The sequence below is a fragment of the Eleginops maclovinus genome, chromosome 7 (assembly GCF_036324505.1).
Source record: "Eleginops maclovinus isolate JMC-PN-2008 ecotype Puerto Natales chromosome 7, JC_Emac_rtc_rv5, whole genome shotgun sequence".
Lineage (NCBI taxonomy): Eukaryota > Metazoa > Chordata > Actinopteri > Perciformes > Eleginopidae > Eleginops > Eleginops maclovinus.
In genome coordinates, this window is record NC_086355.1 from 22812674 (window position 1) to 22884762 (window position 72089).

The 72089-nt window shown below is 43.4% G+C and overlaps 2 protein-coding genes across 4 annotated transcripts; both read left to right on the forward strand.

The window, feature by feature from the left end:
- The first annotated feature begins 7585 nt into the window (after positions 1-7585).
- Positions 7586-15326, forward strand: arglu1a (arginine and glutamate rich 1a). 2 transcript variants are annotated; one of them, XM_063887893.1, is made up of 4 exons: positions 7586-8162; positions 9834-10092; positions 12655-12738; positions 13811-15326. In XM_063887893.1, exons 1-4 carry the CDS (start codon positions 7837-7839, stop codon positions 13973-13975), a joined length of 834 nt encoding a protein of 277 aa, XP_063743963.1. In that variant the 5' UTR covers positions 7586-7836; the 3' UTR covers positions 13976-15326. The 2 variants fall into 2 exon arrangements, with proteins under 2 accessions (XP_063743963.1, XP_063743964.1); XM_063887894.1 differs by having other exon boundaries at positions 7591-8162; positions 9867-10092.
- Positions 15327-18389: 3063 nt separating this feature from the next.
- On the forward strand, positions 18390-43684 carry efnb2a (ephrin-B2a). 2 transcript variants are annotated; one of them, XM_063888609.1, is made up of 6 exons: positions 18390-18594; positions 18719-19289; positions 29454-29737; positions 37884-37976; positions 39230-39340; positions 41434-43684. In XM_063888609.1, exons 2-6 carry the CDS (start codon positions 19177-19179, stop codon positions 41838-41840), a joined length of 1008 nt encoding a protein of 335 aa, XP_063744679.1. In that variant the 5' UTR covers positions 18390-18594; positions 18719-19176; the 3' UTR covers positions 41841-43684. The 2 variants fall into 2 exon arrangements, with proteins under 2 accessions (XP_063744679.1, XP_063744678.1); XM_063888608.1 differs by having other exon boundaries at positions 18500-19289.
- Positions 43685-72089: the final 28405 nt, after the last annotated feature.

The following is a 72089-nucleotide window of genomic DNA, read 5'->3' on the forward strand; positions in this document are numbered from 1 at the left end:
GTTGTATTCATCGCATATTGACTCAAATTGGTCAAGAATTCGTTCAGCTGTGTGTGAGCCTTTGAAGCGATTGCAGGCCAAGAGATTTGTATTTAGCTGTATCCTCTCTTTAGCCGTCTCTTTCTCTATCCAGTGGACAGTGACACCAAGGAATCCCCTCATCTTTCGGTCAGACCAAATGTCCACAGTGACTGAAACATGCTCCATCCATCCATCCATCTTCTCCCGCTTTTCCGTCGGGGTCGCGGAGGTACAGCTCCAGCAGAGAGCCCCAAACTTTACTTTCCCTGGCCACATCAACCAGCTCTGACTGGGGGATTCCAAGGCGCTCCCAGTCCAGCTGGACGTGCCTGGAACACCTCCCTAGGGAGGCGCCCAGGTGGCATCCTCACTAGGGGCCCGAACCACCTCAACTGGCTCCTTTCAACGCGAAGGAGCAGCGGTTCTACTCCGAGTCCCTCCCGGATGACTGAACTTATCACCTTATCCCTAAGGGAGATGCCAGCCACCCTGCGGAGAAATCCCATTTCGGCCGCTTGTATCCGCAATCTCGTTCTTTCGGTCATGACCCATCCTTCATGACCATATGTGAGGGTAGGAACGAAAATGGCCCGGTAGACAGAGAGCTTTGCTTTCGGGCTCAGCTCTCTTTTCGTCACAACGGTGCGGTAAAGCGACTGCAGTACCGCTCCCGCTGCGCCGATTCTCCGGCCCATCTCACGCTTCATTGTTCCCTCACTCGAGAACAAGACCCCGAGATACTTGAACTCCTTCACTTGGGGTAAGGCTTCATTCCCTACCTGGAGTGGACAGTCCATCGGTTTCCTGCTGAGAACCATGGCCTCAGATTTGGAGGTGCTGATCCTCATCCCAGCCGTTTCACACTCGGCCGCGAACCGATCCAGTGAGTGCTGAAGGTCACAGACCGATGAAGCTATTAGGACCACATCATCAGCAAAAAGCAGAGGTGCAATCCCTAGCCCACCGAAATGCAGACCCCTTCCCCACAAAGCACATGTAGACCAGATGAGCGTACTCTCAGGCCCCCTCCAGGATCCTTGCGAGAGTGAAAAGCTGGTCCGTCGTTCCACGACCAGGACGAAAACCGCATTGTTCCTCTTCAATCTGAGGTTCGACAATCGGCCGGACCCTCCTTTCCAGCACCTTAGAGTAAACTTTCCCGGGGAGGCCGAGTAATGTGATGCCTCTGTAATTGGCACACACCCTCTGATCCCCCTTTTTAAAAAGAGGAACCACCACCCCGGTCTGCCACTCCTTCGGTACTGTTTCCGACTCCCACGCAATGTTGATGAGACGTGTCAACCAGGACAGTCCCTCAACACCCAGAGCCTTCAGCATTTCTGGGCGGATGTCATCTACCCCTGGGGCTTTGCCACTGTGGAGCTGTTTGACTACCTCAGTGACTTCCCCCCATGCGATTGGAATTGATCCCCCTTCATACTCTAGTCTACTCGAGTTCCTCAAAGTGTTCCTTCCACCGCCCTAACACAATATCAGTTGAGGTCAACAGCGTCCCATCCTTACTGTACACAGCTTGGATGGTTCCCTGCTTCCCCCTCCTGAGGTGTCGGACGGTTTTCCAGAACAACTTTGGTGCCGACCGAAAGTCCTTCTCCATGGCTTCTCCGAACTTCTCCCACACCCGCTGCTTTGCCTTGCCTTCGGGCCAGTCGATACCTTGCAACTGCGTCAGGAGTACCCAGGGATAACATAAGGAAGGCCTCCTTCTTCAGTCGGACGACTTCCCTGACCACCGCTGTCCACCAGGAGGTTCGAGGGTTACCGCCCCTTGAGGCACCTAAGACCTTGAGACCACAGCTCCCCGCCACAGCTTCGGCAATGGAGGCTTTGAACACCGCCCACTCTGGTTCAATGTCCCCAGCCTTCACAAGGATGCCTGAAAAGCTCCCGCCGGAGGTGTGAGTTGAAGGCCTCCTGCACTTGGGACTCCTCCAGACGTTCCCAGTTCACCCGCATTACAGGTTTGGGCTTACCAGGTCTGTCCAGAGGCTTCCCTTGCCACTCGACCCAACTCACCACCAGATGGTGATCAGTTGACACCTCCGCCCCTCTCTTCACCCGAGTGTCCAACACATGCGGCCTCAGGTCCGATGATACGATAAAAAAATCGATCATGGACCTTCTGCATAGGGTGCTCTGGTACCACGTACACTTATGAGCATCCTTATGTTCGAACATGGTGTTTGTTATGGGCAATCCATGACTACCACAGAAGTCCAGTAACAAACCACCACTCCAGTTCAGATCAGGGGGGCTGTTCCTCCCAATCACGCCCCTCCAAGTGTCTCCATCATTGCCCACGTGTGCGTTGAAGTCTCCCAGCAAGACTAACGAGTCCCCTTCAGGAGCCCCATACAGGACTTCTTTCAGGGTCTCCAAGAAGGCTGAATACTCTGAACTGCTGTTTGGTGCATAAGCACACACAACAGTCAGAGTTTTTTCCCCCCATAACCCGCAGGCGTAGGAAGGCGACCCTCTCATCCACTGGGGTAAACTCCAACAAAGCGGCCCTCAACCGGGAGCTTGTGAGTATCCCCACACCCGCTCGGCGCCTCACACCTTGGGCAACTCCGGAGAAGAACGGTGGGATTCACTTGCCGGCGCTGCTATGAGCGGCAGCCAGCAACAGTCGCTCTCTCTCTTTTCCTACTTTTTAGTTATTTATTCTTAGAATTGTTGTATATTAGCATTTATTTTCAGTAAGTAGTCAAGTAGCCAACTATGTTTTTGGAACTTTTTCGCCGTGTTTCTCATTCTGGGGACACTTCTACTGATCGCGTCTCCTCCGTGGCTCAACAACATTAAGTCGGAGGCTTTGTTTACACCCGGAGTCAGCTGTTGGCGCTACAACATACAACCTCGTTGCTACGGGAGTCCCAGAAATCCCCAGGGAGCTGAAGAGGAGGTACAGGGGATGCAAGGCTTGACGTAAACAACGGGAGAAGAAGCGGAGATATAAACCATATCTCCCTTCCATCACCATGGGGAACGTGAGGTCGCTAGCTTACAAGATGTACGAGCTAGCGGGCTTGGTGATGACTCAGCGGGTGTATCGGGAGAGCAGTGTGCTTTGTTTCACGGAGACATGGCTCCACGAGGACAACCAGACTCCCTCACAACTGTGGACGGCTTCCTCACTGTTAGGGCGGACAGGACTCACCATGAGAGTGGCAAGAGGAAAGGTGGGGGGCTTGCTATTCTCGTTAACAACAAGTGGTGTTTTCCTGGACATGTTACTGTAAAGGAACGTGTGTGTAGCCCGGACATTGAAGTGCTTGCCGTTAGTCTGCGGCCATACTATCTGCAGCGTGAGTTCTCACATGTGATTCTCCTGGTTGTTTACATTCCACCGTCTGCAAACGCTGCGCTCGCGACTGACGTCACCCACTCCGTTGTCGCGAGACTTCAGACACAGCACCCAGACACATTCATCGCGATATCTGGGGACTTCAACCATGTCACTCTGGCTGCAACACTGCCCACCTTCAAGCAGTTTGTGGACTGTCCCACCAGGTAAAACAAGTCACTGGATCTGCTGTATGCCAATGTTAAGGAGGCATACAGCTCCACTGCCCTTCCTCCACTTGGAAGGTCAGACCACAACCTCATCCACCTTAAGCCCCTGTATAAGCCTCTAGTCCAGCGGCTGCCTGTTACCATCAGGACTGTGAGGAGATGGTCACAGGAGGCTGAGGAGACTTTGCAGGGCTGCTTTGAGTCAACAGACTGGGATTTACTCTGCGATTCTCATGGGGAGGACAGTGATGATCTCAGGGACTGCATAACAGAGTACATCCACTTCTGTGTGGACAGTGTTGTTCCCATACAGACTGTGCGCTGTTTCCCCAACAACAAGCCGTGGGTCACCAGAGACATCAAGGTCCTGCTTAACGAGAAGAAGAGAGCCTTCAGAGACGGGGACAGGGAGCAGATGAGGCGGGTTCAGAGGGAGCTGAAGGAGAAGATACAGCAGGGTAAAGACAGCTACAGGAGGAAGCTGGAGCACAAACTCCAGCAGAACAACCTGAAGGACGTGTGGAGTGGCATGAGGAGCATCACTGGCTACAAACAACCTGGTAGCCAGACAACAGAGGGTGGGCCTGACCGGGCCAACGAGCTGAATCTGTTCTTCAATAGATTCGATGAGAGGGCTCCGGTCTACCCCTCCCCCAACTCCTCTACAACCATCCCCCTTAGAACCTCCAGCCCTGCTGTCCCCCCTCCCACACCGTCCCTCCACAGCTACACCGTACCTGCTCTTTCTCCCCCACCATTACCATTACCTCACCCCTCCCCCATCAACACAACACAGACTCTTTCTTCCCCCTCACATGGCACACCGACTTTCACAGCAGAGCAGGTGAGGAAAGTGCTGTGCAGGCTCCGCCCAGGCAAGGCTGCAGGTCCCGACGGCGTCAGCCCGAGGGTCCTCAAAACATGTGCTGCCCAGCTGAGTGGAGTCCTGCAGTACATCTTCAACCTGAGCCTGAGTCTGGAGAGGGTCCCTGTGCTGTGGAAAATTTCCTGCCTGGTTCCGGTACCAAAGAAGGCGCGTCCCAGCACCTCCAACGACTACAGACCGGTGGAGCTGACGTCCCACCTGATGAAGTCCCTGGAGAGGCTGGTCCTGTCACTTCTTCGGCCCCTGGTTAGTTCATCGCTGGACCCTCTGCAGTTTGCCTACCAGCCGAAGCTAGGAGTGGAGGACACCATCATCTTCCGGCTTCACCGTGCCTACGCCCACTTGTACAGACCCGGTAGCACTGTGAGAATCATGTTCTTCGACTTCTCCAGTGCTTTCAACACCATTCGGCCTGACCTGCTGGGGAGTAAGCTGACGGCGATGCAGGTGAACTCCTCCCTGGTTTCCTGGATCACGGACTATTTGACGGGTCGACCACAGTTTGTCAGACTGCAGGACTGTGTATCTGACACTGTGGTCAGCAGCACAGGGGCTCCACAGGGAACCGTTCTTTCTCCCTTCCTGTTCACCCTGTACACCTCAGACTTTCAGTTCCACTCGGAGTCCTGCCATCTGCAGAAGTTTTCAGACGATTCTGCAGTTGTTAGTTGTGTCAGCGAGGGAAATGATGAGGAGTACAGGGGTGTCGTGGACTCCTTCGTTGAGTGGTGTGTGCTCAACCACCTGCAGCTCAACACCGCCAAGACAAAGGAGTTGGTGGTGGATTTCCGCAGGCGGAAATCTACCCCCACTCCCATTTCCATCAAGGGGGTGACTGCCGACATTGTTCAGGACTACAAATACCTGGGTGTTCACCTGGACAATAAACTGGACTGGGCCAAGAACACTGAGGCTGTGTACAAGAAGGGCCAGAGCCGACTCTACTTCCTGCGGAGGCTCCAGTCCTTCAACGTCTGTAACACCATGCTGAAGATGTTCTACCAGTCGGTGGTAGCCAGTGCCATCTTATTTGGTGTTGCGTGCTGGGGAAGCAGGTTGAGGTCAGCAGACGCCAACAAGATCAGCAGGATCGTCAGGAAGGCTGGCTCCGTCCTGGGGGTCCAGCTGGACTCTTTGTTGGTGGTGTCTGAGAGGGGGATGCTGCGCAAGCTGCGTAGTATCATGGACAACAACGCTCAACCTCTCCACCAGGTGCAGCACCTTCAGCAATAGACTCATTCCACCCTGGCGTACCACAGAACGCCACAGGAAGTCCTTTTTCCCTGTGGCCATCAGACTCTTTAACTCATCTACCTCAGGTCGTTAGAGGAACATTGGAGACTCAGTAACCTGAGTTCACTTTATTACATCTCAATGTTGTCATTTCACTTTACTTTCACTTTCACATGTCACTTTATTCACATGTCACTTTATTTAGTATTTAGTACTCAGCTTAGTTTTATTATTTATCTTATTACTGTACTGCCATTTGCACTATACGTATTGTTGTATATTGTATATACCTACGTAGTTACTGTAACTATTTCACTATTTCATATTTGCAATGCTGCTGTTATTGTTGATACATTTAGTTTATATTTAGTTATACTTAGTTTATACTTAGTTATTTTAGTTTATATTTAGTAATATTTGATGTATATTTAGTCTATATTTAGTGTATATTTAGTAATTTAGTTATTTTGAGTGTATATTTCTCCTTCCTTCTTTGTATTGAACTGTTGCACCTTAATTTCCCTCGGGGTAAATAAAGCTTCTTGAATCTTGAATCTTGAATCTTGAATAGAGTCCAACCCCTATCAAGAAGTAAGGTTCCAGAGCTGACGCTGTGCTTAGAGGTGAGCCCCACCAGATCCAACGCTCCACCTCCCGCACAAGCTCCGGCTCCTTCCCCCCCAGAGAGGTGACATTCCACGTCCCCAAAGCCAGCTTCTGTCGCCTGAGTCTGGTCCGTCGAGACCCTCTCCTTGCACTGCCACCCTTCTGGCAGCGCACCCAACCCCATCGCTGTTTCCCGTAGGTTGTGGGCCCGCGGGACGGGGAAGCGGAGGTGTTACCCTCGTTGCTTTTTCGGGATGTGCCCGGCCAGGCTCCGTGGCAAGCCTGGCCACCAGACGCTCGCTGACGAGTCCTCCTTCTGGGCCTGGCTCCAGAAAGGGACCCCGGGCTTCCTCCGGGCCGGGTATCCTCACTTTCATGTGTGTTTTTCATGAGGTCTTTTGAACCAATCTTAGTCTGGCCCCTTACCTGAGACCAATTTGCCATGGGAGACCCTACCAGGAACACAAGGTTCCAGACAACACAGCCCCCACGTTCATCGGGGCACACAAACCTCTCCACCACGATAAGGTGCTGGTTCTCGGAAAGATAATGCTAACATTGTGTTAATATTTATTTTTGTATTATAATGAATTGTATTGTATACTGTAAGATTGTGTTTGTTTTAACATTACATTGATAAAATACAATTCCATTTTCAGTGTACACTAATTTATATTCTTCCTGCTTTACATTGCCACCAAGCAGCCCTTTCCGACAGGAAACTGAAGTATGCTTGTTAATTCACTCTCTCCAGCACACCTGATTCCATTGGCAAAAACAGCTATTTTACCTGCGTCACACAGAAATTGCTGGTTACAGGTACATTACATGCTTCAGTGTGCAACCGCTTTAGTAACTTGAGAGCACACAATTACAGTAGTAGCCTACTTCAAGATCACACATTTTGTAATTAGTTGAAGAGTAACAATTTGTTATTTATGCACTTTATTCATTGACAGCTAAAATAAAGTGTTAACTTAACAAACAACCCAAAACGTGCAATATGCGAGACAATTAAGTATGAAACCAACCGTCACTCACTTGATAACCATACCAGGAATTAGGCTAATTAACAGCGGGATAAAACTGTTAGGAATGCCGTTTAATTTGAACAATCCTAAATTATGTATACATGTAATTACTGTTGAACACCAAGGTTTTATAGACACCAATTGTTCAATCATTTTTTAACATAATATTTTCTTAATATATTCATTTCAATAGAGTTAAGGCTCTGTACATTGATATAGAATTTCACTGTTCTGTCTGGGCTCTCCCGAAAACCACCGGAAAATACCGAAACCCGCGGTGCATGCTGGGAAACGCGATAGTCGACAATCCGCCATCTTTCTTTACAGAGAGTTAGTAGGGCAAATAACAACCAGTTTAAATGATTATTTCTCCAAAATATAATCATTGAAGCAATTGCACTTGGTACGTTGCTGTAAACAATACGTTTAAAAAGGAGCTGGTGCAACAGGACTCGCGGTATTGCCTACATATCAGACACAAGGCACCGTAGTTTGGCGTAACGCTAACCGGAGCTGGTCAACATGGGCCGATCTCGCAGCCGCAGCTCGTCCCGCTCCAAACACTCCAAAAGCAGCAAGCACAGCAAGAAACGGAGCCGGTCACATTCCAGAGACAGGGAGAGGTCAAAGAAGCGGTCCAAGTCCAGGGAAGCGAAAAGGAACCGTCGCAGAGAATCTCGTTCTCGTTCCCGGTCCACCACAGCCTCGTCCCGCAGAGAAAGACCAGCCACGCCGCCGGAGCGCATCGACATCTTCGGCAGGACGCTAAGCAAGAGAAACGCTCTGGACGAGAAGCAGAGGAAAGAGGAGGAGGAGAGAAGGGCAGAAATGGAAAGACAGAGGAAGATGTAAGTATAATTTAATGAAAGACTCGATAACTTACGTAAAATGAACTGCAATTTGTGCTAAGCTAAATGCTAGGCTAGCTCCATTCAGGTGTATGGGTAGCTCTTTGCACTAGCATGCTAACGCCAGCTAGGCTCCACAGGCCCTGAGTGCACACACACAAACAGTATCCCTGTCAGAGTAGACCGAGCACCTCAGGGGCCAACTCACCTTTTCAGTTGGGCTGCACTTGAAATTAAGTTTAATTTTTAGATAATTCTCAATTTAAAATGACATACCTGTTTTTGCACAATGCTTACCATTAATTCAATTTTCATCGTTGCAATGCAGAAATGATAACTTTGTTATCAATAAGTATTATTGTCAGTGTAGCAGGTCACTGGTCCTTTTTGTAATGCATGATGCTAGGTATTGCTGTGCAGTTTGCAGCTATTTCAATCATCTCTTAAGGTCATTGCACTTGTGCTTTAGGTTAAACTCAGAATGTGTTATTGATGATTATCTGGCATAAGAATTGTTTTTTTGCCTCTTTCCTTTTGACCTTAGGGTACTTATGGGTTATTGAAAATTAGATCAATGCATACATTAGTATGGAAAAAGTAGTGGTCGGCTTATGAAAGCTGGACAATTAGCTGTACAGCGATCTTTAACATGTCTGACAGCATCACCAGCTGCTGCAGCAGGGAAGTTGCCTCTTGAGGAGGTGCTAATAAAGTGCATAATTTCCGCTATTCTGTGTTAAAGCACTCCAGCAGTTGCCACACATAATGACCATAGCTAGTTTTATTGTCTAATGGCAGGTTGTATCTGTCTGACAGGGTAGCTGCTGTTGTGAATGTGTGTGTGGTAGCCAGAGGCGCACAGACACCTGAGATCCCAGCCGCTGCCCAACACCTGGCCTCCTGAGTGGGTCTTTTATAACCCCCTGATCACAGGGCCAGTTTTCCTGGTATACACATGTAAATATCCCGACACAGAGACTTGGGCGATAAGGAAGTACTTGGGCCTGTGTTGGGAGCGGTCTCTGGTTTCCCAGTGGTTGACCAAATGAAATCAGATCCAGGCAGGGTGGGTTTTGTGTTTACAGTGGTGCCAGGAGCGATGTGACAACATACATTCACTCTTAATAGCTTCCTGTTCATTGGAGAATGAAAGAGCAATTTAAAAGCATTTCCAATAGGGAAACAGGATCACACTCAGCCCCCATCTGCATCAACCCACTGTAGCATTCAATTTTACATTCTGATATAAGCTCATCTTGTTCTATTTGACTATTATGTAGTTAACTTGTACTGTATTACTTGCACATTAGTTTGCAATATTCTCTTGCACTTTCATTTATTCTGTGTTTCTTCTTCGACAATTTTATTTTATGTTTTTATGTTTCATTATTGGGGGAAGCCTGGGACTTAAAGTTTTCATTGCCATCACTACACTGCATCTACTTTGCATATGACAATAAAGCTTTCAAAATGTGAACATATATTGCATTGAAACGACTTTAAATTGCTGCAGATAACATTTTCTAAATCCTTATAAAGAAGCCAGTGGAATAAATGTGTGTTGGTAACTCACTTAGTTGCTTGGTTTGAGTGTAGTAGAGTATGTTTGGACAGTAAATGAGCTTTATGATAAATCCCTGCATCCTTCCCTCTGTGATCCTGCTCTCATAGCTCCTCTCACCTGTTTCCCTCTCCGTCCTCCAGCCGGCAGCAGGAGATCGAGGAGAAGCTGATCGAAGAGGAGACAGCGCGGCGGGTGGAGGAGCTGGTAGCCAAGAGGGTGGAGGAGGAGCTGGAGAAGCGGAAGGACGAAATTGAGCGGGAGGTGCTGCGACGTGTGGAGGAGGCAAAGCGCATCATGGAGCGTCAGCTGCTGGAGGAGCTGGAGAGACAGCGGCAGGCAGAGCTCACGGCCCAGAAGGCCAGAGAGGTAACGCTCGGTCGTTTGGAACGCAGCCCCTCCATTCCCTACATACCTCCCTGTCCCCCGCCTCCCCCAGTCAGCTGGTCTGACTGTTGCCTTTCTGCAGGACATGCGTGACCTAGCCATGGTACAAGTTTCACTACAGGGAGGGTATATGCACAGCCTGCAGGGAAATAATGTAGTACTGCATTACTAATAAATGTAATTGTCCATTTTACTGTTGAAATGGCCATTCTTACAAATTAAAATATGTGAGATGAGAAGTGCATGAACTTAAGTGCACAAGGATTAAAATGATTAAAAGTAATAAAACTATTTTGCATCTTAAGTTATCCTTTTTCTTGCACTCATTTAACAGTCACTATAAGTCTTTCACAGCAAGAGTTATGCTGGAGCAAAGTGGCAATTCAGACTTAAGTATAATTGCCTGTTTTATACATATGCAGCAATGTACACATGTTAGTTTTGGCATCTCAGGAGAGTCTCCTAACTTGCCAGTGAGAGTTTTGCCATGGCGTGGTTACAAAAATTGACTGATTTCTTTATTTCAGTTTTATCCCCCCCTGGTTCTGTGTTTTCTTTTCATATTTCCCAATGTCTTTGTCATTATATGTTATAAAGAGCTCTCTATTCTCAGACCACCGTCTCTGAACATTTTTAAATTTTCCCAAATCCCTACAAGTTTATATAAGCTCCATTAGATTCTTTTTAAGCTTTAGTTTGATTTCCATCAGTGTTCCTAATATCCTGTAACAGTTTTGATTATTAACCCTTTTTGGGCTTTATCATAAGTCAGTACATCCCCCGTGCTTCTTTCTTTGCTTTTGAATTTTAGAGAGTGAAGCGGTCTGACAAAGCCTGTCTGTCGCCTCCCCAGGCTTCATTAAAAAAGGGGGTTTGTTTATACTAGAGTAATAATGTATTGTGTATGAGAAGGGCCGCTAAAGCCTAGTGACCCTGTCTCTCTCAGAGAGCAGCCAGTGGCTCGGGGATAATCGGGTGAGAAATGTAGTCTTAGAAAGCCTCATTCACCTACAGGACTTATTGGGTCAGCCCTGTGCCCCCTTACAGTTTGTCTGTATGCCTCTTTCTGAATTTCCCACTCTTGAACCGAGGCAGTGTAACCCACAGGACTGGTAGAGCTGGCCCTTCTACAACCAAAAATGCAGAGTATTCAGCTGGAGAGTCCTACCATAACTCCTGAGTGGAGGTTTCCTATCTGTTACGCTGACATTTCCAACCCAATTTGATGTGTATAAATGTTAAACCCATTTGTTTAATTCACAGACAGTTTGTACTGTACAGGTTTTATGCTTTACCCCCCCCCCCCCCCATCTCTTTAACAATCCTTGTTTTGGGATTCTTCTGTTAGACGCCACCTGCTCTTGGATACATAATGACGGACATTTCCTGTTTCCTGTTTTGACGAGGTTAACTATCTGGTGTAACCTTTTTTTTTTATCTGTTAATATATTTATTTTTCTAATAATTGTAATTTGAAGAGCTTTTTCCTCTCTAGCAAAGCAAATGTACTGTGTTTTGTACTCATGACTTGCTTCTCCTATAGGGTTTGCTGCTCAATTTTGAGACTGTTTAAATACATTTGTGTTGTTTTTATTTTGGAAACACAACAACTCAGCGACTTCCTAACTAGCACTTGACCCCCCCGAGCTGGCCTGCAGCGTTCAGCTCACCGTGACTCGTGTCCTGTACTGTAAGTGTACCGTGGACCCCCACTTTGTACTGTTCTCTCCTGTGGGGCCGCCGTACAGAACGGATAAACCCTTAAACAGAATGAGCTGTGGCTGCAGGCAAAGGCTAAGCAGTACAAAGATCAGTTATAAAGAGGAATGCCGCCGTCGCGGTATGGCAGAGTCCCCCCCATACCTACCTACCCACCCACCCACCCACCCCAGGAGCGCTTCTCTGTCTCTGCAGGGGCCACACAGTCCGGGACAAGACAGTAAATATTCAACCGTTTAATGCCGAATGCTTTCACCAGTTGTGTAGGTACACAGGCAAGGAAAATGCGTAGGTATACGTGCATTGGTGAGCCAAAACTATTCCCTCCTTTATTTGTATCCTTTTTTCTCATGCTTATAATGAAGTTAAAAAAATGTATTTTCCTCTAGATTGTATTGTCTGTCATTTATATGTTTCTTTTTATGAGTGTGATGAGTGGGATTTCCCCCCCCCCTTTTTTTTTCTTTTTCTTTTACTTCCCTTGTCTTACCTTTTTTACGATAATTCAGCAAGTGAGCTTTAATTATTTCTACGAGGTATGGGAGGGAAAAGTAGTAGCCGGTAAATTTCCCCCCCCCCCCCACAGTTTCTATATGCTTTTTGCCCCCTCTTTGTATTTTTTTTTTAAAGAATTCGGGCTGACTGCAAAGAATGCCACAGTGTGGTCATGTGCGAGAGGCTAAACAAACTCCTCTGTGGTGTAATGACTTTATGTGTGTGTGCTGGTATGTGTGACAATTAGAGGGTGTGTGTGTGTGCGTGTATAAAGTTCTCTGTGGCTGTAGCCTGTGCGTGCGCTAACATGGCACCGTGTCACCCATCTAGGAGGAAGAAAAATCTAAGCGGGAGGAGCTGGAAAAAATCCTGGAGGAGAATAACCGCAAGATCGCCGACGCTCAGGCCAAACTGGTACGCCCTGCTCTGTTACTTCCTGTTTCGCTTTCATACATTTATTCCATCTTACTAAAATTCATAACCTTCAATTTAGTTGTTTTGATCGCTGCCTTCATCGCATACGAGAACGCTCTTATCGCGTCCTCTTTAAATGCTTTAATGTCGTAAAAAAATCCATGTTTTTTTATATTTAAAACAAAAACAGGGATTTCTTAATAACTTTTTTGGAGCATATTGATACCCACAAACTATATATTTTCCTCAAAATCTGACCGTCCTGATCACAGCCAATGATAACTGAGCCTTCTTAAGTGCAGATAGAAAACCCAACTCACGTCATGTCTGGTTTTAGTGCTCTCAATTTCACTTGTATGTCTTCATTCCAAATCTCTGAGCACCGCTGACTGAGACCTCAAGGCTTTCAACACACCACAATATGACCAAGAAGTACTTTGACAAGAAGCACTTAGAATTGATGACTATCAACCTTGCTTAACAACAGTGTGTTTGATTTCCTGTTGTCTGACACATTTGTAAAGCAGTGTTTAATGAATTCACGTTTGAGTTGGAGACAATGGCTTCAGTTTGCGGGAATGTGGCTTTTATAGAGCACCGAGACATTAGAAGTATGGGAAATGTTGTTTCTCACAGCTAGAGTTATGCTATAAATTTAGACTTTTAATGTAATGACTGTTTCATATTTATGGGGCAAATGTTGGAGTCTCCTAACTTTCCAGTGTGAGTTTTGCCATTGCGAGGTTACAAAATGTACTGACTTATTTAATTCATTATATTCTCCTCGTTCCGTATCGTTTGACTTTTCCTATTTCCTTTCGCCTTTGTCAATATATGTAAAAAATAGCGCTCTTTTTTTTAAGACTCAGAACAGAGTTTATATAATCTGTATTAGATTTTTTTTTAGGCTTCAGTTTGAGTTCAATTAGTAAACCCGCTCATTTAACAGTCTTTAATATTAACCCTTATCGGGCTTCTCAACTTATTAGCATGTTTGAAAACCAAATGCCAGCAGTATTGTTCTGACCTTGCCTGACCCCTATTGTCTCCGTGCTTTGCTTCCGTTCCACAGGCTGAGGAGCAGTTGCGTATTGTAGAGGAACAGAGAAAGATTCACGAGGAGCGCATGAAGCTGGAGCAGGACCGTCAAAAGCAGCAGAAGGAGGAGCAGAAAATCATCCTAGGCAAGGGCAAGTCTAGGCCCAAGCTGTCTTTCTCTCTTAAGGCCACGGAATGAGACTGCTCCCCCCCAACCTCCATCACACCCCATCCTCGTCGCTCGTCCCCCGCTCCTCCTCCTCTGCGGAACACTCGCTTCGTTTTGGAAGCGCCGAAGGAAGGAAGGCCGAGGAACGAGCCGCATCCCCGTACTCGTCGCTGTGAAAGACCCCCCCGCCGCCCTCCTCCCACCTTGAAGAGGAGGCAGCTCTTCACCCCAGAAGGACCCGACTGCTTCCTCACCCCCACCGCACAGATGAATCCTGTTTGTGCAAAAAATTTTTTTTTTTACTTTTAGGGAACTTTTGATGTAGAATGCTTTAACTTGCCCCCGTTAAGTCTTAACAGCGAGCACCTGTGCGCTCTTCTTTACATGTGTTCACAGCCAGCAAACTACTCCAGAACTCCAGTCCCCGGTATACAACAGTATGTGTGACTTTGTGTACTTCAGTCTACTGTAAACAGCTAGTGCGCAGCTTGGGAGTTGGCCTGCTGTTCTCCTTTTAATTTAGAAATAAAAAAGGCAGTGGTAAGCGATCACAGCACAGCCTTTAAAGCGCAGTGAACTTCCCGTCCAGCTGACAGCGGTGTGTCTTCCACCTTCCTTCCTTCCTTCACCATGAGCTCGGTTCACATAAACCTCTTTTGTTTCTGCTCCAGCTCTGTCTGCAATGTATATAATTCTTTTTTTCTAAAATGACAGCAGCATATCGACCTGAGAGGAAATGTGTTAGATTTGAAGTCCCTGCAGTGCAGGTGAACTCAGCGCAGACTCCCAAGCTGCCCATGACCGAACCTTACAACAGGATGTGTGTGTGTTGTCCACGATAAAAGGGGGCCTGTGGGTAAAAGCAGGAGAGTACATTTCCTGTATGATGTAATTTGATTAGCCTTGCTGTGATGTGTTGACTCCTACTCCTCTTCTTCCTCCTCCCCCATGTTCAGATTGTGTTATGAAGTTGACCACAAAAGTCACAGTAATACTTGAGTTTCGCATTTTTGAGAATTTTTGGGGAAATGTAACAAGAGCAGCCGAGCATACAGTCCCTAAATTAAAGACAGTTTTGTAGATTAAATTAAAATTGGCAATGCGCCTTGCTTGGTAAGTCTTGATTCGTGTACGATGGACAAGTTCAGGTAAGATCAGGTTTAGTGTGTGTGTGTGTGTGTGTGTGTGTGTGAGTGAGAGAGACTGTGTGACTGTGTGTGTGAGAGACTGTGTGTGTGTGTGTGAGAGAGACTGTGACTGGCAGGCAGACCTAAGGTGGGTATTTAAAGACTTTTTGTTATGTTGTGGGATGTGGAATTTGTCATGTAATTTCCCCCAAAAGTCAAGGGACTGAACAGTTCAATAAATCCATTGAATGCCACTCATGGTGTCTGTGTGTTGCTGTGAAAAAGTTTAAAGGAAACGCTCCTCAACTTCTTTTACTTTTTTTATTATTCCTAGATCACAAATAAGTTCAATTGCTATTTTGCTTGTTCGAATAAAAGCACTTTACACAATCGTTTTAAAGTAGTAGTATTTGAGATTGGAACATTTCAATGACATTACACCGGCTCTGTCATCGGGTTTAAATGCACTTAGATCAATTTTCACCCTGGAACCGAGCGATACATCAACATCAAGTTAACAAACCCTGTAACAGCAGCTGGGTTCGGAGGGGCTGCTGATGGAGATCATGCTTCTCAAATTCAACATGACAAATCACCTCAACAAAAATACTACGGTGTTTGGAAAACAGTTTGCTGAAGTTCTCAACGAATGTATTGCTATATATATTTCTCTTTAAATTTATTTTTTACCTTTTACTTAAGTGACTTAGTAGAAAATGGGAGACAGAGGTGATTCGAACCCGGGTCCTCCTGCACGGGACGACCAGGTTTACAGTGACGCATTCGACTAACTTTAAAAATGCACGTGAATCAATGACTGATTGATAAGTGAGTATTAGATTTCGCTTAATTAATAAGCTTGGGTTAGCAGTTGTATTGAGATCAAAGGAGCAACACTAGTAGATTATTTTAATGTCATACTTATTGGTGACTCATGTCAACATTTGCCTGTGCAGTTTTCTCTAGTTCAGAGCGACCAACCACCATCCACAGTCCGAGACCGACATATGGGTAAATAGCAGAACCCCGGCCCCCGAGAGCCCCGGCCCCGGTGACCCACGGCCCCGATCCGCTCCGGTGCTGCGGAAAAACGGGTCTCACCGCGGCCTCTTTCTTGGGGGGTTTCTGATTGAGAGAAGTCTGTTAATTAATACAAGGTAGTACATTTATGTAGTTGGTGAAAAAATACAGCTGTTTTAGAGAACTTTCTCCCCCACAAACTAGATTAAAAGAGAAATGGTGAGTATTTACTTGTAGATAAAAGAAGAAAAAAATGTCCAAGCTGAAAACAATTCAGAAAGTAAAAAAAAAAAAGTTACTGGTTATCCGATTGATATTGGGATATTCATCAACATATTAATACTATTTTTTAATTGATTATTTCTTATGTTATTAAATGTTTCTTTCAATGTAAACTGAGCTTCCTAAACTTTTTTCCCGTTTGTTTGAAATTAATTAGCAGTCTGTCTGTCATCAGGACCATTTCCATTTGATTATCTTTGAACAATGTTGGAACAACAATAGTTAAAGTCCTGTCCAAAGTGCTTTCCTGTTTGCAAGTGTCAACCTGAAAGATTCACGGTGAAGTGTGTGAGAGAGTGTGTGTGAGTGAGTGTGAGTGTGTGTGTGTTTCTTAAGGAAAGACGCTCCGCAGCTCGTTGCCCGTCGGGCTGAGGGACTTGTTTTAAAAGGCAGGAAGGAACAGATTTAAAAATAAAGAAACTCAAAACTTCCTCTGCGCTGTCATCCACAGCTTTTCCAACAACACATCTGAGGACAACAAAGCCATAACTTACATGAAAAATAAAGATTAAATTATGGGCAAATACCTTAGGAGACGCTTTAGTTCAGACGTTCAGGCGCATATTTAGTAAAAATAAATAAATAATTAAATATCTACAAGAACCGGCATATTTTATAAATACTTTACAAAGAAAAAAACAAAACATTTTTGTATAGTGCCACTTTTGTGGAGATAAAACAAACACTATTTTTAAGTTCTCACACCACCAGTAATACAATACTTTTAAAAAATATATATATAATATCTAGACATAGCCTATTCTAAGACGCTATAAATAACAATTTAGGTATTTTTTCTTTAGGTTAGTGAGTAAAAATCCTAAACATTTAGAGAACGTTATGGGTCCGTGCGCAGAGCCGCGTGCCAGTCTAGTTAATCTAATATTGCCCTTTCCTCTCCAGAATTAAATTAATGTGAGGTTCACGCTGCTGCAATAAACACAGTCTGCGGTGTGGTATCAGCCGGACGATCAGCAAACAGCCGCAATCCACAGCGGCCGCCTGTAGAAAGCCTGATCGAATTAAGTCGTTAAACAGTGTCAAAACTTCACACGGTGCCTTCAGGGATCTGTAATCTACGGCTGCAGAGGTGTGTGTTAGTACTCATCAAATTAGAGGCCATTGACTAAAAGTAGAGCGTTTGTAGAAAGTGTCAGTGTGCCGTCTCAATTATGCTTTGAAAGAACTTCAAAAATAAGTTTTAATGTTCGGAAATCTCTTGCAGGACACTTTATAATGTCGGCCTAAATAATAATGAGATAATGTGGTGGTCGGGGAAAAACTCCTGTATAGCCTACTGCCATAAATGTTTAATTTCTAAAAAGTTTAAATAAAGTGGATTTCCCTTAAGAAAAGGCATGGGTTTGCTGATGAACCAGCTCTTAACCAGAATAGGCACTTCACCGTTTGATTTTGTACTTTATTATAGATCAATACACGTAGTTCTGTGATTTTTAAATTACGTTTAGATGTCAAATTAAACACTTTTCGATTGTTTTCTGTTTCCTCAGCTGACTCAGTGACGGATGTTCCGCTAGTGGGCGCTCGTGCCCTTCGGAAGCGCTTGCAGTGCAGTGCTCTGATGGAGACACGCGCAGCACTGTGGCTCCATACACGACTGTGCATGAGCCTTATGGAACCGAATGTTGTCTCCTTGTTTTTATAATGAGAATATTTACAGAAACCATAAACACGTTATGAGTTGTTTGAGAGCCTTTACCCTTTTATTAGTGGTAAAAATATGATTCATTTACATTCACACTGCTGTTCTGTAGTGATAGCTATGTTTTAATCGAAGTGAAATGCACCTTCATTATGCTTTTGTGTATTATTGGACTACTTAATATGCTTTGACACTTTTATGATGTAAGAATTAGACAAAAGTGACATTTCCAGCTTTATATTCATCCACCTGCCTGTTAACCAAAGTAGGATTCGGCTGTATGTACTCCGCATTTCGCTCACCACTAGTCACCGTGCTGAACCAGTTGTCCCGCTTGACTGACAGCAGGGCTCCTACTGAATTCCCCGCCGAGGGACCAATCAGCGGCGGAGGGGGGCGGGGCCTGCTCCACCAAATATTCCCAGTCTCCGCGGCTCGCAGTTACTTTCCATCCAGGTTTCGGAGCAGCATTGAGGCATCATCGCTACGCTGTGTGCGGCTGTGTGGAGGACGATATCTGCGGGACCGAGCCGCAGCACTTGTTGGGGGAACCTATAGTATGAGAACTTCCATTACAGCTCCTTTGATTTCTTTCATTGTCATATTTTACCTTTTTTTTCATTTTGACCATCCGACCTCATTGTTTTGCCCTTCTCATTTTTCTGCTGCTGTCACCCACAGTTTGTCGCTCACCACCACCACCACCACCACCAGTAGCAGCATCTGAAGGGGAATATCTCTCCATTCCAGCACCAGCTCCTGCCTCTCTGTCCTTTTTCTCTGCTACTGATTTGGATTTTGGCGTGCACTGCTGGACTATTACGCAGGGGGATTTATATTTTTATTGATTTCCATCTGCCGCCTGGCCCACTACTTTTCTCTGTGAGGGATGTATTACAGAGCGGAGAAGTGTGCGCTCTGAACAGAGGAGAATATACACCCGCTGCAGTTGAATGAACTACTGCCGTGCGCCTTTGCTTTTTGGAAGTCCTCTGGAGATGCTGTGATCTGGGTTTGCCCATCTCCTCTGGATCGGGATATAAACTGAAGAAATTGCCGTGGTCAGCCTTTTTTTCTGGAGCGCTTGATTTAATTTTTTTGTGGACATATTCGAGAAGGATTGTGCGAGCAGGCTAACCATGGGGGACTCGATGTGGAGATATTATTTTGGAGTTTTGTTTATTGCCTTCAAGGTGGACTTGTGCCGGGCGATCATCCTGGAGTCCATCTACTGGAACACAACAAATACCAAGTAAGTGGAACACAAGCAGCGCGAGCTGCTGCTGGCCCCCACGGTGCCGAGCGCTCTCCCGTGTGTCTGCGCATTTCGTGCCAGACTCCGTTGAAAAAATAATGCAGTTTAATGTTGATTTCCCCGCCGCCCATTGCCTATATGAGTAAAATAGAATGAGTAAACATGTGTTAGTTTAACATAAACCACTCTCACATTCAGCAGACATTAAGTGGAACAAAGAGCTCCCATTGGAGCATGATTTTAAATGTAAATGTATTTGCCTGCCTCTTATCCCCACGATTCTTTTCCGCGGCAACGATCTGTTGAAATCGAGAATCGATTACATTTTTTTTTATTGTTGTCAGAAATAGAAACAGTTTATAGTGGGTCGTGAGTATGCCGAGTTTCCCACAGAACCTTAATGATCTGTAAAACATCTCACATCGATCTGTGCCGCTCTGCAGCTTCACTCGGGAGTTTGTATTCTGAGAAGCATCGGGGTTAGGATACTAAACCATACATGATAAAGACATCCTAAACGCCTGTCAAGATAAAGGAAACTGTATTTAGCTTTGCGTATGGCGTTACAATTGATCTGGTAGATTTACTGTTTGTGGGGAATATTTACGCGCAGTGGACAGGGCCCGGTCGGTCGCGCGTAATGGAGGCAGCACACACACACACACACACACACACACACACACACACACACACACACACACACACACACACACACACACACACACACACACACACACACACGGCTCGGTAGTGTGTGCCATCCGTCGGTTATTCCTTGTTAATTGGCGTATTTCTTTGGAGTTGTTGCCTGTTTTGATCGGTTTGAGAACATTAATTTTGAATGTAACTTTACGCATCGCTTCCTCGGTCAATAACAACTTGGACTATTATAATTCATATCTGACTGTAACAGGTCTGAATCTATTAAAAATAGAATGGCTTTGAAGCTGCACTGGGCTCATTATCAGGCCTGTTTATTCATACGGTTGAGTTTCCACTGGCTAAAATATTGGAAATTGTTTTTATCCCCAGTATTTTAGATAATATAAATAGAAGAGGAATGGTTCCTCGTTGTGCTTTACGTGACGGCGTGGAGGCTTCATGGAGCAGCCGGGGCGCACCGCCAGGCCTCTGGTGCTCTGCTGACGGTGTCCAACACGTTGTGAGGAAATAATTAAATAATTAATTGTGCAATGAGGCAGACTATATAGCTGATATAATGTAAGGTGATGTGCAAACTTTTAATAAACCGCCGTGTGCATACTTATGGCTCTCCAGACATCCAGACATTCTCACTGTCGCTCAGAATCCTGCATGTAGCAGCGTCGGGTTTAACATTTCAGGATGTCTCATGCAATTGTGAGTATATATTCAAAAATAGTGCATTAGCTATGACCATTGTTGGGGAGATTATTAGGAAATAAAGCAAACAAACACGGGCTCCACTAAATCCCCGCCTGTTCCCCAATCTAAAATAATCTAATCACTCCATGTGTCTCCTGAATATTCCAACAGTCCCAGAGAGGCGGTTAAAGTCTTTTATACGAATAAAAAGGTGTTTTTCTCCTCCTCTACACCCCTGCTCTCAGCCCGGCTGGGGGCGCCCCTCTTTGTGGCCGTTTCGTCACGGCCAAACTCATACTCGCTCAATAATTCAGCTTTTGGCTCCGATACAACCCAGAAAGCCCCTCTCTACTTCCCCTCTCAGAAATGCACACAATGGAGACGTTATGATGGTCTAACAGGTGTCTATTGTTGCATGGCCTGCAGGCTGACTGCTGGGAATGAACGCTAACTTGTGCGCACTAGGGCCACGTCTGCGACATGTATTTCAGTGGAGGGTCTGCGGGACACACTGATCTGTGTTCTGTATGAAGCACTCGGCCTTCTAGCCTCTTGACTGCCTCAGCCATCGGTGTCCCGCCGCATCTGAATCTCACCGGTGACGCACTCATTATACTGTTCCTCATTGTTAGACAGACGGGTTTTAAAGGTTAATTTCGGTTTTGGTTTTCACTTTACGTACATATATTCCAGCCCAAATGGCCCCGTGCTGCCGTGTGTTATGTAGTGAGTTCTTTGTTGTGCTTCTATATATACCTATTTGATGACCATTTGGCCTTATTAGAGAGACAGTGAGGCAAAACACCCCACATTGATTTCAGCAGGAAACATTTGCTCGAATCCGTTGTGTCGAGAGATCTCAGTGTGAAGCCAATGCAAAGTAGTTCACAGCAAATGGGCTTTTTAAATGTCGTGCTATGTGTTTTTCTGACTCCTGGCTGAGTTTGTTTTTCTCCATGCACAAGTCATTTTGTGCTTTTAGAAAACGTCTCAGAGAACCTCTCCATGTTGGAGCTGCAGCTCTTATGCGCTATTTCACTGTTGCTTTAGTAAAAGGAGGACAGACCCCAAAAGGGGAACATGCCTCCAGCCTCAGGGAGAGTATTCAGGCCCCAGGCTGCCACCAATGCAGAGGGCATTCCACGGAATTAGTGTGTGTCTGTGTGCGTTCTTTGCGTTCAGTCTGGGTGGGTGAGGAGTTCAGAGGTAAAAGGCTGGAGAGTGATATCATTGTGTGACCACTCACCTCTTCCTGTGGAGCTAATACTGGTTTGGAGCACAGGAGGGACAATAGCTTCAGTTGGTAGTTCAAGTCCTCTAGCTGCAACACAACTCAGTTTCTTTCTCAACATATCTGGGACATTTCATCATAAGTTGTTATATGTATTACTCATTAGAACAAGTGCCAAACTCATTTTAGTTCAGGGGCCACATTGAGCCAAATTTGATCTGAAGTTGGCCGGACCAATAAAATTATAGCATAATATATGCTAAACTATATTTTTACAGAACATTTTGAACAACCTGACATTTCTTAAGAAAAATAAGTGCAAATTCAACAACTGTATACCCCGGTTTATAATTTTGACATGTGCATTACAAGTTACCAGTGTGTCTACAACTGCACAAAACATTTTGTCACCGATATCTTGAACTGAACAATATATTGGTGTACTTACTATGATCAAGACAACTTTGGACTGAATGATTTTACATTCATTTCCACCTCTGTGTAGTAATCCTGACCACCTGAGCCGACACACCACCATACAAGCTAAAGTAGGAACTATAGATGAAGGTTTATTTATCCCCTGCCTTGTAAATATACACAATTTATACATAAAAGTTGTGAAAATTGCAGTTAATGTATCCTCTGTGAGAAGGAGCATGAAAGTTAGTTAAAGTTTGGGACTTGGATGCCGCTGATTTTCCACATAGCTACAGTGGGATGAATAACTTCCCTGAGTGTATCATCCCCTTTCACTGCTTGTTGAAAGTCCTCATGCCTGCCTGTGTGTCGCTCACTCCCCCTTGGTAACAGAGAACCCCAAAGCGTGAATATGTTTCTGCAGCAGGTCAGCAAAACGCTCCACAACCTCTGCGCCACTCCTCCGGTTCCTCTCCTCCTCTTTGACTATTCAAGGAAGGATGAATGTTAGAAATGTGAAGGCTGCGGGCCAGTCTAATGCCTTTGTGTGTGTAGGCCGGGGGAGAGGATAAAGAAATAGCCAGGCTCTCTAACACACTGTGTGTACTAAGTGTGTGTGAAAAACAAAAAACACCACGGGGCCCACGGCTGTGTCGATTAAACCTCATTGTTGTTTGCGCTTTACTACTTTACTGCCCTATTGCATGAACCTACTACGCGAAAAAAACAATGACCCCACCACCACCTCCCCCCACCCTTCTGAATCTCCTACACACACACACACACACACACACACACACACACACACACACACACACACACACACACACACACACACACACACACACACACACACACACACACACACACACACACACACCTCCTTCTCCTGGTAATCCATTTTGTAGTTGGGGGGGAGAGACAAAAGCGAGGCCTGCTTTACATGGTTTATGTAAAAAGGAGCGCTCGCGCTCCTCCACTGCAGTTCATTAAGAGATTACATAGAAGCCCCAAAGGCCCTTTGTGACCGGGCAGTGGCGGGGGCACCTCTGTGGGTCCTATTTGTGAATGCACGGGGGGGTGGGGTGGGGGGGGGTGGGTTCTGTGTGATGGTGTTGGTGGTGGGGTGCATAGAGATGCAGGTCCATCATGAATGACTGACGAGGCCTTGTGCTGAATGTAACGACTCCCTCCCTCTTCCTCAAACGCTCCCTCTTTTCCAAAGCCGTGCAGTTTTTCTGATGTTTCCTGTCTCTTTTCTTTTCCAGATAGAAAGATCAGTTGCTTTAATTCAGCCATATTGATCATGTCGAGGCGGAAATGGAAGCAGAAGTGAAAACATTTAACTTTAATTAAATGTATTATGTCAACAGCTTTCACATAACTGTATGAGGTTAGTCGAAAGCAATAATATTACGTTTAAATAACAAATATTAGGTTCAACTTAATATTATTGCTTTCAACTAACCTCGTACAAATATGTAAGATTTGGCGACATACATTTAATTCAAGTCAATGTTTTATTTTCTTCAGAGGGGGAAAGTGAAATTCGGCACATCCGAGGTGACAGAGGTGGCTTTTTTTATTTTTTATGATTCCTGTCCAGTGATGATTAAGTTTGTATAATAAAAAGAACAGGGAGTCAAGGAATATGAAAGAGAGGAGAGATAGTGTCAGGCCCTTGGGGGTGACCAGGGTAATTATGTCTAGGCCTGCACAGAACCCATAGGCCTGGATTACCGGATGAAAGGTTGCGAGACAGAACCAGAGAGAGGGCAAGGAGAGGTGGGGGCGACATGGCGACAGGCGTCCTAAAAGACCCCCGTGCCCCCCTCGGCCGACAGAGGGCGAAAGCATTGGGATGAATGGCGGCTGGATTAACCCTCACTCGGCCCCGGCCCGGCCTCTTTGTCTGTCGCCTTAATGAGTCCTTGCGTTGCAGCTGAGAATCCGAGTCAAACAGTTGCTCTTGATCTGCAGTAAAATAACCCCCCCCCCCCACCCCCAATCCATCGTCTCACTTTGTCTTCTCATAACTTCGGGGGCCACAGGAAGAGAAATGGAGGGGAGATTCGGACCGGAGGATTACAACCGGGGGTGACCACCGCGGCTGTTTTGTCACCAATCCTAGGAGAGGTCTAAATAAAATAAAAAAGACGAGGGAGAGGAGTGAAGGAGGGGGGGGGGGAGTTTTGCAGTGACGGGGGGGAGACTGAGAGAGAAGGAAGGAGAGATCTAACTTTACTTGTTGTTGTTGTTTTGTTTTACGGCAGCGGTCATAAACTCAGGAAGTAGGACCTCCTGCTGCTTCTTTCCTTTGCCCCCAACATTTCCTCTCTCTCTCTCTCTCTCTCTCTCTCTCTCTCTCTCTCTCACACACACACACACACACACACACACACACTAAAAAGTGGAGAGGGCTGGTTAGGAGGTGCTTGAGAAATACAGACGTCACGCTGCAGGACTCTGCACCTGTGTGTCTCAGGCAGCGGGTCGGCCTTCATTCTCCTCTCACTTGGTTTTTAAAGTATCCTCAAACCTGAAATGCACAGCTCCATATTTCACAAAAGATAAATATTATCCATGCAAATTTGAAAGTCACGTTCACAAAGGCAGCCATGGACCTCCGCTAAAGAGCAATCACAGTCCATGCTTGTAAAAGCCCGTTCAAAGAAAAGCTGCGAGGGCTTTTTGTTCGGAGAAAATTGCAGCTGTCTGATTTTGCCGTTTCATTATGAAAAGACTCTCGATAGAATAAAAGCCTTTATTTCTGATGGAGAACGAGAGGAGACAGGTACCTGTGGCTGCTGTGGTCAGAGGTGGAGCTGTGAGTCTGCAGACGCCTCTGTCTGAGTGCTTGCTGCTTGTCTGTGTGTGTGTGTGTGTGTGTGTGTGTGTGGGGGGGGGGTATTAGAGGGATATACTGTGATCAGAGGACGTGAATGTAAGTAAAGCAGCAACACACAATCATTTCATTTGTACTATTTACCTATTTGTTTCCCTAAAATTAAATTAGTTTTTTCTAAATATATAAAAATATTTTAATGTATTTTAATTCAAAGTCATTTATAAAATAATTTCTTATAAATATAAGTAAATATTTCATAATTTATTTTATAGGTATTTTATTTCATTATAAGGTGATCACAAACCCTAAACCTGGACAATTCATTGTTAATAAAAGCGTTATTTTCAACCAATTATTCTAATAATGAATCAACATAAATGATATTTAAATTTGAAGGCATGAGCTGTTCCTTCAACTATACTTTCAGTTACAGCTTCAGTTTCTAATATCTGTCCCATAATCAGAAGAAGCTGCAGAGTCCTGCAGCGTGACGTCTGTATTTGTCACGCACCTCCTAACCAGCCCTCTCTACTTTTGAGTGGGTGTGTGTGTGTGTGTGTGTGTGTGTGTGTGTGTGTGTGTGTGTGTGTGTGTGTGTGTGTGTGTGTGTGTGTGTGTGTGTGTGTGTGTGTGTGTGTGTGTGTGCGTGCGCTAGAGGTATTTAACAAGTTACCAAGAGTAGATGAACATGTTTACAAGACACTCTTTTAATGGTAGACCTCTGTGAGATAAAGGCCTGCTTCAGGAATATTTATGAAGGGGGGGAATTTACTAAAGAATGCTTTTTAGGGGAGGGGGGCAAGTGTGCCTTAAAGCAGGGTGGGGGGTCAAATCCATTGACAATTATAAGATAGGGGGTCACGTTCGTATATGTTTCCTGCTCCTCCCTGCTATCTGCAGTATGTGACCTTGTGTACCTGCTGTTTATTTCTGATGGTGCCATTGGCCAGGTGTCATCACACAGAGCAGGGCGGGGGGGCTGATCAATGAGTGAACGGGACAGTCTTCCTGCCTCTGTGTTTTCTCTGAGAGACGATCCAAAATAGCTCATATTTGCCCTCAATCAGCCTCCTGGCAGCTCCTCTTTAAAACCACACTCAGACTGTTGTATCGCTCTTTGTCAGCAATTATTGAATGCTCTCATTATGCAGCGCAGTAAATCAGCTGGCTTACATACAGGAGTGTATTAGAGGGTGCTCTTGTTTTTTTTTGCCCCTGGCTAAGGCAGATCTCAGTTTTGAAAAGAACAGGATAGAGCCATTATCATACCGTATCTATTCTGTCAGAAGAACTCCCTGTGTTGCTTTTGTATGTGTGTGTGTGTGTGTGTGTGTGTGTGTGTGTGTGTGTGTGTGTGTGTGTGTGTGTGTGTGTGTGTGTGTTAGCTTTGTGTACACTTTGTCATGTTTTTGAACTCCTGCCTGTCGCCCACTTGTAGCAGTGATAGCATCCATGCTTGCCCTTCCCTGGTATTGTCAGGAAAGTGAAATGTGTCATGGGAAAGATTATTGATGATTCACTTGTTCACGATGCTAGCCTGGGTACAGTAGGCATGGGCCTGGGCGTGCTGCTGTGTCACATTTAGAATTTTTTCAACATTTTCTCTTTTACTTGTTGAAATAATTCTTAATGAAAAATAGCATACCAACAAAATCAGTAGTGTAACTAGCCCTAAAACCCCAGATTTAGTTTGTATCAGGGTAAACAAATCGATCTTTTTTCTAATAAAGGAGAAAAAATAACCCAGATAAATCATGCACAGCGGTGGAATGTAACTAAGTACATTTTCTCAAGTACTGTACTCAAGATATATTTTGAGGCTCTTGTATTTTACTTCCATTTTCTGCTACTTTGTACTTCACTCCATTACATTTCAGAGGATCATTTACACATTTATATGACACCTGCAGTTACTTTTTACATAAATAATGGTGTGTTTTTACTCAGTTCTTGTTTAGATTGATTGTCTATCTTTAATTTATAAATTTTGACATCACAATTTTTCACTTGTTTCTAGCTTTCAGATCACAGCTCATGTAAAATTCAATATTGACCAAATAACATATTGTTGTTCCTCATTTATGCATGGTTCCCCTTCAGCAGAGACATGAGACAGGTATCATTTCTGCAGGACAGAATCACCTGAACGCTAAGGACTGTGACACAGTGATCCTGACGAGCTAAGCATTATGGGAGAGGGCGATAAAGGATGATAGAGATCTACTGTTGTGTTGTCATTGAGTACTGAAGCACTTTTAGATTAATCTCGCTGGATAAATAATGGCCACCACATGCTACACACACGCTAGCGTGCATACACACACATGCATGCATGCTTTCACCGCTGTATAAACACACACTAGCACGCATGACTGAGTGCATGCAGTCGTGCTCACGCGTACACACAAGGTTAATGCGTACACCTTCAGCTCCACAGTATGTGTGTAGAAGTGAAGCCCCCCCAAGGCTTTTCTAAGGACCTTTCCTATCTCTGTGCTCTACTTCTCCCCCCCACCCTCCCCACACACACTCACATGAGAAGATGATGCCAGATGTCGCTGCAATGCATGCACATACATTCCCCATCTCTGTGTCCGTCACTGGACACACTGTGCCACCGCTGAGTGTGTCCCCAGGGAGCAGAAAAATATTCACTCGGCCTAGTTAGTCGCCGTGCGTGCACGTCACTAGCTTGCGCGTGTGTGCATCAAACTCGTGCACGAGCTCACGCTGGAAGCAAGGAAGATGATGCATGCTGTTGCAGGAGGAAGGAGAAATAATGTGTGTGACTGTATCTTTTGAAAGAGTGTGTGACAGAGATGAGAGAGAAAAAAATGCTTCTGTGATAGCTAGCCTCTCAGGCTTGATTATATATATAAAACCGATTATGCGTTGGATTTTTCCCCCCGCTATTTCATTTAGTGCTCTTTGTTAATTATGAATCGACTGCGCCTTGCCACCCGTCCCTCTGTGTGGAGGCTCCCTGCCGCCCTGCGGTGGCTCTCTTTGTAGTCAGGAGAAAAAAAAATACGAGTAAAAAGCCTCACTCTGCAGAGCAGGAGAGTGTGCTGTGTTCAGACTCATTGCTCTTGTAATGAGATGATCTTATAGGCTCTAATGTGGTTTATTCCAGGAAAAGAAGCCAGGCAGCCCACACTTAAACATTTGTTTTACAGTATATATGTTTTTTATGTATGACTGGATGGAAAATGGGAAAAAACTTAATCAATTATAAGAAGGTACAACTTGTAAATAATTCAGGGTCATTTATCAAGCACATGTGTCAACCCTCTGCTGGTTCCACCCTCTCAAATGTGACAATTTGATTGTTTTCTCTCATTTATAAAATTGCTAAGATAGAGTTGAACTGTTTGTTCACTGCTGAAACATTTAAATACTTTTACTCTTGCAAATTTGCACATTGTTTTTTGATTATTCAGTTCAATGTTCACATAGGTAATTTCTTCCTCTTCCTCACCATACACAGAAGTAAACATGATAGACTCGGTAAACCAGACTGGTTCCCATAGATATTCTCATCACCTATAGTCAGTATGTGCTATGCATTCCTGTCTCTTTACTTGCAGCAGGATGCTCTAAAAAGCCTCCAGGGCATCCATGGTTAACACTTCCAATTGTATTCAAGCGTGGGGGCAAATTGGTTTAGCAGATAAATACAAGGTTTCACCTCCAACTCGAGCTCCAACTGTGTGTGTGTGCGTGTGTGTGCGTGTGCGTGTGCGCGTGCACGTGTGTGAGTGAGTGAAAGTGTGTTCAATCACAGGAATGCTGCGGGGGCTCTCAGCGCTCAAAGACTAAATGGCGACATTATTTTACTTTTGGGAAGAATTTAGGGAAATACAACTGCACTCCCAAACAAAGCCCTGTGTTTCTGCTGCTCTTCATGTTTATGATGTTGCCTCACCCATTCCTGGATTTTTAAATGTTCTGTTTTGTATGCCAACGCCGCTTCTGCCTTTTCCCTGGCATCCGGGAAAGCCTTCTCGTCATTTATCCGTTTAATTATTCCGTTGCTGTCACAATGCTGAAGAAAAAGCTGTGATTTCATCCTCAGATACGGGGTCACTTTGCACCACATGCACACATATACACACATCCCACCATTATCCGTCATCATCTAAAATTAATGGACCCAATCAGTAATTACCACATCAATAATTAAGCCGACTTCTCTTTTTTTTTTTTTAAGATATGGAGAGAGGCTCAATGGCAAACACTCTAATCAGCAATGCATAATGGATGAGTTATCATCAGTTTCTCTGCAGCCTACTAATATCCTCTTTCCCTCCTCTCCTTTCAGATTCGTGCCAGGCCAAGGCGTGGTGCTGTACCCCCAGATCGGAGATAAGTTGGACATTGTGTGCCCCCGCACAGAGGGCGGGATGAACGATGGCGTTGAGTATTACAAGGTGTACATGGTGCCTCGGGAACAGCTAGATAGCTGCACCATCACCAAAGCCGACACGCCACTCCTCAACTGTGTCAAGCCCGACCAGGACGTCAAGTTCACCCTCAAGTTCCAGGAGTTCAGCCCCAACCTGTGGGGCCTTGAGTTCTTCAGAGGAAGGGACTACTACATCATCTGTAAGTACATGTCTCTGCCTGAGGGGGTAATAAATTAGGCTTTGCATAATTGAAGGGGAAAACAGCCTGGAACAGTTCGGCAAGGTCGAAGAACCCAGTGTTACTGACTCCCTGGATTTATGGTGGACTTTGTTGTGGGGTTTTCGGTTTCTGGTGGATAACTGGTCCCAGACAGGGTGTGAGTCGCTTTTCTGACATTAATATGGGTATCATCCTTTCAACACTTAGTTTTGTAGCATCAGGCATTTGATGTATGATGCAGTCTATACCTATTCTCTGTTAATGCAAGTAAACTGAAGTGCATGGGTCTTGGTTGGAGGGGAAAGTCACCAACTCTTAATTGGCAGATATTTCATTGAACATTACAGATAGAAGCTATCCAGAATGATTACTATCCTTTTTTAAATAAACATTTTGGGTCTATTTCAAAGTCTGCTAAAAGTCCATTCAAAGGAATTCTCTGTCTGGAATTTGCTTCTTGCATAAATCAAGCCTGGAGAAAGATCTGAATGAGACAATGGAAATATTGAAGCCAGACCATTCGGAGTTATAGAAAAAACTTTTCAGATAGTGAAACTGTTAAAGCGCTCAGACCGCACCGCTCACACTGTCACGGTGCAGGTGCGGCTGATTGCCTGTGATGTACTAACGTCGCCCTGGGAGGAAGTTCTGATCGGGTTTTAGCGACGGCCCCCTGGTTTGAAACATGGTAGGTGGACTGAACCATCTGTGTGGCACTGATAGGGGGTGTGCTGCAGATAGGACCATCTGTGAGGCTCTGCCACGGCCATCTGTGAGCTGTCACAGTAGGAGAAGGCCATATTTCTGAGTGAGGAGAAGGAAGAGGGGAAGAAAAGAGAATGGTGGAGGGAGGAGGAAAGAGGAGCAGGAAATGATCCAAACAGTCTGCGGGAAGAGGAAGTTATATTTTGCAAAACAAATGAGAGCGGTAATTGTATTGTACGGTATATGTCCCACTTTAAACCACCCGCAGAAGCAGACTCCTGTGAATTTAATGTTCCTCTGAGCTCCACAGAAGTCCCGCAGAGAGATCAGTCAAGCAGCTGTTTCAGACGCTTTATTCTCATCCAGTCCTACCTAAGTCAGGTTTAAACTACACATGCAAAAGCGGCTGCTCTGTCAGTAATGTGTCATAGCTGCAGGATATTTGCATGGGGGGGGGCAAGTCCTGCTGCGTAAGACTATAACAGCTGCTTTTGTGGTCTTGCAGGTAAGACAAGTAAAGATGTTGGAGTAGTAACAGCGGGCTAATGCTAATTGCTTTACAATGTTTCAATTTACATTTAATTTTGATGGAAAATAAAGAATATATGGGACTCAACACACCTGTGCAATCAAGCATCCATATACAAAGGAGCCTGACAAATCATCAGATGTGGTTTGTGTGTGTGTGTGCTAGGACTACAAAGGCTTCTGAGCCAGACACCATCACCCTCCACTCCTCTCCCTCCCAAATGCTGCAGTTAATTATTGATGAGCCGGTGCTGGTGTTTACTCTCCCTGGTTCTCCGCGAGCTCTGCCTGCGCTCCCGAGGCTGAACGTGATCACACTGTGGTGGATCGCAATCAGAAGACAGGGGTCAAGTTCGGGTTAATGAAGAACATATCTAAGAAAGAGCAGCACTGGGTACATTTAGGGGGTACATGTGCTCAGTGCATGGGTGAGGGCAAATACACACTAATAACACACGTTGTTCCTCGGGAGGCTGGGGATGAATCACTGTGCACACACAGCTTTAGTGGTACATCCAGTCGTTTTCACTTTACATCTACAAAAGCTATTTCTCTCCGTGGCTCTATCACAGGTTTAGCAGACCAGAATATTCAATTTCCCAGCGCCTCACGTTGAAAACCTCTCATCTCCATCAACATGCCGAGTCGACACGTTGGAACAGAAAGAAGCGGTGGGAAAGTTCAATTTGGAACTTTAAAAGAAGGGTCGAAAAAATCCAATTTTGCACTTTTTGCAAATTCCCTTTTCTACCGACATTAACACCCCCCTCTCCGTCATCCCGCCTTCCTTCACAGCTACCCAAAATGCTAATGTGTAGCCCAAAGAAGGGGGGAGGGAGCTGTTTCTCCATGTCACGTTTTGCTATTAATTGCCTCTCCTTGGCTAGCTCTGGCCCCCGTTCTGCAGCTTTTTTACAGCCCCCTGGAGCTGCATTGTGGCGTTTGTTGCCTTTTTTTGTGTTGAATCGGCCGCTTGGTGAAGCTCCAGCTTTGCATGGGCAAACAGCAGCAGTAAAGCACAAACACACACAACAAAAAGAGAGAATGAGAGGAATGCGCAGAGGTGTGCGTGGGTGGGCTGGTTGTGGTTGTTTCTACCTTGCAGTGTTGGAGTGAGCCAATGAGTGAACCTCTGCCTGTGGGCGTAACTGCGTGTGTCTCCGTGGCAGAAGGGAATTAAAAGATACATATTGGCTTGACCTGCCCCATGCAGCTCCACCTGAAAGCATCTCCATCTTGTGTTTTCTGTTTGTGTGTATTTGTCCGACCATGCTCCAGTAGCGCTGTCCAAGATCCATCGGAGTGTGACACTGCCTCAGAAAGTTCACAGTGAGGAATTCATTAGGCTTTTGGAGTGAGCACTCGATACGTAATTAATTAACCAGCGTTTAATCATCCATTTCTTCTCACAATGGCCAAGGCCCCCACATCGATGCTACGGATCTGAGTCTCAACCAATTGGATTAGCGCTGCCTTGCGTTGAGTATTGTGCCAAGGCTAGACCTAGATTAGATGAGTATTTCCAACCCCCTGTACACACACACTTCAAACCCATCCATTGAAGCAACATCAGGCCTCACTACTTGCCTGTCTCTTCCTGTACTATCACGAAGCGAAGACAGGCGGGCAAGGAAAAGACGGATACATGTGTAAGTGTGTGGTAGGGTTTGCAAACTGCATATTGTGAGTTTGCGTGCGCATCTGTATATCTGCAGATTTCTGTCACTGTGACTACACGTGGGCGCGTTTGTGTGTGTTGTGCATGTGTGTACTTCTGTGTGCCTTTCTGAAAGAACAATGCTGCTCCAGTTGAGAGCAGATGAGTTTGATGTGATTGTTTGCGGCAGCACGGCCTGCAGGCGAGGACGTAGTGAGCTGGATGATTACATGAGCTAAAGAGGGAGAGAGAGAGGGGTCGAGGAGGGGGAAAAGAGAGAGGAATGAATAAGGAGGGAAAGGGGGCAGAAAGACTGACGACAGCGAAAGAGAGCTAACGAGAGAGAAGAGAAACAAGGCCAAAGGGAACCGGGGGCAGAGGAAGAGACGGAGACGGCGATCTAAAGAGGGCAGGAGAAGGACAAGGCTGAATTTACAGTCAGAGCACACATGCACACGGAAATATCATCAAGATTTTAATCAACCTTTGCCTCAGTCACAACAGAAAAATTGCCCCGTCTGATTGCTGATGTCGTATGATACTGTGTGGGGGAAATTCCTCTCAGTAAATTGAAACAAATTTAAAATGCGCTTTATTGATTCAGATTGAGACTATCCATTCTTAATTCACCCAAATACTTCCAAGTTGGCTGTATTAGATTAGTGGGGACCTTGTTATCACATTATGATAAATGACAGGATTATTATACTATTCTAAAAAGTGTCTTAACTCTGATGCGTTAATCATAATGGAGTGAAGTGTATTTAAATCATGGATTTCAAATGTTGGTTAGTGGTTCTCGGACAGCTTTGATTATTTGGGAACGACCCAGCTTTGCCCTGGCCTGCTTCTGAGGGTCACCGGGGTCCCGAAATGTGGAGGCGCCCCTGTCGCAGGTGATTAGGGCACAAGGTGGTGACGGGTATCAACCAGCCCGTAACCCCAGCGCTGTGACAACGGTTCCGCAGCAACACGATGGATGGCAATTAACGCTTTGAGTTTAGATCATAGCTGCCTTTGTCTCTTCTCTTCCTCTTTTCTTTCTGGGGAAACATCCTCACTCTGTCCATCCAATCATTCTCTAATTTGGCTGTGTGCAATATCTCTCTTCCTCTCTCTTTTGCCTCTTCAGTCTCTTGTTGCCTTGCCTCAGCTCTGTTCCATTATTAGAGGAAAGGCATTGTCTTTCAGCTGAAGCTCACTGTGAATTAATTAAACCTACAGAATTGAGCAATTTAAGCAAAGTCGCTTTCAAAGTCTATTTTTCAAGCTTCACACTGTACGAGATAACATTTTCTATTTTAACTCTGTGAAAATGCTTCATTCTTAAAATAAAAAGGGCATAAAGTTGTCCCACCAGGAATGTAATCATATACTTAACTACTCAAAGGACAAAAAAGCTAAAACAACTCCATGTTAGCTCAACAACATTATGCTAATCTGAAACTAGCTTTAAATGCTAGCACAGTTATCTGTAGCATTTTTCTTGCTAGTTATATGCAATCAAAATATTAACTTAACTATTTTAAACAACAAAAGTGCTAACACTTCAAGATTAGTGCTATGCTAGCTCAATTACCTTTTGCTAATCTGAAAGTAAATGCTGTAGGATTTTCTTTCTAGTGACATGAGTAGAAAGCAGGAACTGAGCGTATTTATGTGGATTGCAGCTCACAATTGACTGTCTCGTTTAAGGCAGGGTGATTTTCCCCTCTCTTCATTTGATAAACAGCACACAATTAAGTTAGGGAGCATAAATTAAGTTAAGGAGGGTGAGGACAGTTGGGAGTGGGGTTGACTGACTTGTTATTTACGGCGCAGGGGGGGGGGGGGGCGTTGTGGTTGGAGCATTTTTTATTTATGCTAGTGCTAATTTCACAGGTGACTGTAACACACACAGACAAAGGCAGGCTCAAAGTGGGGACACTCCTACGACACACTTCTACCATTCGAGGCACCTGTGTGGTTTAAGTTGTGTGTGTGTGAGAGTGCTGGAACATTTTTTATGGACCCACTCAAGCTGTCACTTTGGTCTCAAGCGGTACTTTGTCACGGGCGGTGAGTGATGTTTCCTGATGGCCTTTTCCCCCGCTGCAGAGTCTGCTTTTGCATTAGTCGGTTAATGTGTTTGTTTGTATGGGAGCATGTGTCGTCTTCAGCCCCCAAAAGCACATCTTTACATTGCAGTGAGAAAATAGACTGTGTAAATCAAGGTGGAGATGGAGTGTATGGTGAAGGAAACTCTGTGTTTTTCTCTCTCGCTGTTTCCCTCTGGGAGGTCACAGGCTAAAGTAGTGGGTTAATCTATCTCACTATTTTTTCTCCTTTTTTCTTATATTCCCCTACATTTCTCCCTCCCCTCCCTGCCTGTGAGTCTTATGTAGGCGCTGCAATGCCAGCAAGTTGACTAAATCCATTTGTAAGGGTCTCGTATGACCCCCCCCTCCCCTCATCCTGCTCCAACGTGTTCCCCAGCATTATGGATTAGCTGGTTAACTCTAGCCAGCTAGTCTGTCAGCCTGGCCTCGTCTGGCTGGGCCGAGGAGGGCCAAGTCATTCAGCCAGCCTCAGCCCATTCAACAATCACATTCTGTTTAAATCCAAGTCAGGCTTGCTGGGACTGCAGCCTTGGCATTGTGAGTGTGTTTAACGCTGCATTTAAAGGGGAAGGAGAATTGAAAGTTCGAAGTGAGTCCCTATAGAAGGATTTTTTTCTGGCTTCTCTTAAATGTCAAGAAAATGTTGCAGCCAAGAGGGGTGTTTTTTTTAAATATTGGCAAGGAGGATGTTTCTTTGAGTGTTGATGGATGTTTTAATCAATTTCATAGGGCAAAAGGGAAAGAACAAGGCAGGACTGAAGGAGGCGATACAGATATAAACACACCTTCTGTTAAGTTAACAGCCCTCTGACCTCTCAGGCACAAGCGCTCATGAGCCTCAATCCCAAACACACCGTCACCGCGCCGATGGCTCCGCAAAGTAAACGTTGTCGAGGTGGTTGATGACACCCTGCAGGACTTTTAGTTTCTTGTGTGTTGTGCGAACAGGTTTATGAAGTGAACACATGCACGCTCATGCACACAAACACACAGAGCACAGAAGCGCAAGCCTTTAAGAAGCTTTGTCTGTAATGTGCTTTTCAGTCGCCACTGAAAAGCCATAGGTCAGCCAGGGAAGGAGACAGGGGAGAGAGGAGGCGAGTGAGGGAGGGCGGGAGTCCTTGTTAACATGCTCTTTGTGTCCGCTCCCATCACCATCGTATTGAAGTAGAGTGGATTCGGATCAAAATGATTGGTAGCTGGGTGGAAAGGAAGGAGAAGAAAGGAAAGCACATCTTCAAGTTTCACCAGCACCTGCCTTGATGGAGAAGCTTGAGGGGAGCAGGAAGGGGGACATCAATATGATAAAATAATTGAACAGTTTATTCATTTAAATCAGGTAAAACCTAAAACGCTAGAAGAAAGTAAGTGTAATTTAAAAACTGAAAAATCGAACCTAAATCAGGTGTTATTATATAGCGTGCATAATAAATCTGAAAAAGACAAATAATCAAAAACAAATTCTAATGAAAAACACAAACGAGAAGTAATAAGATCATTATTTTCTGAGGCGTATAAACAAATTGAAATTGAAACGTACTGTGTGAAAACTTTAATTTAATTCTCAGTGAAATAAGAAAAGATGTGCAGGGGTGAAGGGAAGAAGGTATGGCCGCCCTGGAGAGGTGGAAACTGGGTATTTTGGGGTGTTGTTCTGGGGAGGGTAAAAAGGAGGAGAGACTGGAGAGGAAGCAGAGGGGAGGAGGAGGAGGAGGAGGAGGCGGGGGTCAGTGTGGTGAATGCGGGCCACTGCGCGCTGGCGGGAAGCCAAGCTGCTAAGCCCTGGCAGCTCGTTAGCCTCTGTGTTACTGACCTGATAGACCACAAGCCCCTTCCTCCACCCCACCCACCCCCATCCCTCCCTGTGCCCTGCAGTTCTGCCCGGCAACCTCTGGGGGCGGCACAGATGAAAAGCAGAGAGGCGGAGCAGCAGCTAATGGCTTTAAAGCAGCTGATTGAGATTTCCAGGAAGAGGGGGGGAGGGGGCGGAGTTTGCATCTGGTCTGTGTGTGTTAGTCACATCTGTAGTTTCGCACACGCACACTGAACAAACTGAAACGTTTACTTTAATTAATGTATTACGTCAACAAACGTCAAATAACTGTATCAGGTTAGTTGAAAGCAATCATTTTAAGTTGAACTTAATACTTAATATTAATGCTTTCAAGTAACCTAAAACTGTTATGTGGAATCTGTTGACGTAGTTCATGTAATGTAAGTCCACGTTTCAGTTTATTCAGTGTAGAGATTTCTTATGCAGTTTCACATCATGTGCTCACAGGGCCCGTTTTGTTCCTCCTGTCACATGTGGGCCGTCCTGCACCCCCCTCGAGATTCCCCCAGGACATCTGTCTCTGTCCCTCAAACACGGTGTTTAGTGGAACACTGCTGTTTTCTCTTCTGTTTATATGGTTTTGTAGCTCTTTTAAGCTCTTTCCATCGAAGGGCTATTGAGGCATTTATCACCTCCCTCTGTTCCCTTAATTTCACCGCCTTCCTGGAGAAGTGCCCTATTTTTTATTCTTTTTAACAATTCCTCATCCCCTCCTGTTAACATTTTTTTTTATGTTGTCAGCAGGTTCCCTTCTTTGCCTGGCAGCCAGCTTGGCTTTCAGATCTGAGCATTTGAGGGGCTTTTAAAAAATCCAAAAGTGTGTTCTTTAATGACCGGCTACCTCTCCCTGGAGTGTCTTTAGTGCAAAAATGCACAACGCGCCGCCAAATTTCCTGCAGCTTGCCAAGATGGCCGCTGTCGTCGCTATCCCTACGTTGTTTCCATCCCTCAGTCTCTCCCCCTCTCCTCACCTCCCTTAACTGCCTCCTTCATGAGGCCCATCAGCATAGTTAGAGGTATTACAGTCACAATTACTCAAGCTAATTGACTTTGGGGACGTGAGGAGTGGCGCGTCCGAGGTGATGAGCAGGTGAATTGTGATCTCATTAAAGGGGACATGACTCATATCCTGCCTGGGCGGAAGGCTTTGAGTGCCTCTGTTGTCTTTGGGAAATGGCTGTTTCTCCGAGATTAGCTTAAAGCATACAGTATATAGCAACACAATTTCCCCCCCACATTGCCTCTGTACAACATGCTGGCAGTGACAGCTCACTCTTACCTCTCTCTCTTTGCCTCCTGCAGCTACATCTAACGGCACCATGGAAGGCATCGACAACCAGGAAGGGGGAGTGTGCAAGATAAAGTCCATGAAGATAATCATGAAAGTGGGACAAAGTGAGTATTGTGATATTGAATTACGGTTCATGAGTGCCTGCAGGCTTACGCATTCGGCCACAATGCAGCGCTGGTACATTGTGCACAACTGTGCGAGACTCTGAAAATGCCCTAATAAGGTCATAGGAGGTTATGCAGCATACAGCTCCATCGTCTCCATGACACCTGGGGCTGCGAGGGGGCAGGAGATGTAATCTAGCGGAAGCCTTGTATACACACACACACACACACACACACACACACACACACACACACACACACACACACAACACACACACACACACATACACACACACACACACACACACACACACACACACACACACACACACACACACACACACACACACACACACACACACACACACACACACACACACACACACACACACACACACACACACACACAGCATTGCGTATGCCTGCATGCACACAGGCACCAGAAGCATCTGCTGTTCTACACGCTCTAACTAGAAGGCTTTCTACACACAAATCGAGTTTAGAGGTGTTATTCTCATGAGTTATGACCCTGTATGTGTGACTCCCACACATATGCACAGTATACCCCACACCGGGTCGGACATTGTTCTTTATTATAGCGATAATATTCATAAATCAGTTGCTCGGCTGCCACCCACAGTGGTTATATCCCGGGGTTGGCCGGTCATCAGCACCAGCTCAAGTACTACTGAGAATGGCTGAAGGTCAGGGAATTAATGGCCGCTGCACTCGGAGGAAGTACAGAACAGGTGCTGAGTAATATCTGAGCCTCCTGTGTTAGGAGCTGCGTACCAATCAGGGGCTTTATTTAACGTAATGTACAACTTAGTGTGGTTTCGGTACCGTTGGGCTTGGCTTCATTGCTGTGGTTCTAACAACAGATGCTCAGGGAGTTACTCCACCGTTAAGCGTGACTGTCTGCTCATCGTTACAAGCACAACACAGGTACTGACAGACATTTGAGCAGCATTTAGAACCAAATGGACCAATTGCAGAATCTAAAAACAACCATTAGCTACTTTTTATAGGCGATTACAGTCATTTCTTTGTCGTAAAGAAACACATGTACAACAAAAGTTTGTTTTTAAGTAGATCTAGTCAAAGAAAGGTACACTGTTAAAGCATTTGGAGGAACAGATGTGTGTGTATTTTCATACTAAATGCCAATTATTAAGTATTCCTGGGAGACGCATGATTGACAAAAACAGCCTTAAAATGAAACTAAATTCTATTGTATTGTATCTTTTTTCCAGATCCCTCTGACCCTATTTCACCCAAAGACAGCCCCACCAGAGTACCCTACTCTCCCAAGAACCCAGATGGCAAGGAGGCCTTCAACCCCAACGATGTGCTGGAAAAACCAGGTGAGATCCCACACATGCAGCTTAAACCCCAGGAAATTGGTAATTGAGTGAAGGACTAATTTGACATTTTGAGCGTGCGATTGTTTGGCCTAACTAAAAGCAGATAGCACCAAGTAAGCATGTGTGTGTGTGTCTGCGAGAGTGTGCATGTGAAAGGGAAGAGAAGAAAGGTCAGCGATTCATCATGCCAGTAATTGAATGTTGCCCATAAAACTGATAGGTATCTCCCGGCCCCTCAAGGACTTATAAGGTATCTCCCTGCTGGCCCCGTTCCAGCCTTAACCCGACCGGTTAAGTGACATTTTCAGGAAAATGATCTGATCGCTGTCTGCCATCTTTTTTTTCAACCACCTGCTCGTAGTACAGACGCACGCTTGTCTCTGCAGCGAATCACGACAGCGTGCAGACTGCTCTTATCTCGGCCTATTATATTGCAGTTAAAAATCTCCCGAGAAGCAAATCTGACCGGCAATTTCCTCAGCGATCTGTGATTAGAAATAAAAAAACAGGAAGGGGCCCAAGAACAAAAACATCTAGATGCAGGGTTGGGAGGGTTACTACCTCAATATGAAATGCGATGGCAATAAATATGAGGGAAAATCTATATTGATAAGATGTTTTTTAGTCTACTATGTATGACAACAGAACAATGTGGCCTTATATTTAGGATTAATAGAACTGATTCTACATCTTTTTTATGTAACTCTTTCCCTTTTTTGTATCCTGATAACCTGTTACATATAATCCGTAACTCCCCTGTATGAGCAGCCCTCTGTCCTGGCTCACTAAGGGCGTGGCATCACCTCAAATCTGACTGACCAGGGGCATGCAGATCCCTCCTTGCCCGTTAAATCCATGCTGGCACCGCTCTCTGCTGACATCAGCATCTTACTCTCTCCTTCTCCCGTCGTCTGCCTTGCTTGTTTTTATGTCTCATCCCTCCATCCCGAGCATATGGGCGTGAGAGTGCTATGGGCAGTACGTCTGAGGCAGAGTAATCCCCTTGTAAAACAACTGAAGGGTCTCTGCTTTGGGCTGCCTGCCATCATGTATCCACTCCCCCCCCCTATATACCACAGCAGAAGCACTTTTAGGCCCTCAGGAGAGCAAGAAACAGACAGGGAGCCTCAGTAATCCCGCCTGCCCGGGGAACGCGGTCCCACCCCAGGAGAACGGAACACAACCCCTCCTCCACCCCCACCCCCCCAGGTGCTGGATGGGAACCAGAATGTCCATCGCAGGGAGTCGGAGCCCAGCTCGGCTTCCATAATTGATGTCCCTTTATGAGCTGAAATATTTATATTTATTTCTTATTTTCTACCCTCTGAGGCTGCTAGTTGGAAAATGAAGATTCTTTTTATGCCTTTCAAAATGCAATTTATCTAAGTGCCTGTATCTATCTGAGCCCTGGTATCTCCTATCAGGCTGCGCTCGCCCTACTTTCAAGGTTGCACCGGCTGAATTTGAATAGCCACCGATCGAATGTGACCTTTATACAAAAGCCCTCCATAGGAAGGCTTCACTCTCGGCCACACTTTACTGTGGCCTGATGAAAAGATTGCGAGGAATGAAAGTGAGAGGTGGGGAAAGACTGTAGAAAACAGCTTCCTTTTTATTAGAAGCCGTCAGTCATCTCAAACTGAAGAGTTTATTGGGTCATCGTACAGCATCTGAGACCTGCGGATGTCATTCATCCAAATGAAAAGCAATCCAAAAATATGCCCACTTTGCGCAACAATTTGCCATCAAATTCTTTTTCTAATGCGACCAGGAGCTCGTTCTGTCAGTCGTTGCTCCCTAAAAATGCCCCACCCTATGGAGGTCACATCAAGAGTTTGTGTGTGTGTGGATGCATGAACGCTTCTGAGTGGATGCAGCTGTTGTGAATTTGCGGTTGTTATTATGGACTTACCTCACTTTTTTTTGTGAGTGCAGCAAAGTGCAAAACCAGGACAACCATCGTCCAGTGGCATAACATAGTTAGTTTTGAGTACACCCTGATTTATTTTTGATTTTTAGAACATAAGTAGAGCTCAAAGGGCTTTTTTTATTGTCATATGCACAGCTAAAAAACCCCCGTCTCTGTCTCCCAGGTGTAGCACCAAGAGAAGGCACCGGTGATGACAGCGGAGGGAAGTCCTCGGGCGGCATCGGCTCTGACGTGGCCATCTTTTTGGCCATTGCTTCGGGAAGCGTCATCCTCATCATCATCATCATCATGCTGGTCCTGCTGCTGCTCAAGTACCGGCGACGACACCGTAAGCACTCGCCACAGCACGCCGCCACGTTGTCTCTGAGCACCTTGGCTACGCCTAAACGGAGCGGAGGCGGTGGGAACAATAACGGCTCGGAGCCCAGCGACATCATCATCCCTCTCAGGACTGCTGACAGCGTCTTCTGCCCGCACTACGAGAAGGTCAGCGGCGACTACGGCCACCCGGTCTACATCGTTCAGGAGATGCCGCCTCAGAGTCCGGCCAACATCTACTACAAGGTCTGAGGCAGGACTTTTGAAGCAAGAGAAGAACTGGAACAATCCCGGGCAGAAAAGCGGGACTTTTAGTTGGCACCGCCGGCATGCCCGCAATCACTCTTTCTCTCTCTGTCGACTCCTCCTCCTCCTCTTTCTCCTCCTCCTCCTCTTCCTCCTCCTCTTCTTCCTCCTCCTCGTCTCTGATGTTTTGTCACTACTTTTTTTTAATTGCTGATACCTTGTCGCTCCGGATTGGTCCCAGTCGGTGCTGACGGGGCGGGAGGAGGGAGCAGGAGAGAAGGCTCCTGCCGTCACTGCCTCCGCTCTCTGGGGGCTCTTGGGAAATAGAGAGGACAAATCTCTTTTTTTCCCCCTCGATGCTGCTCCCCGTTTTGTTTTGTGCACTGCAGCCAGCATTTTAGAGGAACTCAATGTTGAGGGATCAGAAGGTGAAACGGATGCACAGCTTTTTTTTCGGATGGAAGGACGGATGTATGGACTGGAAGGTAACTGGCAGGAATTTTCACCCTTAAGAGAGACTACTTCTTGGAAAAAGAGACAAAAAACAAGTGAGGAGGAGATGAAAAGAGAATACGGGCTGACCATGAACTCACAAAAATGGCCGCCCTCCCTGAATGCCCACTAGCCGGTGAGACTCTGTGCGTTCAGCAGTCGGACGAGGATTCTCACACTGATTCCTCTCCGGGACTTTCCTGACTGACTCATGGAGATCACCCATTCACCCTGCCACCCACATGCTCACCATCACATAAACACACCTTCACCCACACACACAGACACAGTGTCTCACCAGTGAACTGTTTGGGTTTTAAGTGTGGATTACACCATTTTTCTCCTCATTCCCACGTATGTTTTTTAGATAGTCACTTCTTCTAGATGAAGGTTTTAAGCAAGAGAAATAGATTCCCTTTTGTATTGTACTGTCAACATTTACTGATCTTGTTTATGCTCGTGTCTGATTTCCATATCCCGGTGTATGTGGATGGAGAGATTTTTGTTTTTCCTTTGTCATATCGTGTGTGTGACGTTCAAACAAGTGACCCAACAGTTGGCTAGGAGTGGCCAGAGCGTAAAAAGTGAGGATTATACAGGCACTCTCTTGCTATAGGGCGCCTGTCAGTTCTGCCCAGGTGGCTTCTGGGAAGAGTGGAGGCCTCTCGTATACATAGAGCAGCACTTTTAACCCCTTTCTGGTACCTCCACTCTTCACAGCAGTCACGATGATGGCTAGAGATGGGAGAGCAGCTGTATCCCGTCAGATTTACTGGTGAGGGCTCGCCTCATCTCCTCTAGAACCTGGGCTTTTCACACGGGAAAGTGTTAGGGGCAATAAGGAATCCAAAACCCGCCTTACTGATGTTTTTTCACACGAGGTGAAGAAGAGGCCTGAGATGTTAGCGAAGCTGGCTGAAACAGCTCGAGGTACTGTACTGTTTACCCCTGGGGTCCAATGATGAGTAAGGGTGACAGGTGCTCTCCTATTCTTGTTAAAACATTTTTAAAAGCACAGGGACATCTTCTTACATTGTCACTGTTTCTCAATCTCCATTAGCATTTCCATTTTGTGATCTTTTTGATTTTTTTCTTCTTTTTTTTTTACAATATAGATGTACATTTAAAAAAAGGACATTACGAAGATGAAATAAAAACCATAGAAAAATCAAATAAAAAGCAGAATTTATTTATGATAGACACATAGAGCACAGGTGTTGTCAGGCGGTATGGACAGGAGGGAGAAGTGATGTTAATATATTATGGTATAAGTGCACATTATGCAATCTAGGTTTTTGATTATTTCATATCTCTCGACCCGCTGAGTCCCGTATTTCATGAGCTCTAAGTCCTGGGAAACAGGGGGGGGGGGGGGGGGGGGGGGGGCAGCCTAGGCCACGGCCTGGGCGGAGGGGGGCAGGGCTAACTCACCCAAAATAGCTCACATTGGTGTACACAAGGGCAGAGTAGCTGTGTCTCCCACACTCACTCAGTGTAGCATCTCCCAAAGGATAATTTTCATGAACACCCAATCCCCTCAAACACACCTCCATGTGCGTGTGTGTGTGTGTGTTTGCACGTGTTGAGAAAGTCCATATTTCAGTGCATCACATTCATTACTATCTTTGGCTTTGGATCATAATCATGACTTAAGCTGTTCACAGAGCATGCATCAGCCCATCCTCCACATCGCCATTTGTTCATGAAGAACATCAAATTTCACCGAAAAGCCAAGCCTTGTATGATCTGAGGTTTGTGCCTCTAAGAGGCCACAAAATCTGCAAATATGCAATTCTTATTTATTTTTTTAATCGATTCTGAGAAAAAAGAAAAAAAAACCCACCTATGGAAAGTGTTCTTAACCACTGAAAGATGTAATAACAAACAAATGACACAAAACTAGCAAAGTACGTCACACAAGCCTGCTGTTAGTTTTAATTTCCTGTATTATTTGTCCTATTATTTGATCCTTTTCTGTTTTAACGATGTGCCGTAGTACAAAGGTAAACTGTGAAACCATTAAAAAAAAGCATATATATCACACCTGAACAGGTATCTAAGAAAAGATGAAAAAGACACACAAAGAAATGGCTGTTTAGTTGCTATCTGTCTGCGGCAGAATATGACAATCTTATTAGTTTATTTGAATCTGACGTCCTTTTCTTAGCTGCCCCTCGACTAGCGCTCTCCCAGCGTTGAGCAGGTTTGGTTCTGACGGTTCTGAAACGTGGAGCGATGCTGTGAGAGTCTTAGCACAAAGGCTAGGAGAAGCACCTCAGGCTTCTGTAAAATGCCTTGCTCGTATGGTCAGCCCTTGGTCACTTGACTCAGTAATTTTGCACCGTACTTCTGTAGGTAAGAAACTGTAAATACATTAATGTTTGTATTGTATATGGATCCTGGGTTGTTAACAATAGCCTTATTCACCTTTTTAGGAAAGTAAATGGAAAAAAAACGACAGAAAAAATGGAATTCACTTCAGTAAAACAGAGCATACTACTTTTTTGGTAAATAGCTTATGTAAATATTGACCAGAACCCAATAAAAACATTTTTATAAACTCTTAAAGTAAGATGTTTTGTATAAAATTTGAATTTTTTGCTATGTATTTTAGCTAGCGCTCGATGGAAAGCCCGTATCCTCCCCACTCCCTCCCCTTTTGCACTGTTTCCATGGTAATTTGGTTTTAAAAAAAATGAGAGAAAGAGTTGCCAAACCGACTGCTGCATATGTGTGCCATAAGTGTGTACCATAAATATTTATTGAATTAGTTTCTTTTTTTTTCCTTTTTGTTCTGTTAACGATTTAACTTCAGTCCAGTTTGTAACACAGTATTATATCTGCATTGTTTGTTCTCCCCCTGGTTTTGTTTCGTCATGTCATGGTTGCTGGGTGGCTGTAGCCCTGTCCCCCCCCATGTCCCCCCCCCCCCTCCTCGCAGTATGAGATGGCCAGGCTGTGAAAAATGGTTTTAACATTGACAATTTAAAACAAGTTCAAAGTGAGGATAAATGACACACATTCCACCAGTCTGTTACAAACTGAAAATGTTTTTCAATAAAATGTTTTTCCTATGGACGCGCTGTCTGCCTGTGTTGCTTTGTTGCTTTCAAACTGCCTGAATGAATAATTTCCATATTTTATTGTCTCACACAACTTGACAGAACAGGAGTTGATGTGACAGTTTCATCTACGTGTTTATCTGAGAGTAGAATCACTCCTGTGGATATATTTCATACAGTCCACCTTCTTCAGTCTCCACATGTCACACTGTCATCCACATGACAGTTTCAGAAACCACATCTGCACATTGAAGCTTTCACTATTTAAAAAAATGAAATGCTAAAACATGCACGATCATTTTCTGTTCATTTAAATACACTCTGTGGTCAAACACATAGGGCAACTTCAGTTTGAACTCCGTGCAGTGCAGCGATCAAAAAAATTTGTGGTTTCAACCAAAAACATACAAAATCATTCTAAGGACTCTTTTATACCAAATGAGACACAGTCTTAATCAGCTCATTGTCAGAGGGAGTGGTATTTAAACTGCACGTGTAGCGAACAATTAATCAACATTGTTTACCATCTTATATATTCAGGTCCATTGCCAATACTTTTTTTTCACACATAATTAAACAATTAAATAATCAAATAATAAACTCATAATTGTGGCTGCTATAGTGACAGTGAATGGCTCAGCCGGTAGCCGGGACTTGGCCTGGCTACCGGCCAAAATACCCAAGTCTTTCAATTTCAATGTCCCAACCTGTAATGGTTTTGCTACCTGGCTTTACACTGAAATTTGTTCTGGAATCTTTATGCATTTTAAATCATTTATAGGAGATTTAAGAGATTGTGTCCATTTGTGTTGTTTGTTGGATGTAGGTGAGGTGAACAATACCCCCTGGGAAGGGCGGAATATAACTATTTGTCAGTGGTGAAACAACGCAAAACAGCATCACCAGTCAGGCTCCAAGAGGCACTAGTGTGGGGAACCATGATAGCCTGAAAGTTTGAAATGAACTAACTTCCCCTGTTTGAGTCCACATAGGGGCCTTTGTTATCAACTTGCTGTCAAGTGTGATAGAAAAGATAAAGCCTCAACAAGGTAGGGAATGTGCAGAGGATGAGTTTCTACCACAGTCTTTCCATGAAAATGTCTCAAAAATAACCCACCACCTTAACATATTTATTACAAGTAATGACCTTTAAGCTTCCTAATGCAACTTAGGTGTCTTGCCTCAGACAAAAGGAAGTGTCCTCACAGTTGTGACCATGCATTGTACAACACAAGGCTTACCGCAGTCTTACAACAGTAATGGACTCATTACTCTTTGTTGATATAATATGGAGGCAGTGATTATGGGATCCTGTTTCCTATCAGTGGGATGATGGTTGCTCTCTGAGACAGAACCAGCACAGCCAAATTTTCACTAAGCTGGCGAGTGAGTCATCAGCCAATATATCCAGGCAGCTAGCCTGTATAACCAGCCCTGTTGCCAGTGAGTGAGAGGATACAGCCAGGCAGACACGTCCAGGCCAGGCTTCCCTTCTACTATAGCTAGCTAGTGCCAGTTAGCCAACAAATCAGCTCTTACAGCATATCAGCTCACCACCAAAACTCTCTGTCCAGCCAAACAGTCTGAAGGCCAGGAAATGGAGCAAGATTATAGTAGTATTGGCCAAGCATCCAGCTAGCCAGCAGTCTTGACCAAGTCTAGATTAGGTCTTTATTTTAGCATCAACACTAGCTCACTGTTTCAGTTTTTGCTTTCAGAGAAACATTGAACCACTTAACTTGAGATTGAAACCTTGTTAATGGTTGTATGGCTACCAGAAAAGGTTCCTTACACATTGGATAATGTATTCGTTTGGTTTTTAGCCAGATCATTCCTCTGCTTATGTGGCTGTAATCATTCATTTGGGAGATCTTATTGGCACAATGCTTCTTTTTTTAAATCCAATTTCTCCAGAGAACCAGTGCAATGCCATTTTTCAGGGTTTGGCCTACGAATATCTTGTTTGTTTAATTCAAACAATCTTTTACGTATTGCTTCTACCAAGTTTTCAGTCTATGGGCTAAGCTAAGCCAAATGGTGTCTGTAGCTTCACTTTTGTTTCATATAGTATATGGTTGGTTGGACTTCTCATCTTATTCCCGGCAAGACATCAAATGTGCATTTCCCAAAGTGTTTAAACTCCTGTAAGCTTTCTGTGGTTTAGTCAACACCTGCATCCCATTTTGGTTTACTGCATTGCAGGTTTTCTTGTTATTTCAACAACCTCATTGACATTTAAGCACCTCAAAAAACCTCCAAAGGCTGTAAAAAGCTACCTTGTTAGTCCTGAGAAAAAGCATTATGGCTAAAACCTGCAGTTAAAAATGCCTAATGGAGCACAGAACCTCAGAGTAGAAAAGCACTCACCATCTTTTTCTTCTTTTTCATCATTATCCAATTCCCCGCTCTATTCTTTGCCACATCACACGTATTAGAGATATTAAAGCCACTGGCTATATATTCATCATTTCTAACCACATTGTCTCCCCAGCCCTGTGTTTATGAGGCTGCAGCTGAAAATGAAAATGTCTTCATGGCACTGCATCTCAGCTCTTTCTGTTCTTGTTTATCAGGGAAAAAAAGCCGCCTGCGAAGCCAAAATGAAAAAAAAAAGCAGGAAACAAAAACAGAAAACAAATTGTGAGGCTCCCATCGCTCGCTCTCTCATGGTGGTCTGTCATCTCCTCGCATCTCACTCACAGACTTTGATGAGGAATAGGAAAAAGCAGGGAGGGTGGCGGGGGAAACTTTCAGATGTTTTTCCTATTTAACGTTTCCGTTTTATCTCCCTCGCTTTCATGCCTTGGACCGACGGAGAGCTGTTGAGAGGCGACGAGGCGTTGCGGGTGCTTAATGGGTTTTTTCGTTTTTTTAGGAAGCTGAAGGGTTTATCACCGGGGAGTATTCAGGATTTTAGGCCCTTGACCTCTCTCCACATGCCGGTAATTTAACATTGTTCAGAACCAGAGGGCCGGTGTTTTAAATGCTCGGGAGCTTCTTGTGTTAACCATGATTCTGTTCGGGGGGAACAGGTGCTGGGACTTGTGTTGGTGGCAATCTCTGTGGAGGTGCTTGCAACACACACTTTTGTGTGTTTCATAATCACATGATTTTAAAATGCAGTCATGTCGATTACCGAAAACAAATGCCTGTATGTTCCCAGTTGATGTTTCTCTGCAGCGTAGAGGGGTGCAACGATGATGCACTTTTGCAGGCCTACTGGTACTTAGCATCGCAAGGGCTCCCTCGCATAAAGCAATGGGAATTCTTAATTGGATTTTAGTATATCGCAGAAAACAAGCTTTGTAGCCAACACCTTTTGTTTATGACACTTAGACATTTTGGTCAGCGGGATAATATCCACATATTAACACCAATCTGTGATTTTTTAAAACATAGAACAGCTAAAGCTAATGTAAAACAAACTACATCACGGTTGCGTGGCTTCGCATCTCCACCGCTAAGCTAAATGTGGCTAATGTTCGGCGTGATGTTGTTTAGTAGTTTATTTAGTCACTTGTTAGCAAACGCAGTTTCTATGACACATAGAAGCTTCAGAAATTCACCAGTGACATTTTTGTCGTAGAACAAAACTTGGAACACTCGTAAGCTTCTGTTAGCCACACATCTTATTTCAGGCTTTAACCACAAACACCTTAAAAACACGTTGACTTCAAGACAAGGGAGTGGTAAAACATTAAGACATTTCTTCATTTTCCTGCCCTACTCTATTCTTGGGCAGAATTAACTTTTGACTCATCTTCTCAGATTATTTCCATTGAGACAGTTCCTGACTCTGTCATGCATACTGTTGTGTCATGTGACTGTGGAATTCCTTTTTAGTGAGTGGGAGAGGGAGTAAACAAATAAGTCATATAAGATAATCCTCACAGAAACTTGACTCCTGCTGCGTGACTCATCCTGGAATACGGGAACAAAGTGTATTCATGGTTTGGTTCAGCTTATACCTCACTCTGCTGAACTTTAGACCCATTGTTCAGGTTCGTAGTCACTTTGTCGTGGCATTCCGCGGTAACAACACTTATGGGTGTGAAAAATAATGTTTCTCACCTCAACTATGTCCTTCTATTGCTGATCCACAGATAAAAGTAGACAAAAAATTATTAAATGTTATTGTTGCTATTTAATAGCATTTGTAGTTTGATATTGTGAACATATTTTAGAAAAAGTAACAAATTAGGACGTTGCCGATTAGAAGGTACTCGTTTGAGGACATTGTGAGTATTGAGCTAAGAAAATTTCATTCTGAATTACAAAACATTATAATGTCGCAACAATTGTGTAAAATAGACTCATATGATAGATGTCACACAATTGTGTGAGGTTCTTTGGATACCAACACTAAGTTTCCACTGTTCAAAATCAGAGAGCCACAAGAACAGATTTGACTTTATTTAAGAGATCTTATCCTAACCCTAACCATAACCATAATAACTAGGGGAAATGTACTATAGTCCATATTTTCGTTGGTTGAATCTCTTTAACGTACACATAGGCCTGCTATACAAACCCTACCTACCACATGTTTTAAAGAATCCATCATTGTCCCTGTCCCCAAAAAGACAAAACCCATCTGCCTCAATGACTACCGCCCAGTTGCACTCACCTCCATCATCATGAAGTGCTTTGAGCGGTTAGTCAAACCTTTTATTTCCTCTTCCCTCCCTGACTCACTGGACCCCCTGCAGTTTGCCTACAGGGCAAACAGGTCCACGGATGATGCCATCTCCCTCACCCTCCACACTGCCCTCTCCCACCTGGACTGGAGGAACACTTATGTGAAAATGCTGTTCATTGACTACAGTTCAGCATTCAACACCATTGTGCCCTCCAAGCTCATCATTAAGCTCAGGGACCTCGGGCTCAACAGCGCCCTCTGTGACTGGATCCTTAGCTTCCTGACGGGCAGATCCCAGGCAGTACGGATGGGGAACATCACATCCTCCACCTTGCCCTCAACACCGGAGCCCCTCAGGGTTGTGTCCTCAGCCCTCTCCTCTACTCCCTGTTCATGCACGACTGCGTGGCCACACACAGCTCCAACACCATCATCAAGTTTGCTGACGACACAACCGTGATCGGCCTGATCACAGACGGCGAAGAGACGGCGTACAGAGGGGAGGTCAGAGCCCTGACATCTTGGTGCCAGGACAACAACCTCCATCTCAGCAAAACAAAGGAGCTGATTGTGGACTACAGGAAGAGGCAGAGAGAGGCACACACACCCATCACCATCGACGGGACTCCTGTGGAGAGAGTCAGCAGCTTCAGGTTCCTCGGGGTAAACATCAGTGAGGACCTGACATGGACACATCACACCAGGGTCATATCCAAGACGGCTCGACAGCGACTCTTCTTCCTCCGCAGGCTGCGGAAGTTCAACATGGACTCCAGGATACTCTGCAACTTCTACAGGTGCACCATTGAGAGTATCCTGACTGGCTGCATCACCGCCTGGTATGGCAGTTGCACCGCCCTCAACCGTAAGACTCTACAGAGGGTGGTGAAAACTGCTCAGCACATCACCAGGACGGAGCTGCCATCCATGGAGGACCTCTACACCCAGCGGTGTAGGAAGAAGGCCGGTAGGATATTAAAGGACCCCCATCACCCCAGCAACAGTCTGTTCTGTCTGCTGCCGTCTGGCAGACGGTACCGCAGCATCCGGACCAAGACCACCAGACTCAGAGACAGTTTTATACCACAGGCTATAAGACTGCTGAACTCCTGAGCTCTGTGAATATCTACTCACATCTTTTTATAGTACACACATACATATATATATATATATATATATATATATATATATTATACATATCTGCCATACATATCTGTTTATAGTACACACATCTATATATTATACATATCTGCCATATACATCTGTTATACCTAATATATGCATCTGTCCATACCTCCTCATTCAACAGTGTAAAGTATTTAAATACTTTCAATGTATTCCACATATGTATATATTTCACATCCTTAAATCTTTATTGTTGTTATTGTAAATATTCTTCTCTCTTTTTGCACTATTTTATTTATCTTATTTGCACCATGTATGTTGAGTTGTTGGAGGAGCATGGGATATAAGATTTTCATTGCCAACATATACGTTGTATATGCTGTGCATATGACCAATGAAACCTTGAAACCTTGAAACCTACCTACCAAACAGGGTTTCAGTTTCAGTATAATATGCTGGGCCATACCTAACCCCACCGTCATGAAGTTTTGGGTGGTGAAATGCCGCAGAGGTTTGTAAATATAGCCAACACCTTCGGCTAATGGGAGAGCAACTGCTCACACACTCGCTGTGATGTTGTACAGGCAGACAGCCCCACCCCTCTCCTTTGTGCGGATGAATGGAAGGTATTAGCTGCTGTGGCTCACAGTGTTTTGTGTAAAAAAAGGAACAAAACAAGAAGCTTTTAAATCACTTAATCCTCTCACCATGCCTCTTCATCTGGCTCTACCTATTCCCTGTGTGCAATTAAATGTTCTCCATCCTCCTCCCACAACCGCAAATCATCCTCCCTCTTCCTCTGGTGTCACACGACATGTGTCTGACATAGTGAAACTGCACAAGGAGGAACACTCCCAGATTTTTGAAGTTATTTGGTAGTGATGGAAGTCAACAAAGTGACTCCTGTGAGATCTACTGCAGGAAGTGGCACAACATATACCATGGTACTAACTCATATCGGTATCTCTACTGTCTCGCTCAGTTATATCAATGCAGCTATTGTTAACACACGCACGCACACACGCACACACACACACACACACACACACACACACACACACACACACACACACACACACACACACACACACACACACACACACACACACACACACACACACACACACACACACACACACATTATTTGACTCTTTCAAATTCTAAACTCTTATATTTTTCATAATTCATGGAGTACATTTTCATTCAAATTAATTTGTAACTCAGTTTTTTGTGTGTGTGTGAAAAGTGACTCTACTGTTAAGCTGCTAATGCCAAAATGATTTAATTCACCTCTTTTAAGAGCCTTGACAACAGGACAATGTCCATGAAGATGTACAACATTTATTACATTGTTACAAAAAGTATTCACCCAAACTAAGCAACAAAGATACATTAGTTTTATCTATAAATGCATGTCCATTTTGAAATGCCACACTGAGATTTCGGTCTATTTCAATGGAGGTTAAAGACAAGATTGGGAAAAGAACATGGTAGAAATTAATATTTTATGAGACTTCAGACATTGGTTTGATCCACATGTTTTGTTGACCCAAGCATCCATGTTTCCTTCCTTCTTTTTGGAGCTGGAGTGTCGTCGGTTCAAGTCATGCCTTGACCAAAAATACAAAGTGTGGAGAGTTGTCATTTCACCTGTTCCCTTGTGCCGGAATTTGCCCTTTGGTATTCATAACGATTCTTATTTTTCTTCTTCTTATAGAGCTATATTCACAATATAACAAACCAAGGAGGCTCAGATGGGACTCACCAGCTTAGTTACTTTTCATATTACAAAATTCCACCTTTGCTTCTTAAAGAATGAACGGTCATTATTCTTACAGCCTCAAAATGTCCTTGTCAGGTAAATGTAAGCCTGAGTCTCTCAGGCATTTCATCAAATGACCAAGGATGTGATTGAAATAGTCAGCTGTGCCTTGAACCAAACCATACCTTTAGAAGTTACATGTAAAAACAGCAGGACTTGAAGGTCAGTGGACCCATCGGACTGTTGGTATTCTGTGAACACCACAACACAAATATCTAGAATATTTCCATCATACATAATCTACATAACTGGATAGCAAGGGAAAATGTGATTATGGGTAATGAGATAATGGGTGAAGTAGGCATAGACCCCTGGTTGAACCATCTGATCTCACGGTTTACCCAGCCAAGGGGCTCTGAAATGAACTGAGCTGAAGCCAGGTCACATCACATGTCAATAAAACTCACCCAAAACAAAGTGCAGGAGTCCTTAACTCCTGCTGTCCATGACAACCCAGGAGCTGTCAATCATCCTGTTGTCACGGGACTGCGCTTGCTCAGCTACCTTTGTTGCCAGAGTCACAGCAGCATCATTAGAACCATGTCAGTCCCTCCATAATGGACCCCGAGGAGCCACTGCACTGTTTGAAGTTTGCTGTGCTCTACTGCTGTCCCAGAGGTGAAACTCTCTCACACACACACACACACACACACACACACACACACACACACACACACACACACACACACACACACACACACACACACACACACACACACACACACACACACACACACACACACACACACACACACACACACAAACACACACTACACACACACACACACACACACACACACACACACACACACACACACACACACACACACACACACACACACACACACACACACACACACACACATACACACACACACACACACACACACACACACACACACTACAACATTACTTTCTGTTGGTGATTTTTTGGGTTGTTATTTTTGTTGCAGGATTCATCTTTTTCTTATGTTACACTGAGAAAATCCTGTTTCTGAAGTCATGGAGCAGAAAATAAGACATCATGCATGTAAAGGTTCTCCATAATTAAGTCTTCGTTTATTTTTAAAACAGTCTTTGGATATATATTTTGAGTTTTAAACAAATATAAATAAAACAGCTGGACATTAGCTTTTGTAAATGGACGATGGTATCGAGCAAGAATAAATTTCAATGTGAATCTTGATAGTAATGAAAGAATATGTCAAATATATTAAGGATCTGTCATCCTGTGTTGCTTAAGAAAAACTAACATATATTACAAAAGGAAAGCTGACAGTTTTTGAAAATATCTGGGGGCATTTCATGCAGTTTTTGAAAAAGATTGTTGGTAATGATCAATAAAACCAAAGTCTGGGGCGGGGAGGTGGGCAAAGGGAATGAGATTATAAAGTGTAGTAGCCCACGTCTAATCTTTCAGATTTCTGTTCCATATCATCTGTATACTGACCTGTGTTTATTTGCATGCCTATTCATTTGATTTTACACTGTATCTGCCACCTAGACTTACCGAGTATGTGTAATGTATTTTTGTATTTTTCAAAACAATCTACTGTGTCTCCTAACCCTGCTGTCCTAGTTAAACAAGAGAAGATCAGAGTGGTGCCTGACTTTAAATATTTGGGAATCATCCTAGACTCACAACTCTCATTTCAAAAGCATGCAAAAAAGGTGACCAATACTGCCAAATTGAACCTTGCAAATGTTAGGCACATAACACCATACCTGCCAATGAAGGCTGCAAAGCTCTTCTTGCATGCAATGCTCTTCTCTCACTTTTCTCACTGCTTAACTAGCTTGTCGCAAGCCAATAAAACAACTTTGCAACCAATTGAATCTCTCTATAAGCAAGCATTAAAAACACTTGACCGTAAGGCAAACAGTTTCCACCATTGTCTTAAAGTGAAAAAGCACAATGTGTTTAACTTTGAAAACTTTACACATCTCTCTGATGCCTGTCTCATCTTTAAGGTACTTCATGGGCTTGCTCCACCCCCACTGCACCAATTCATAAAACAGAAGGATAGTGTCAATAGAGTAACCAGATCAACCGCCAGAGGGGCCTGCGTAGTGCAGTACAGACAAAGCAAGTTTGGACACACAGCCTTCTCAATTAGAGCCACCAATTATTGGAGTGGTCTGCCCAATGAATTAAGGGAGTGTAACAGCCTTACACCTTTCAAAAGCAAACTCACATTTTGGATTAGGGAACATCATATCTGTAACCACATACCAAATGCTTAAAGCCATGTAATGTTATTCTTCTCTTTCCCTCCTTTCTTTATTCATACTGTAACCTACTGTATGCTGTCATTTTTATGTGGAGGGTGTAGTGAGTGGCATGCATTGTCCGTGTCTGTTTGAGGTTGTGTTTATGTCTTTTTAATTATTGTTTTATTTGTTATCAGTTTATGTATTTTTATATCTTAGGGTGCCTTTTAAGATCTGGCTAGGGACAACAGATGGAAATTAGCATAGCAGCTAACTCTGGCTTATTTACAGCAATTTGTCTGTTAATCAATGAGCACTGTCCCTACCAACTAAATAAATGAAATAAATAAATACTAATTGTTATATTTTAAAACTTCAATAAAAATATTGTAAAAAAACTAAACAAAACAAAAACATGTCAGGCAGTGCAATTGTCTGGCTCAATGATGTTTTTCAGAATGAAGATCTATGACAGAGTAAGAACACATATCAGGTATTAGATACAGACACAGTATTCTTTAATGGTGTGCTGTTATTATACCATTGTTTCTATAAAACTGTTTTTTTAAACAGTTATGTCATGACCATGGGGCCACAAGATCAGTGACTGATGAAGGACTATAGTTGAAATTGCACTTTCATTTCAATTTCATTAATATAATTACAATCAAATCATATCCAACCAGCTGTTATGGAACCTGGGTCAACATTTGGGCTCCTGGGAGATCGGGGCAAGTTGATTTGAAAATGTTCTTCCATGAATTGAAAACCAGTGGGTGGCTGGATAGAATACTAAACTGCAGTGTTTCTAAATTCATGATTTCAGGGTAAAAAAAGGCATTATTTAAAGGTTATGGCTGTCTATGTAACCATTGTACCATCCATTGCAGTGTATGTGTCTTTATTAAAGACTTTCTGTAAGCTGCAGGTTGGCCAATGGTGCTTTTAAATTAAATGTGACCACTGCATTGCACTTTTGGAAGGGAAAAATTGTATCGGAGTGTCTGAAATACCTCCGCATTTCATCAACATTCAGAAACTAATCTCAATCACCTTTTGGAGGAGCGTAGAGGAGGATCTCACAGCTCTGAGAAAAAAGGAACGCCATTGGAGTCTTGGCCCGACAACTTAGCCTTCACTCTGCTGCTCCCCCCGGTCCTTTCTATCCCCCTCATTTCCAAAATTGGACCTTCTTACTTGAGTCAGCACAGCACATTCTTTCATCCCTCTCAAAACTCATCTCTTTAAAAGGACCTCATGCGACCCTGTTCCCACATAATAATATCCTTTCACCCTACATCTTACTCTTCTGCTACTTGTAATGCAATAGTTGCAAAGGAAAAAATCCCTCCAGCTCCTATACCTCTATTCTTCTCACCACCTCATTTTTCAGATTCTTTTTCACCACCTGAGATCATCAGTTGAGGGTAACGGGTAGCTGGAAACTTGCTGATATTGCTCAGAAATCAGTTCTGGTCTAGTTTTTTTGCCAATGCTAGTTTGGTTGGCCGTTGGTCCAACAAATTGCAAACAATTTTAGTTTCCACTGCCCAGTGCCAGCTTGGAGTATAATCATGATGTCACCATTTACATTGTTAATTTTGTTGGCAACTACACTCACCACAACAACAATGGCGGACTGTGTCAGAGCTGTGGTCATGTTGCTCCTATTCTTACAAAGACAATATTAATTGAACAATGACTTCTACAACCCTATACTCTTTTCCTGAGTGCAGTCGTTTATAATTCAGCCGCATTAGCCAACCGCTGGAGGGACACGACGCTTGCCCACCAGCGTTTAGCCTACTGTTGCCTTTGTAAAGTCGTTATTCACTTACTCACACAAATAACATCCCCTGAAGCATACATACTGCCATAAGTAAATATTTTACCTGTTTTAATTGACAATACGACATCATAGCGCTGTAAATAAAGTTTATTTCGTATTACATGGCTGAGCTTAGCATAGCCACCGAAGCCACTACATTCTGGCATAAGACGTTTTCTATTGGTATATTTTACCGGCATATTTTTTACTTCAATCTAATTTGTGGCTTACTTCAGAGGCTCCAGCCTCTTAGGTATGCGGTTTTCGGTCTCAGCCCGAAAGATTGTTGGGTCCAAATGGGAACCATGATTCAGGGTTGAGAGTTGGCACCTACAGTATAGAGAGGAAACATGAAAACTGGTTCGCAATCTGAACAGGCCCTGGAATCGTATTGGTGGAAAAGAGGTAAAAATTCTCAATGTGGATCCAGATCAGTGATGTCATTGGAAATCTCATTGTCCAAAATATGTTGATAGATATCATTATCCTCATCAAAGATCAGTAGCGCAATCAGTGTCATGCTGTCACATCTGTGTTTCAAAACTATTACAATTACCTCCAATCAATTTTGGCGGGTAAATCGGGGTCCAGTCTCACCTTGTGCCTGCTTTCCGACAGCCTACCTATTCTTGGTTGCAGCAGTGATTTTTCTGTCCCTGATGCCGAGATCATCGACCTCTTTTGTCAGGCTTATCAGCTCAGGGTGCTTTTTGTTATTTCCTAATGTTCAGTGGCGCATGACTACAGCACAAAGGTTCAGATCATCTATCAGAGGGTTTTGGGGATATAGAAAGAGAGAGAAATTAACAAAGCAACTCAATTCCATTTGCATTGTTTTAATGGCAGAGTTGAAGGGGTTTTGCATTCATAAATATAAATGAATGAATTAGCTCTTTTGGTTTGAAGAGGGCAAATGTCCATGACAGTTTTGATCCATTGTAGTGGAGATAGAAAAAGGAGGAGGAACAAATAGCTTGGTTTTTGTTCCTCATGCTCCAGCCGGATCATCGGCACTGATCCGTATGATTGGCTGATGATGAGGTCACATACACACACACACACACACACACACACACACACACACACACACACACACACACACACACACACACACACACAAACACACACACACACACACACACACACACACACACACACACACACACACACACACACACACACACACACACACACACACACACACACACACACACACACACACACACACACACACAATGGGATGAAGCTCTAATCACAGACAGGGAGACAGACGATAGGATATTATGGTGGAATAATGAAAGAACTCAACAGTGCAGTTGGGAGATGGCGTAGATTTGGATAAGATATCAGAAAAGACATGGGATGGACAATGAATATCTTGTAATGTAAATCAAAAAAATATAACTACAAATAAAGGAAACATTCTAGTCCCTGGGCAAAGATGCATTCTTTTCTGGACCCTTCCACCCACCCCTCTTCTATGTATTTTCTATTTGTATCCTGTCCGGTGGCAGAGTAGTAAAGTAATGGTAGAAATTCCAGTGGGTTCGTACTGTTCTAGGCAGATTAGGCAGTGTCAATATGTTATTACTCCCAGGGGTTTCTTGGCCAGGATCCAATGACAACACTTTTTAAAACACTAGGAAAACTGTAAGTGGCAGGTTTCAATGTGCTGGATAGTCGGAAAGAATTCAGTGCATGGTACTATGCTTTGGCCATTAGAGACAGGCCTGCACAAAACTGATGCTAGCAGGGTAGTTTGACAGATAGTACAACCTACTAGGCTGCTGTATTTGGTGAGTTGGTAGAAAAAGCAGCATAACAAACCGTGAAACAGCTTTGCTGATGTGGCAGCTATGGAGAGAGCGGTACTCCCTGATGAGGAGGAAGCACACTCCTTGGCATCTTCCACTGCACAAAAGTCAAATTATTTCATTTTTGACCTTGATTGCCGCTGACCTTTCTATGCAAAACCAATCAGATGAAAGTTGTATAAAGCTGTGCAAGTTAGCAAGGGATGAAACCCTGGAAACAAAACTTAGCTAGCTGTCTTCACCACAAGGCTCTGCACCCAACCTCGCAGCAAGCAAAGAGTAAATCACATACCATGTGGATGGCTTATATGGTAGGATACAGGCTTATATTTACCTAACAAAGAAGATAAATGGAGTTAATTGTTGTGTATTAGCACAATATTAACTCAATTTGGCCTCCTATAAAATCCAGAAACTAGATTAGGGAATAATACAAGATCCACCTTTATTGTTACTGTGCTTTGGTGGTTTTAAAATTACTTAACTAACCAATCAATTCATCAAATGACATAGAGCCAGCTTCTGCTGACTAAATCTGGGTTGTTTTTCATTCAGTTTCCTTTTCCTGGTTGGTAATCCAGCCTCGACCAAGAGAAAGAAAGAAATCAAGCAAGCGTAACAAACAAAGGACACAACAGAATGTTACAACAAGAGAAATAAAAGACTACAAAGGACAAAGAAGGAGAGGAAATGATGAGGGAAGGGGGCGGGGATTCATGTCTTTATCTCATTGTGTGCATTCATTATGTATGAATAAGTTTGCATACAGCTCGGTCCCAAGTGCCGGGGGCTGCATCTTCTCCAACGTGTGCTTTAAAATATACATGGAATGCAAGGTCGTAGATTTAGTCCACTATAAATATCATCTTTATTGTTGTGTGGCCTATTCTAGAACACATTATCCGACAGAGTTATATGTCTAATATGTCGGAATCCCTTGAGCCCATGCTTGAGAATGACTTCCCCCCCGACTGTGCTACATTAAAGTAAAAATAATCCGGGCTAAAACTGGGTATGCATGCATTCCTTTGTTGAGCTTAGTCGGCGTTATTGGGTACATAAAAGACTCTCCCTGTCAGACTGCAGTCCACACGACCCGATGTTCATTTTTTATGTCACCCGTGTAATGAAACGTGAAAAATAATTTGGACGACAATTGGAGAGTTATGACGTTCCCTCATGTAACCGCACCCAGTCGCCTGCAAAAATGGGTTTCAGATGTCTTCCACTTGTGCTGTGACAGTTTTATCCAAGCCAATACAAGAAACAACACCAGACAAAAATGGCTGTCAGATAAAAGGAGATAGATGATGGTGGGATTAAAGGTTACCCACGCCCTTTCTCATAAAACAAATTGGGTTTACAATAATCTGGGCACTTTTAACTTTATAAAAATGTTTACTGCTTGCATTATTATTAAAGATCAAACCGATTTTAGTTTTAAAAAAGTGCATGGATTAACAATCAGTGACGTGCAGTGAGGTCAATGGATGGGGAGGCACCGGCTAGTACCAGAGCCGGATTAACACATATATAAACCCATAGAGCTGGCTTCAACATTTAATTTAAAGCTATCACAATGACCAGCCTATTGGTATCTTGACAAATATGGGAAAACTTCAATATATATTTGTAATTTTGTGTCATCACCTACATAACTAATACTGGCACATAGATATGTATACCAATATGGATATCAATAAATAGAATATTCCGTTTAGACCCACAGACCTGTCCACCTTCTCCTTTTTCTCTTGTATGGATTAAACACATATTGTATTAATCTGTTTTTTCCTTTTCACAGCAGTGCAATGTCTATTTGTGTTTATCCTAGTTGTAAGTTTAGTTTTTGCACATTGTAAAAAACTGGATAAAAATACACCAAACAGACAGAAGGGAAGAAAAATAAGAAATTGTCTCAGGTGAGATTGAAATACTCCAGGGGATAATGAAGACACTTTCAAATAAACAAACCGCACAACAAAACAAGAACAAACATTAACATTTAGATGACAAATGTAAACACAAGACAACCCGTTGTTTAAAGGTTTCCACTTTTAAGCAGCACTCACATGTTCTAAAAGCTTTTTGGTCATGGTGTGTTCTGAAAAAGGGTGTTCACCTAGACAAGTGTGTGTGTGTGTGTGTGTGTGTGTGTGTGTGTGTGTGTGTGTGTGTGTGTGTGTGTGTGTGTGTGTGCGTAGTGGAACCTTTCCCACTTACTGATACACCGATGTATCCGTCAGTCTCTGACAGTCTGTGGCCACGGCTCAGCAAGCTCCACCATTGATCCTCGGACCAGAACTGGCTATTTATAATGTGATCTGTACACACACACTGTGCTGTACATGTAACTGATGTAAATTAGTATATTTTCTGTGTGTGTGTGTGTGTGTGTGTGTGTGTGTGTGTGTGTGTGTGTGTGTGTGTGTGTGTGTGTGTGTGTGGGTGTATGTCTGTGTGTGAGCCAGACAAGGAGCTGTCTGTCTGGCTTCACAGAAAGAACCTCCTCACCTCTAATGACTTGACTTTGACTTGTCTCTCAGGGAATTGGATCACACACCTGCCAATCATCCCTCACACACAGGTCTAGAGTGGTGCAGTAATAAGTCCTCTTACCAGGAATTGACTTAGCATTTTATCAGATGGTTCCCTCATCTCAAACGTTGTCTTCACGTATTTGTAGATGCCTAAAATATGGTCGGTGGTTAACACTAGCTAAAGAGTTTTTCAAAACATAAAATATGTTCATGAAATCATGAAGTTCAGCAGCTTTTATGTTTCATAAAAATGGAGGTTGCTATATAACTTACAAAAAAAAACCTACTAAACGTCATCACGCCGACTCAAATTCACGTTTAGCTTAGCGGTAGAGATGTTGTGATGCAGTTTTTCTTTTTACTTTTGGCAAATGCAGTTATGCTTAAAAATGCTGTGAATATCAGGAAATTATCCATGAACAAAACGTGGTAAGTAACATAAATGTGTAATCGCTGCAAACCCTATTTTCTGCAATATACTGAAATCCAACTGGTTAATCAAATTGAGATCCAATAGGAGAGAGGAGCTAGAGAAGATGTGGAAGGTGGAGGCAACCGTGGTTCCTGTGGTGATTGGAGCCCTCGGGAAAGTATATTTAACTCTGGGACAGTGGCTTCATCAAATCCCAGGAACAACATCCGAGATCTCTTGTCTAGAAGAGCGCAGTCCTAAGAACAGCTAAGATACTGCCTGGGCCTCTGGTAGAGGACCCGAGCCTGAAGACAAGACAAACAACAGACTGCCCAGGATAGGGCAAGTGGGGACATTGTCTTTGTTTGTGTGTTTATATAGTGTTGAAGAATGTCTCAGATGAGATAAAGTAGTAGTACTGTGTAATGCTTAACCTTTGATGGATGTGAAAATTACAGTCAAGCATGGAGACTTATGAAACAAATACTTAATGATTGATGGAGAAAGTGATTTCAGATGCAAGATAAATGCAGACCCTGATTTGAGCGTTTTTGTGAGTTCCTGGAAAAGTGTGTAGTAGGTCTTTTAACGTGTACACACTGGAAATTGTTCCTGCACAAATCTGCTGATGCTCATACTTTGGTTTTGGAGCGCTATCTTGTCATTAAGGACGGGACCTAAATATGACACTGATCTTTTCTGAAAAGATCTGCATGGACATGACAATGACAAAAAAACCTTCTATATATTTTTTTTAAATGCGGTCACATTTTGGTATGTGTCTGAGATTTCTAACCTTTTCAGACGATGAAATACCAGATAGGTCTCAAAGTACAGTTGAAGAATAAACAAATCCAGCAGTAATGAGACTAGAGTGTATTTTGAGTATGTGTGTAAAAGTGTGTTTTATGAAGTGATTAAAGTGATTATACTGACATATATTGCTGATCTTGGCATTAAACACTGCGATTCTTTAATTCCCTTTTAGATCTTGTTCCAGAGGAAATCTATCATTTCATGAGTTGTAATGCAATCCAACACTAACATCTGCCTCGTGTTAATACTTGCAAGTAGAATGAGAACATCCCTGGGATAATTTCCGTGTACACATGAGCGTAGCAAGCTGGTGAATACAGAGATATGTGAGTACCAGAACAAAAGTCTTTTTTTTCTCTTCTTTTAATATGCCTGCAAGGTTTTACAAGTGATCATTCCTCACAGCGACAGCTTTTGCAGACATTAGCCCAGTATAACCCAGTTTAAATATGAATTTAAATGGGCTCTCTGGGAGGTGCAACGTGACCCGCTTGTGTACACTCATACATATAGATAATATGCATCAAAGGAGATGAGAGGAGGCGGGACAGAGACAGGCTCAGGGAAAGCAGGGTTACCTTACCAGCCTCATAACTCAAATCCCAGCAGCTACTTACGGACCAAACTTAGTGTTTGATAGTAATGTATGCAGGCTGTGACAGGAAGAGTACGGTCTGATTTATGTGTCGAGCGCTATCACAATGCCGCTGTTAAAGGGGCAGCTCGCCAATTTTACAGGTCAAAGTCAATTTACCTTGACTAGCAGCGTGTAGCGAAATGGTTGTGACTCTCGAGGAGCTTTTTCATGTCTGAGAAATAACCCTGGTCAGGTCACAGGGATGTCAACTGAGTTATCTCTGCAACTAAGGTTAACTATTATCCTGCATACACCGTGCATGCAGCCGTAGCAGTTGCTCCTGCTAGATTTATGCTGTTTTTCATCTTTTAGCTTTCTTATTTGATCTAACTTGTTGATTTCTATACACAACTTCTATTAGCAACTCATTAAGCTGTGCCCCCTCTGATTTTGTGGGGTTTTTCTGCTGTTGAATAGCTGCTGTAGTGCATGTGCATCCACACCCCTGCAAACCCCATGGCTAATGACGCTAAAGCCGAATAGTGGCGGGAAAGCGACTATGCCCACTGAAATCTGTAGAAGGACACAAAGGATGGAACCGAAACGAAGTGGGAGGAGACCTGTTTCCAGATTTATGGAGAAACGATTATTTAAGCTGTGTCTCATCCCCTATTCATGGGCAATGAAAGATTACTTGCTAATGAAATGGACAAGCTAATGGCGTTAGCTAGGATTCACAAGCAATATGGAGTGTATTTTAACGTGCTTCACGGAAACATGGCTGTACCAGGATAGATCTGATGATAATGTTTCCATCAATGGCTTCCAGACTGTTGGGACTATGCTACCATCAGCATTTTCATCTTCAACGTTTCCATCAACAGCATTTTCTTTGAAGGCTTTTGGACTGTTTGGGCCCACAGAGATTGCAACTAGAGCTTCTACTAGTGTTCTTGGGATAAATTTGGCTTATAAAAAAGTTTTTTTTTAGATGTCAACCTTATATATAAACTTTGTTTCAACAGCGACTGATAAATGTATTTCAGTAAGTTGTAATAGCTATAAACACAGTGTTGTTTAGCTGGTTTGCAAATTGAGATGCCATTGGAGTTAAAGCAGCATGTTTATTACTGCCATCGACCTGGGTTAGTCCGTAAAGAGTGAGTAATGGAGGTAAATAAAATGGCTGTTCTTAGTGATGAAGATGTGACTCTGTCTTTGTTTTCCTTTACCCACTGAGTCAAATGCATCAGAGGATACCATCAGTGTGTTTATATGCTTTCATGTGTTTTTATTTTTTATTTTAAATCTCCCATTGTTCATTTCTAACATATTTTTTTTAAATCCAGTTAGGAGGTGTGCACAGCGGCACTGTTGGGGCCACTTTCCTCAGACTCTGGAGTATTTGGCCTGTGGAGACAATGACATTTGAATGTGAGCGGCTTCAAATAACTGGAATAACTGAAAAAAGTCTCATGTGAGTAAGATTTGGTATGATTGTTTTTAGAAATGACAGCGTAAATAGAGAGCACAAGTTCATGTTAGGTTTCACGCTGTGGCCCTTTAAATTAATTTCCTTAACTTCTTCATAACTTTTCCAAAAGCCTAAGTGCTTGGTAGGTGAGGTAAGCATGCATTCTGCATCACTCTTTCAAAAACAGTCCTTTGTAAATCTCCTTTATATACCCAGAATTCCCCTGTGAGTTTCTGGAAGCCGCTGATTTTCTGTGCCTTGATTTACACCTCTCATTATTCCAAGTTTCAGAAATTCCATGAGCAACGGGAAACCTGGCGAGTGAGCGCAGCGAAGGCAGAGGAGGGAGGAAACAAAGCCGTGCCTGTGCAGCTAGCAGTGATAGCATCACCCGCCGAGTCAAAGACCCCGTCTGTGTCCCCAGACTCTCAGAAGCCCCGCCAACGAGAGAGAGAGAGATAGAGAGAGGGTGACAGAGCAGAGAGAGACAAAACAAAACTCACGGAGAGATGAGACACAGTGCACTCTGACATGCTGGTGATGACAAGCAGACCTCATCAATTATCATTTCATTTTAATGTGATTCCAGCTGTTTGGCTCAGGGCTGGCACAATAAAAAAAGAGGAAAAACGACTTCATTTCCTGCACAAAGAAATCTTGACCCCGTACAGTATAAATACATTATCAGCAAAGTCCATATAAAGCTACAGTCATTGATTTTATGGCCACTCTGGGCCGGTGGAACAAGCTAAAGAACATCTACAAATTCAAGAAGCTGCCAAACATTAGGGAGCACTCTCTCGCTGCTTTCCTGGTTATTGTTCTTACTCTTGCTCTGTGTGATCTGTTCTATTTTAGTTGATGTAATTTTTCTAATATTATATCCGGTACTTTATAACCTATTTCCTATCTGTATTTATTGTTTTACTTACATTTACACAATGAGCAGACACAGAGCAACATTGTAATCTAATGATCTAGTCCAAGTATTCAATGTCAAGTCAGTGATGACGTATTTTTTGATGATGACGCAATGTCTCCCACGAAAAAAAACAATGGGATCACTTTTATGATACATAACATGTTTCTTTCAGCAGGATAATCTCCACATATTAACACCACTTTCTTATTTTTGAAGTGTTAATGCAATTTATGTAAAAAGGCTAACATTATGCTATAAACAAACTACATCACGGTCGCATGGCTGTGAATCACCACGGCTAAGCTAAAGGTAGCTAATGTTTGCGTGATGATGTTTAGTAGTTTAATTTAGTTACTTATTAGCAACTGCCTTTTTTATGAAACATAAAAGCCACAGACATTAACCAGTGAAGTATTTACTGACCTAATTTATGTCATAGAACAAAAAATCTCTTCAGTTTGTGTTCATCTTTTTTCAGGCGTTCAGAAAAACCATAGACTACGAGACAAAGGAACCAAATTGGCAAAATGCTAAATAATTCCCTTGTTTTAGGACTCATTCCTGCAACACTTATATCCATTGTTTGGGATGGTATATTAGGCCATTGAAGGTAAAAATAATAATAAAAGTTAAACTTGAATGGCTTGGACACTCACTAGAGGTGTGGTATACTGCCTCGTATGTTAAGTCATAAGTTAGCAAAATCAATCAAATGTAGGTAAAGTATGCTTGATACTTGGATATGCTTTCGGAAAATGAAAGCATATCCAAATATGAAGGGTATATTTCAAGCTACCGTACTACTATGTAACATATGTTTGCATATACATTTGAGAAGTCCAAAATAAGAAAAGCACCAGTTTCAGATGTGGGCCATATTCCATTATACTTTCTGAAAAATTGGCACCTGTGCCGTAGCTTTGACACCCAAACCTTACACATTACACATCCTCATTTGATTTTTTAAATAAAGATATTGATCAGGGGTTCACTACTGAAACAGTTTATGATTGAAGTCAGTTCATTACAGTCCACATTTAATATTTTCAGTGCTTGTCCTAGCAGTATGGCATGTGGCCATTATTCATTGTTGACAGATGTTATCTGGGACACGTTCACTGGAGGTTTTCACAATTAGAGACCAACAAAATCAGCTTTCTGTGAAACAATGGAGATTCGGAGGATTAACATAATTGACTCTGAGCTGAAACAAAATAAAAATTGCTAGTCAGTGGAATATCGATCGCTTAGCTTCTTTATAGTTTGACAGAATTGGTTTGTTGGATAAAACGGAGACAAAGGAAAAAAATACACACTTACTGTTAACATATTGATTTAGTTCATGTGTATGTTGTGGGTGGTTCAAAAAAGGTCTGGCTCTCCAGGCTGCCAAGAAATGTTTTGGGGATTTTTTTTCTTTTCGAAAAGACAAACCAATCTTTTTTGAAGCAGGAATTAGCCGTCGGTATCTTAATTGTTTTGCCTCAGCGTGAGTCACTGTGCTGCAGCTCCATTCTCCTATCACTGCTCTGTCATCTTTGACGTCGGCAGACAAAGAAATCTGTTTATCCCTCTCAAAATGTGCTCTCTGAAAAACCAATTAAATGCCAATTTACTCAATTGCTCCAACAATGTACACCCACACATAATGCAAACACACACACACACACACACACACACACACACACACACACACACACACACACACACACACACACACACACACACACACACACACACACACACACACACACACACACACACACACAAACACATTGGACAATTTGCTTGAATACTCCAGATGATGGCCATTTCCTGTCGACACTCACATTATGAGAGCATTTAATTCTGCTTACAAGTGGGATCCTTTACTATACGAGAACATCTGCTCACTCAAGAGCCTTGATTCATTAAATTCACACAATCAAAAATTCATTTTACCAGCCAATTTGATCATTTCGGTCTTTTTTTCCTCCACCTGAAAAAGTTATTGCCACATTTTTTCCCAACATACCAACCCTGATCCCTCTTGGTCACAGTGTTAGCTCGACCACACACTCTGTATCCTTACCTGGCTCCACTGGGCTCTGAGGGACAATAAGGAGAAGAATAATCCTTGTAATTAACTTTAAGCTGAGAGGAACTTCAGTAAAGAGGTCTCTATGTCTCTGTCATCTGTCATTCCATCACACACAAACCCTCACAGTCCCTAAGCTGAGGTGAGAGTGTGCTGTGCAAACACCTACATGGCCAGTGTGTGTGCTCACATATCATATGTTTAACTGCCGGAATGGATGATTTTGTTCTCAGGCACTCTGAGTCAACATGCAGGCACTTGACTTCCTATGTTTATACAATATGTTATTATTTTTATGTTGTATCTCTTATTGGACATTTTAATTTAATTTCTCATGTTTATACATCTTTTTAAAAACTTTTTATTGCACATTATTTCTTCTTATGTTTATAAACTATTGTTTTTTATTTGTCTTCTAATTTGTTTCAAATGAAAATGGATCAACTGCAGAGGTCAAAGACATATATAGATAATTTACTGAAGTAAAAGTAGAAATACTTTGGTCTGAAAATACTCTATTACAACTGGAAGTACTGAATTCCAAATGTGACTAAACTAGAAGTATAGAAGTATTGTCAGATGGATTGTCTTAAATTATCAAGAGTAAAGTACTTGATCTTTTGAAAGTATTATATCATGATAGATATTATATTATTCTTTCTTGTTATTGCTTACAAAAGCATTTAAAATCATTTTAATGGTCTACTTTGTTAATATTGAGACAATTTAGATTTTGTTCTGTGTATATTGTTAGTACAGTTACGCATTATATCATATAAGAATGTCATGTGTTTATATGTAAACAAGCTGTAACTATGAGGGTTAAATAAATTAAGTGAAGTATAAAGTACAATAAAAGCTTCCAAAATGTACCGAATAGAACTATGGAATTAGTATAAAACGGAAATACTAAAGTAAAGTACAAGTATAGCAAAAAAGTACTTAAGTACAGTACTTGAGTAAATGTACTTAGTTACTTTCCTACTTTCAAGCTGTCACGAATTTTCCTCAGTAAAATTAAAGGGGACATATTTAGCTAATTTCCAGGTTCATATTTGTATTTAGTGTCTCTACTGTGACATGTCTCCATGTTTTAACGTTCAAAAAGCTCTTTATTTTTCTCATACTGCCTGTGCAGCAGCACCTCTTTTCACCCTCTGTCTGAAACCAGAGCCCAGTCTGCTCTGATTGGTTAGCTGGCCGGCTCTGTTGTGATTGGTCAACTGCTTAGAGATGTCCCGACCCTTTGCCTATCACTTACAACGTGTTAGAGTGCTAGCCAATAGAAGCGTCAGTGCTACATAGTGATAACAATATGTTACAGAAGTAAACAAAAGAGTCCAATGGAGGCGTTTAAGGCAGTGAGTGGAGGGAACACAGAGATTTTAGCCTTTGGAGAACATTTACATGCACAAAAACTACACACTACATGAAAATCCCCAAAGCATAATAGGGCTCCTTTAAATAATTTCTGATTCCAATTTTTCTGCATATCTGCCTAGTATGTAAAGTATTTGTTTGCTCCCAGGTTCACCATATTATCTTAAAAGAGGAAGATATGTCAGCGATGTGTTCACATTTGTTTCAAAAGGCCTCAAAATGGACACTTAATTCAGCTTTAAAGTTTGACAAAGAGTACAGACTGGTACTTAAACTCACAGAAAATTAACAGCCTGCTTTCTTCGGAGTGTGTTGGTGCAGTGCAAACAAACAAAGCATAACAATAAGGAGGCAAATCATGCCCATGCACTGCCATCACTATAGATGTTAATTGCTTGGAGATGATATGCATGCATCTGAAGAGGTAAGGGTATGTGGGTGTATGCAAATGTGTGCGGGCAGATAAACCTCAGAGAGGATTTGTTGTTTGCACAGTATGACCATATGCTTTCCTACAGTTAATGGGTTTTTTCGGCGTAGCTGCAGGAGTGTATTTGTACGTCTCTACTAATCATATGCACCTCAGAAACACGCCCGCTGAAATATAGGTACACACATGATATATACACGCTTACACATGACATACAGAATGGAAATGAGTGTGTGAGTATTCAAATGAGTATGTATGTATGTGTGTGTGTGTGTGTGTGTGTGTGTCTGTGTGTGTGTTCTGTCCTATCTGGTTATGTGTGTGTGTGTGTGTGCGGTTGGGGTGTAAAGTGAGGGTTTATATGAGCGGTTCTATGTCGTAGGAGTAAGTTGATGCTGGTGGTCAGATAAGGGTCTTTTTTAGACAAAGACCCCCTTTGTGTGCCAGGACTGTCTCAGCCACTGCAAGACGATCCGCCTCGGCCCCCTGGAGCATGAAAAGCCTGCCGTGTCCCAAACCGAGCGAAACAAAGTGGCTCCAGACCCTATAACAAGGGCCAGGAGCCACTTCCGTAAACTGCAAGCTATAGGTCCGGGCTGAGTGGCGGGGGGACAGTGTGGTGCGAGGACTCTGGTTCCTCCTACAGCTGCAGGGCGAAGGACAAAGGCTGGTGGAGAAATCATGAAAAATATAAAATGGCTTATCATTTAACGTCATTAGGATGGCCCCCAGAGGAGGAATCCTAATGAGTTTGACCCCTGACATTTCCTGTAGGGACACCAACAGGTGGACATGGTTGGTTTGAATTTATTCATGGAACTTAATTAATGTCAATGGAAACTAGACAAAGCAGGTTCATGAGGAGGTAGACTCAGAACTCCTTTATTCGTCCCACAGAGGGGAAATGTACATTGTTACAGCAAAGTAGACAAAATAAATAGAACACCATGAGATGAAAGGCATAATATCTTAAATAAAGGATATGAAAATGACCAGAAGTACAAATTCAGTTAGATAAGTAAGCAGCAGCAGTATTTATAAAATAAAGATAAGTGTAACATTGTAGAATGAAGTATGGTAGCAGGTACATTACAGGAGTAAAATTATATATTGCACATAGTATAATATATATATATATATATATATATATATATATATAATTGCACTTCAGATTCTTTGGGGTCGCACCAAGGGTCCGATTAAAGAGCCAATAAGATCATTTTTTCAGCATGTATTTAATTTGACTATAATAGAAGTTTGAATTTTGCTGTTTGGATAGTCTTTTAGGGATGTTGCGATATCCTGGTATTAAAGATAAACGCGTTAAAAAATGATATATTTAATACAATTTACATACCATAGTTTAAGCTAAAGACCATCTTGTGATGGGGTCACATAAACCTAAAAACCAAACGGGCCAGGTGTGTCTAGTGTGTGTGTGTGTGTGTGTGTGTGTGTGTGTGTGTGTGTGTGTGTGTCTGGCCGCTATCTGCCAGCAACTTTGCTTCGGACCAGTCCCTCTTTTTGACACCTGGCAAAGTACTACCTGTGTGTTAGTCCTTGCAACAGCAGGTGTGTTAAAGGCACATTTTGACATGACGACACACACACACACACACACACACACACACACACACACACACACACACACACACACACACACACACACACACACACACACACACACACACACACACACACACACACACACACACACACACACCTCTGTCACAGCTGGTAATAATTCAACGCTTCTGAAATCATTTCTGTTTCTTTCCATTCTCACTTTGTGCCCCAATGCCCCCCCCCCCACACACACACACAGATGAGTGTAATTCATTTTTATGAAACAGAGACATAACGTACAATAAACAAAGATGAATTTGACTGATAGCTGTGCCATTATTGCTTTTTTTATGTTTTGTATTGATCACAATAATATTGTTTTTGTGAAGTATTTTGACCACAATGATTGTGCAGTAAACTAAGATATTGTGACACACTAGCACAAAGTATAGCAAAAAAACTGTGGAGCCCAAAAAATTGCTTAAATTAATGAATAATTTGGATTGACATCAATGAGTCAAATGCTTTAAATATGTCACAATTGATTTTAAATCAGATGATGTCCCATTTTGAATCAGTGTGTCTAGTCTTCAATGTGACTCTTGTTATTGTTCCAGCTGGGCACATGGAGGAGGGTGTTTTTTTGTTCCTAGTTTTCCAGTGAGATTTTATTCGTTGGCCCGTGACATGCGTCTTCCTTGTTACTGAAGAGATGTTGGTGGAGGGGATTACTGGCGCGCATGACCACTTGTTTCTTGTGTGTGAATCCGAAGTAAAGGTCGGCAACATCGGGCAGAGCGGGGGGTGATCCTGTTGTGGGAGTCTTTGAATATTCTACTTTTGTAAAATTAGGTTTATTGGCCAAGTAGAATGAATTAAATGTACATGATGCATTGCTCTCTATGAACGCACCATCCTGACTGTACGGCACCCAAAGCACTGTGTGGGCTCATGTGCTGCCATCGGTTTGTTATAGGTCAGTTTATGCAAGAAATGTAAATGAAGTTGTAAAACGCTAGAAATAACAACTCTTTATTTAAATATGTCTCTTTTCTAGGCACTGTTTGT

Coding starts and splice junctions, on each gene's coding strand:
- efnb2a (XM_063888609.1), top strand. CDS start 19,177: ATGGGGGACTCGATGTGGAGATATTATTTTGGAGTTTTGTTTATTGCC. Junction 29,738..37,883: donor AAGGGACTACTACATCATCT/GTAAGTACATGT, acceptor TGCCTCCTGCAG/CTACATCTAACGGCACCATG. Junction 39,341..41,433: donor CGATGTGCTGGAAAAACCAG/GTGAGATCCCAC, acceptor TCTGTCTCCCAG/GTGTAGCACCAAGAGAAGGC.
- arglu1a (XM_063887893.1), top strand. CDS start 7,837: ATGGGCCGATCTCGCAGCCGCAGCTCGTCCCGCTCCAAACACTCCAAA. Junction 8,163..9,833: donor ATGGAAAGACAGAGGAAGAT/GTAAGTATAATT, acceptor CTGCTCTCATAG/CTCCTCTCACCTGTTTCCCT. Junction 12,739..13,810: donor CCGACGCTCAGGCCAAACTG/GTACGCCCTGCT, acceptor TCCGTTCCACAG/GCTGAGGAGCAGTTGCGTAT.